This window comes from Gallinula chloropus (genome assembly GCF_964237585.1).
Source record: "Gallinula chloropus genome assembly, chromosome: 3".
NCBI classification, from domain to species: domain Eukaryota; kingdom Metazoa; phylum Chordata; class Aves; order Gruiformes; family Rallidae; genus Gallinula; species Gallinula chloropus.
The window spans coordinates 28,224,149-28,296,237 of record NC_140087.1 but is presented as its reverse complement, the minus strand read 5'-3'; the positions used below and the strand labels follow the sequence as shown (position 1 = coordinate 28,296,237).

General features: G+C 42.1%; 1 protein-coding gene across 1 annotated transcript; it reads right to left on the bottom strand.

The window, feature by feature from the left end:
* Positions 1-47,778: 47,778 nt before the first annotated feature.
* TMEM242 (transmembrane protein 242) lies at positions 47,779-71,318 on the bottom strand (the record flags this gene model as incomplete). The annotated part of the gene is made up of 4 exons (XM_084261378.1): positions 47,779-49,382; positions 64,040-64,177; positions 69,288-69,388; positions 71,183-71,318. 4 exons carry the CDS (start codon positions 71,316-71,318, stop codon positions 49,284-49,286), a joined length of 474 nt encoding a protein of 157 aa, XP_084117504.1. The 3' UTR covers positions 47,779-49,283.
* Between the last annotated feature and the right edge of the window lie 771 nt (positions 71,319-72,089).

Here is a 72,089-nt window from a genome sequence, read left to right as displayed (position 1 = left end):
TTGCAAATGGCATCACCCTTACATTTGTGGCTTCTGTGGACTTTGAATCAGATAATACATCCTTCACATTAAGAAAACTTCTGGATTTCATTAATTCATCATGAAGTAAAAGAAGGCTGAGTCAAACTAATGCAGAGCAACAGGAAACAGAAATAACTACACTGAATTTTCAGTCCAGAAATTTCTCTAAGTGAGATTTCCGTAGCTTGAAGTGAGAAGTTTGTGATTCTAACTTTATTGTCCATATTCCAGGGAGCAGTTTCAAATTTTGAAAAAAGCCTGATATAAAGGGAGGAGGTGGCTTTGTAAAGACACAGGTTGCAATGTAGTTTGTAATTTTGAAACACTGATAATTGCGTTGCTTCAGTGCTGAATAAGTAACTTGTCTATAACACAACACTGATACCTAATACAATACAAAAAGGTAGGAAAATAATCAAAATAATAACCTACATTTAGAGATTGAAAGGCATTAAAACACAATCAAAGCAAAACAGTAAAATCAACTGGTTTGTTTTTAATTTTCCCTTAATACAAACATATTTGAAAGCAGTAGCTTTTGGGAAAACTTCTCAACTGCAGTGTAAATTCATTCCCAGATTGAGAAAACCCAAACTTTCATGCAGACAAAAGCATGCCAACTGTCTCTTAGCAGGGACAGGAATAACAGAAGGAGATGAGGGACAGTGTGCTAGAGAAGCTTACAGAAACCTCTGCCATAGGTACTCCCTAAACAATAATAAACGCTCCTGCAAGCAAAGAAGAGGCAGGTGAGCATCACAATACAGTGAAAGGAAGACATGAACAATACAGTACAGTAAAACTCAGCACACTATCACCAAGGCATCTCCATTTTTATAGGAGTTTCTGATCAGCACAAGCCATGTTAGCATAGCAGCAAGTAACCAGCCATACCTTTGCTTCACCTAGCTATAGCCTTAGGGAATTTAGAGCTTTACAGTTCCCTGCTAGCAAAGGTGCTTTGCCTTACTGGCACATTAACTCAGTTCTGGCCTGCCATATATTTGAGTCTAGCTGACAACATTCACATGGCCATAAAAATCAATCAATAGCCTCTGATTCTACTGATGTTATGCTAAACCATGCAACACACCATTTCAAAGCTTCTGATTTGCCACTGTGTTTTTAGGTGGGCTGTAGGAACTCACCTTCACAGTCCAAGATTACAAAGGACCCCCCACACACCCATCTCCCTCGCTGGCCTGAAAGCTACTGGCAGACAACCACCAGCCTGTTTGCTCAGGCACTGCTCAGATGCTGTAATGTGGAGCAGGTGGGTGGCTGCTCCCCCTACCCTGAGCACCTGCAGCAGGTGAAGCACATTGGAACAAACCAGCAAGGCCCCAGGGTAAAAGAGGATCAGCTGGGGTAATGCCCTCATGTCCACAGTAGGGATGTCCCAGCAACAAAGCTAGGGTGGGTGCAGCCAGGTGCCCGTTAACAGAAAGAAATGCTCCCAAAGGGTCTTGGGGGTATTGGACAGGAGTCCTGGCTGTGCAGGAGACTCTGGAAGACTAGTGGACTCAGAGCAAGGGTGCAGTGCTCCTCTCCTGAAAGGACCCGCTCTGCAAAGGCCCAGGGGACATGGGAGAGATGCTTATGAGCACTTTGTTACATCTTACCTAGCAGATCTGGTTTCTGAGAGGTTGGCTTGTTTAATTTGAATGAAACTTCTCTTGTAGTACATGTACATTTTTAAGGAAACGGAAATGGTTTGAAGGTGCAGAGTGGGGCCTGGAAATGATGAAGATCAAAAAAGTAATACTGCAACAGGTTGTTGCAGACTTAAGTCAATCACATGCTAAAGTCATGTACTGTAAGCGGAATTTGAGCAACTTTTTAAAATTCATCATATGCTTAAAGGACTTCCTGCATTTTTGTATCACACAGAAACTTACAAAAAAATTTTTTTTCCTAACATTTTTATGCTGATTTTCTGCCCACAGGTAACAGCCATCACTACTTAACACCTCTAGGTACCATGGCTTTAGAAAGTGGTGTCCTGTTTTCCGAAGTTAGTTTTAAATGATGTGACATAATTAAAATGCAAAGTAATGTCAATATGGGGGTTTTCTTCAATTTTTTCAATTGCTGTTTCTGTTGTTTTTGCAGGCTTTTTAGAGAGTCTCTATCAAAAGTGTAGAAAGTAACACTCAGAATTACTTCTATCTTATTTTTTATTGAAATTCAAACAAACACAGCCTTCATTTGATAAGATACTCACTATACAAAATAATACTAAAATGAAGGGGAGAAGATCCTTTGAACCTCAATAGAGAGGTGAGAACTTAACATTTTTGTCTTTAGTTTGAAAAAAACTCTCTTTAAAAAGAGAAAGGAACGTCAAAGGAGACTTCAGTCCAACAGGCTTTGTTTTTTTTTTTTACAGCATAAAAATTAAGTTTTCAAACTCTTTTTGTTCTCATCTCAGTAATACATTACATTTGTTTAAATAACTAAATGTATAAATAATAAACATTTTGTAAATCTTCTGAAATGGTGATGTTGAAGGAAACTCTTTGAAGTGTGGATAGCTCCCCCCATGGCCTCCTCCCCCCAAATCTTCTTCAGATCTTGCAGAACGCTTTGCAGATTCCCCAGAGGCACTTTCAGGCCATTGAAGATTCAAGTTAAAGTAAAGAAAGATGTTTAACTGTTTTAACTGAGTTTTTTGGGTAGCACTAAATTAAAACTGTACATCTTTCAGTTTCCTAGACTTTCACTGCTCTGTTATTTAAGCTTCAAAGTTCAATTCACTGAAGAACTATACATAATTTATAGCTCATCCAAGGAGCTCTTCCCCTTATTTGGGTTTTAGTTCTCAGTGGAAGAGACAGATGTTATGAGCAGAGTGTACGTGTCTATGTATTGTTTGTGGGGGAAAAAAACCCACCAAAAAACCCCACCACCCTGAGGCAAGGTATTTAAGCCTGACTGTTAGGTTAGTGGGCTTCTGTTTGGGAAAGCTCACCTGGAGACATCTGAAGTGTGTTTTTGGAAGGTCAACCGCTTTAATACACTATATATTTGCTGTCTAGAAAGCTTTATGAAAATCTTGCCTTCCTGGGAATCTAGTCCCAGCATGCATCCACAGAACAGTCTCGTACACATTACTGTGTTTACCAATCCACATACTTCGCTTGCAGTATGCGGATTGGTAGTGAAGAGTCAGTCTATAGGTTAAAAGAGAGTTTGTGTATCTTTATTTTTCCTTGGTGTCCTGAACCTGCCAGCAGTGGGGCAACATGTGTGTGGGTCATGGAGGTTGTGAGATGCGAGCTGCTGTTGTTCAGGAGCTAGGTTCCAATCGTGACGTTCTCCATTCTGGCAAGCAGGACAGATGCCTGCGTAAAGGCCCATTTAAGTTAATGGGATTCTGTATCGGTCGATGAACCTGCATTTGTACATCAATATCATAGGATGAGTGTCTGACATTTCTCCTGGAGAAAAGGAGTCGAGTGGCTCTGTAACGCTAACGCTTTCTAGTCACTGCTATCTAAGCCTAATTTGTTCAAACTAGTGGAAAAAGATACTTTGGGCTATTAAACATCCTCAGCTACGCAGACCCAATGACCTGTGCTTTCTCATACTCATGCAAATATCAGTGGGCTGAGCTTTATTATTTACTGGATTATAAATAATTAAAAAGAGCAAGAAAATTATTTTTATTTAAAAGTGTCAATTTAGGAAGGCTTTTAAAAATACTGTTTATTGGAAAGAGCAAATGCATAGCATGTTAGCATTACTGATTAGTTTAAAACATTGAGTAGAATAATCCATTATTTTAATTAGTTTTCCAAATTGCTGGCAAAAATAACAGAGAGATGCTGTCTGTGGAGAGGTAAATGCTTCCTTGTAATTGTTTTGGATTTTGCTCTAACCTTTAATGAATTTATTCTTGTAATGACAAGAACATTATTTTTATTCCCACACTTATGTTAAGGAAGTTCACATGAAAGAATGAGGCATCTGGGAACTCAGCAGAGTTTTGCTTTGACAAATGACCTCATTGACCACGTTGACAAACACCAACTGTACTGACAAATGACCAAACCACAGATGTTCGTGTTGCACACAGCTCTGATTTAAGCCATCACGACCTACCGATCGCCTGTTGCTACCCCTTTCCTGAGGCTCTGCTGGGGAGCCGTGTGTGTGAGCTCTGCCTCAGCTGCTTCAAATAAAACGAGCCAGGAAAAGTCACTCTCCATATTTCAACCAGTTGCTCGAGCTTGGCTGATTTCGATGAAATCGGACGACCCGAGCTTTCTTGTAGCAGCAAGTAGAAGGGCAGTGATCCTTCCAGATTAGGCAGTTGACATACACTGCCAGCCTTGGTGACCATGGCATGTCATGGGAGAGAAGTTAACTCCTTCCAGTTTGTTCTAGTGACCTTCCCCTCCAAACCCTGATAATATTTAAATACCACTCACATTGCCTGCTTCCCTGAGGCAGAAAGCTTCCAAGCTGGAGGCCACACACTCCTTTTTTGCAGAGCAGTAGCAATTTGCTCACTCCTCAGTGTGACAACAACACTGTGTTAAATACTGTCCCAGTGATTCCTTTAGGCCATGGCTGGCGGTTGCTGCAGGGATAGGGACCTGCCCGAGTTCTACCTACTGAGAGTGCAGTGTAACACCTTGCTCTCCCAGGGACTGTGTCTGTGCACTGTATAACTGGCGAATTCAGTTCATCAGGAGGGGAAGCAGGATTTTTCTCAAGGGGGGATAGGTCCAGGTAACTTGGAGAGGAAGGAGGCCTGGGTAAGACAAGATTCTGCATCACCCATGGAAGGATGATAATGAATCATGAAAGGGACACTGGGTCAGCTGAGGTGGAAAGTGGAGGCAGCAGTGAGTGTTTTTGATCTGAGAGTACGTTCTAAGTCCTAAGACTCACATCTTCATTGTAGCACTGCATCGCGGGCATTTATGGAACACTGTGCAGCACTCGCACTTCTTTTGATCTGCCAAACAGACTTACCTGATGTGTAGGGCAACAGAAGAGGAGAGAGACTGTGGTACTGTGCAAGCTCATGCTCACCAGCAGCAGCACACCACTTCCTCTCTGGTTCCATGACTGAGGGCATCAAATACATCACCCTTACAAACCACAGTGCCTTTGCACATGTCTTGAAGGATGTGAAAAAGAGACAAAACACAAGAAAGAGAACAGCAGAGGGAGGTCAGTCCCCCAGACTCCCTTTTTGTAAAAATACGGCTTCATTTTGAAAGTGTCCATGAGTAAGGAGTACTTTGCTCTGAAAATAAATTCTGAAATTGCCTTGTGCTATGCAAAATGATACTGTAACTAACATTGGTCTTAATGCAGATTCACTGAAATCTTTGTTAAGTTTCCCAGTGGCTGCTTTGCGATAAAGCAAATGGTACAGGGAAAAGTCTTTTGATATTCATTTGTGCATTCACATAAGCATCAAATGAAAGCCAGCTATTCCATGGATTTTTTCAGTTTAAATATAGTGTTGCAATTTTAGGGTTTGGATTTTTTTTAATGTCTTCTCAAAAATTACGAAATTTGGTAAGTAGTTCTCTCATATTAAGGAAAACGTTGATTTGGATATAAATGTTACTCTGCAGGTTTCAAAGAGGCCTCTGAATTTCAAGGAACGTGGGGGGTGGGAAGAAAGAAACAACTGTCTGGTGGAAGGGAGAGTCGACTTGTGATACTGGAGAAGGGACACAGCTAATATGGCTAGAAGGAAACATATAGGAGAATAACGTGAAAAAAAGATAAATTTGTTTAATGTTGGTCCTGTTGGATTTGCCCTGTGTTAAATCTCTGGACCACTGCCTTTTTCCCATGGTTTTCTGTGCAATGTCAATGATTATTAAATCACCGTGTCTATGATTTTCCTGCTAAGTCCCCCATTCTCATCTCAGTTGCTGCTCTCTGAACATTGTTCTGCTCCAGCATGCTGCCTACCCTGCTTATCCAGCTCATGTTTTTATTCTTGCAGGTGATTCCTGCCCCTCACAGATGGCATGGAGACAGTAAAATTTTTCTTTCCCATTCTTGATTATTCATTATTTTGTTCAGGCCTTCTGACACTGCTTCAGAACAAACAGTAATAGTACAGATCATTACAAGTCTTGAAAACAAAGCGTGTCAGAAATTAAATCAATGCATATAGTCTTTCTGTGGGAATAAGTCCTCAGCCCAAAGCAATTTTCAGCCTTTCTTTGTATTTATTGATTTTCTTTTCCCCCTTTCACTGTTACTTTGCTCTGTCATAATGTCCTGTTATTGTTGTACTGAGTTTTGACCTAATTTAAGACAATATTCTGAGAGCCTGAATGCAGATAACTGGGTCTATAGATGTAGGTACCACATCTGGTGTGCGGTACTGGGCAGCAGAGTTTGTTCTTGAGGCTGCTTATTGCAACGTGCTATAGAGTGCGCTGCATGAAACAAAATCTTGGTTCACTTCTTGCAAATCATGTCGGTGTCAGGGGTTTGCAGTACTGCAGTTACTTTGGCGCAGCGTGAATTTCCCTCATATCACGGCTTCTATAGGATCAAGGTCCTATAGGATCTGTGTCTTACTACTGGATGGTAAAATGCATGAGCATCCTGGGTAGGTATAAATAACCCTTCCATGACTTTTTCCCACACTAACTGGTCTGTATCTATAGTCACGTGTGCCTTCTTTGGTCTCCTTATGGTGACAGAACTACTCATCTTTTTGGTTCACTAACCTTAATAATATGCAAGGAGACACTTGGAAACATAAGTGCGTTTCTAAGCATACATAACATATCATTACTCTGAAACTGATTTCACAGAATATCCATAATGTGTGGTATCACAAATGCTCCACTGAGACAGTGTTGGAAGAGAAAGGTTTTGCATTGACATTAATTCGAGGAGAAATTGGAGCCACAGGAATGGAGAAGCAATAAGAAAACAAGAGGATGAGCTTAGAGACTGCAAATGGGTAAGCCTTGTGAAAGGCTGGAGGGAAATATAGTCCTTTCTCATGTGAAGGAATAATGTGAAAGTAGCCTTTACGCTTTTAGAGATCATCAAATGTACAGACAGTAGTCAATAGGAAACTGTGGAAGTAGCACATTTGCTTCTTTTCATTTGAAGATGCTCCAGAAAAACTCTGATGGCAACCACTGTCTGTGGTAAGGCATTTATCAAGGGAGAGACATGCCACTTCCAAACAGTTCTTGATCCAGTACTCTCTGAGCATGAAGAAATGAAATACTGTCTGTGAGAATGTGTGGCTCCTGTTGCTTCATTTGCTTCATTTGCACACTGCTCAGGTCCCAAATCTATTAACACAGCTCCAGGAAATCTTGAATTTCAAATGTCTGACTGCATTGAGCTTTGCACTTGACTAATCAAGTCAAACATTGTCTGTTAATCAGATTTACAGGTGTGAACCTGTCAGCATGTGGGGAAATGCCACGTAAACATGCAAAGAGATTCAGATAGCTGCCCAGCAGTATCTGAAATTACAACCTGACCAAGAGAGCCAAGTATTGGATTCTTAGGCTTCAAGCACACTGATACAGGGATTGAGTGAATTATCCATATTTCCTTCTGCATACTGTGCTTCTGATAACTGGTACTTGAAAAATTCTGTTCCTTGAAAAGAAAATCTTCAAGTAGTCCATATGCTTGGGTGCTCTGTACTTCCAAGTAATGTGCCTCAAATCAGAAGTGAAAGCAAAGAAATATTGCCAAAAGAGGAAGAGGTTACAGAGGATTGAAAATGGAGAAGCTATGAAAGAAGAGGCCCAATGGGATAACCTTCCCCTTGTACTCCTTACACACCAATATATTACTTCAACAGGCACTGACTAGGGTTCAGGGATTTTACAGATAACCTGGGAGTTCTGTGTGCAGCAGTATGATAGCTGATTTCCACCTAGACATTTCCATGTTTTTTTTCTTGCTATAACTTCTCTTTCTAGCTGCATCTCCTAAAAACAGGAGTTTTCTGCAAACAGAACTCATTTTGGTTGTGCTCTCTGGCCGCTCAATTGGCATAATGGTGATGCAATCATACAAAAAAAAAAAAACCTGCTGTAAAACTTCCGGAAAGCAAATCAAGGCAGATTTACCTTAAAATACTTACATAGGCATGCATAAATGATGTATAGCATAGTACCCCAGTTCCATCTGCAGCTGCCTTTGATCTAGCTGTACAATCAAACATGTATGTTTTCCTAAGTACACATTAATAAATATCTCATATGCAGTCTGGGGGGCAGTGTTGCCTTCCTGTCCCACATGTGTCACAGCTTTAACATGCTGATGTAAGGAGGAGTAAGAGAAATGTAATTGAAGAGTGCCCCCATCAATGAGCAAAACCATTAGGTATGGGTCTGGGTAAAATGTATTTCTAGAAAATGTTCCCAAGTGTGGCCGTGATTCTGCTATGTGGGCAAACATTACAGGTTAGAAGATAAGGATTTTACTATTCTATGTCTACGTAGAATAGCACAACTCATAGTCCACTGTGTTTTACATTACTTTTTCATTCAATGTAAAGTTGCTCTTCCCCCAGTAAAAAGGCATTCTTATACTTAGAACTGATGGCAGTATTTGAATAGTGAATTCATGGAATCACACACTGGTTTGGGTGGAAGGGATGTCAAAGCCCATCCAGTTCCAACCCCCTGCCACAAGCAGGGACACCCTCCACTAGACCAGGTTGCCCAAAGCCCCATCCAACCTGACCTGGAACACTGCCAGGGAGGGGGAAGCCACAGCTTCTCTGGGCAGCCTGTGCCAGGGCCTCACCACCTTCACAGGGAAGAATTTATTCCTAATATATCTAATGTAAATCTACCTTCTGTCAGTTTAATCCCATCACCCCATGTCCTATCACTACTTGCCCTTGTAAACAGTCCCTTCCAGCTTTCCTCTAGGTTCCCGTTAGGTACTGGAAGGTGGCTGTAAGGCTGCAAATTCTTACAGCATAGGCTATCAACAGTCCAGGAAGCTAACCACTTGTAGAGGCAAGTGCCTGCCATCATGGAGATCGAAAGATAAAGATGGCCACGTGTCAAAATACATTCCTTTTGCACTCCCTCTTCAAGTCTAGTTTACCACTGTCAGATGCTTCAGTAAAACAGGGACACCCTGTGCACATAGCCTACAGGAAGGTTATTCTACTGCAAACTGCAAAATCTGAATGTTACTAGTTTCAAGAACAGTTTAAACAGAGTATATGCTTTGCTCTGTGACAACACTATATGGGGCTTTTTCACATACAGAATTTAGTCTGCTGAGATCTAAGACATTTGAGTATCTCCTCCAGGAAAATTGTAGATTGCAAGTTTAATTGAGAAAGACTGACTGTAAACTCATCCCAGGAATTGTTATGACTAATTATATTCCTCCTTCTGTAATTAAGAAACCTGAAATATTTTAAACATTGAGAGTTTGCCCTTAGTTCCAATGAAAAAATATATTTTGGTTTGTGGGTATGAGAATAAAAATATATTTAAAGGCACCAATATAGTTCTGATACCCCAGTTAATAGTATTTATTGTATAATTATTTGATACACACTTCTAAGTATATTTTTTTATGTTTGGGGAAGTTAATAGAAGACTGGAGGTTGATACTGCCTACTTCATATTTCTCCATAGTTTTGGATCAGGGAAGGGCATTAAGCAAGCCTTAGTTCTTTTCCATATGTAAAGCGTGCAGAGTGCATGTTTGTTGCTTTTTTTCAGTTTCTGACACAGTGGTGGAGAGACCTATTCAAATTTGTGGGCAATGCTGAGTTCTTATTTTAAAGCAAATACACTCCATCTAATACAGAAAAGGTGTAATACATTTTGAATATTCATAGCCAATCATGCCCTGCCTTCTAGATTATGCATCTCTTGTAAATTTGTAATAGAGTGGTAAGTGAAGTCTTGCTTTGACCTGTGATGACCAAGCAATCCCCACTAAAATATCTTAGTAATAAGCCATGGCTAATTTATCATCAATAATTACTCTGGACACTATTAAAATAATGCATTTTAGAAGTGTTTAGCTTGACTGTATTAACTGCAATTGCAGCTGGCTAAAGTTCTTTAAGTGCCAAAATTACAGTTCCTTCTTTCTTTCGTGTTTTTTGGCAATTTTTAATGCTCAGTAATGAGACTGTTTGGGGGTTTTGCGTTTTTTTTTTCCAGCAATCTATTCACAGTTTGTCCAGATTCCCAATTCTTTTTCTGACAAGAGAACTCACTAGATACAAATTCCCCATGGTTACAGTTTTCCTCTTGAGGTTGTTACTACAAAGCCACAGTCATTCCCAGAATACGTGTTGTCAAAAGGTCTTTTCTGCTAATTTGGAAGAATAGAGAAGAAGAAACATGAAACACACTGAAGGTGAATATAAAATCCAAAGTACCTACTCTCTGAACTTATACATGACACTGAACTTGCTTCTCTAGTTCACTGTAAACAGCTGCATTCTTATCGTTGTAACTGTACAAACTGAAAATGCAAAGCCAAGTGAAATCCCATGGGACTTAGACCTTGGCTGGTGTCATGGTGTCATCACCCAGAATTCCTTCACTGTTTTTACAGTGAAGGTCCACAGAAGTTGGAAGCAAGGGCAGGAAGCCTGGGAGGAATACAGAGAAATTGTCCAAGAAGCCAGGGTTCGGGGTAGGAATGCTAAAACCCTGCTAGAATTGAATGTAGCCAGGGACATCAAGGGTAAGAAGAAAAGCATCTATAGATCAGTGGTAAAAGGAAGACTAGGAAAAATGTGGGCTCTCTTTGGAAGGAAACAGCAGACGTGGTTACCCAGGGTATGGAGAAGGCTGAGGTACTCAATGACTTCTCTGCCTCCATCTTCACCAGCAAGGGCTCTAGCCACACTGCCTAGTCACAGAAGGCAAAGACAGGGACCGGGAGAGTGAAGACTGTCTGCTGTAGGAGAAGATCATTTCTGAGACCATCTAAAGAACCTGAAGGTGCACAAGTCCATGGAACCTGATGAGACACATCTATGGGTCCTAAGGGAACTGGCAGATGAAGTTGCTAAGCTGCTGTCCATTGTATTGGAGAAGTGGTTGCAGTCTGGTGAAGTTCCCACTGTAAAAGGGGAAACATGACCCCAGTTTTTAAAAATGGAAAAGAGGAAGACCTGAGGAACTACAGTCTGGTCAGTCTCACCACTGTGCCTTGCAAAATCATGGAACAGATTGTCCTGGAAACTGCTAAGGCATGTGGAAAATAAGGAGTGACATCCAACATGGCTTCAGTAAGGGCAAATTGTGTCTGACAAATCTGGTGGTGTTCTATGATGGGGTTGCAATGTTCGTGGGTAAAGAAAGAGCAACTGACTTTGTCTACCTGAACTTGTGCAAAGCAGTCGACACAGTCCTGAACAACATCCTTGCCTCTAAATTGGAGAGACATGGATTTGCTGGATGGTCACACTCAAAAAGTTGCAGTCAATGGCTCGATGTCCAAGTGATGACCAGTGACTCCAGGGGTCTCCAGGGGTCAGTATGGGGACCACCAGTGTTTAACATCTTTCTTTGTGACACAATGGGACTGAGTGCACCCTCAGCAAGTTGCTGATGACACCAAGCTGTGTGGTGAAGTTGACACACTGGAGGGAAGGGATGCCATCCAGAGGGAACTTGACAGGCCTGGTAAGTGGGCCCATACAAATCTTACGAGTTCAACAAGGCCAAGTGCAAGGTCCTGCAGCTGTGTCGGAGCAATCCTAAGACCAACTACAGGCTGGGAGCAGAATGCATTAAGAGCAGCCCTGAGGAGAAGGACTTGGGGGTGTTGGTGGACAAGAAGTTCAACAATACCCAGCAATTGCACTCACAGCCCAAAAAGCCAACTGTGTCCTGGGCTGCATCAAAAGCACCATGACCAGCAGGTCAAGGGAGGTCATTCTGCCCCTCTGCTCTGGTGAGACCCCACCTGGCCTACTGCATCCAGATTTGGGGTCCTCAGTACAAGAAAGTACAATAACTTTTTTTTCTCAAGCTGTAGCTTTTGGCATCAAACAGACAGCTTTCTTGTTAAAAGGCAACTTTTTCATTTCACGATTGTTGAAAGAACATAAAAAACAGAATCCCTACTTTACTAAAAGTCTTATTCCAAATTATTGTTATTTTTTTAACCTAACAATCTGTAATGCAGTCCCATATTTTCTTGGAACCCAACTGGATTAATTTTTTTGTTTGCTCTCTCACTTTGCCTTTTTTGTTGTTGTTGTTTGTTTGTTTGCTGCTTGATAGTTCAATTGGGTGGAAATAATCTTGTTAATTTAGGGAATTTAACTGAATGGGCCAAGCAGCAGGAGAGCAGAATGAATACTTGTGGTTGTATCTTAGAATTTTTCTAACTATTCATAAACCTGATATGAGCACAAGCCTACAATTTAACTCAAGCAGTGTATTTACTGAAAGTCACCATCTCTGCAAGGAGCCTTCATCCCATTACAAAAGGTGGAGCGGCCTGGGAGGAGCAGAAAATCACTCCTGAACCCACAGTATATGAATGTGAGTGTGTGGGGAGCATGGAGATGCACATCACGGATGGATGCATGAATTATCCTATGGAGCCATTAGGCCATCCCCAGTGTGGGGCAGTTAACTGTGATTTAGGCTGCTCCTCATGTCTGCGTGCCAGTATCATGGGCTGCTCTGACTCCTGTGATGCAAAGGCAACAGCCTGCTACCCCTACCCAACTAGCAGAGTAGGAAAGATGGAGAAAAATGGCAAGAGTGAGCAAAGGTAGGGAATTGCCACGATGAGAGGGAAGAATGCAGCCAATCAATGTGATTGATAAAGCAACTTCAACTTTATTGCAAGCACACAATTCCTTTTATACTATTCCTACCACGTGTTTTACTTGTCATATTCTAATGGCTCTTAACTAGAGGTTACATTTACATACTCTACCCATCTTGCAGCCTGGGAATCATGTCTCTTTCTCAGTCCCAGGAACACTAAATCCTTATCACACCTCCTGCTCCCACATCTTGTGGCCTTGCTGCATGATACACAAGAATACACTGACCAATTGTTGAGCCTTCTGTTCTCACCAAGACGGCGTGGGGCCTACTAAGCTACCCAGGCGACTTCTTGGACAACTGCTCCATAGGCTCATGGCCTTGTTTCTCAAGCCATTCTGCAACAGGGAATGACTTCCAGGTGAGAAATAAATACTCTAGGAGGGTTCTGTCCAGGTAAGCAAGGGCTTGAAGGCAGGGACAGGGCAGGGAAGCAGAGAAGGAATTGTTGCTTTTTCCAATCCAAGAAATAGGTGCTTGCTACTGGAACCAGGAAATGGCTGGTTGAAAGCAACAAGAAGAAATACGTTTTAACAAAAACAATTTGGAGCTGCTCCTCGTGTAGAAGTCAGAAGTTTATTTGCGTTCCAAAAGCAATTAGCTAGATTCCTACAAGAGGAGTCTGTGATGCTACCTCTGGCTTTGAAAGTACCTGTGTTCTTGTATTGTGCTCTAGGCATCTGCTGTTAAGAGACAGCATTGCATGCTAGACAGATTTCTGTTATGTTCTCTCAGTGCTGCTCCTCTTAAGGTGCAATTGTAGCCCGCAGTTCAGATACATGATTGCAGCGTGATGGCAACTACAACCTCACAGGGTTTGACATAGGCTGCCGAGCTCATCAGGGATCCTGCATAATGTTTGGCAGCTGAAAGCTCTTATCTACAGGGGTTGCAGTTAAGCCTCTGAATTGTAGTGCGCCCTAGTGAATTCAACAGGCAAGTTCAGGCAGATCTAGCCAAGGAGAGTGTATCTGAGGAGTTCGGCTGGGCTGCTCCTCGGCAGAGGCTGTAGCCGGGGCAGCAGGGCAGGGTGCCTGCTGCATCTCAGCAGCTCGATGCACAGGTTCCCGCTGTAGCACAGCCCCCCAGTTACAACGCTGAGGTGGGCTGAAGCGCGAGCGAGCGTTGAGCTCTGCGGTTGGTAATCCAGGGCAGAGAGGTGAATCTGGACAAACATCCTCAAGTGCCACAGCTGGACTTACTGGACTTCACCTGTCAGCTCCCTGAAGCGCATGACCTTGGAAGAGGTCTCGTTATAAGAAAAGGTCATTACTGATGCAGAGTTTCAGTGTTGCTTCTGCTCTGGCTTATAAAGGCTCCAGGGACAGGACTGGGTCTTCAGGTTGTGCCGACTTACTTTTGTTGTTTTTTGTAGGAAGCCGACTTACCCTTAAGTAACATGCTGCTTTTCTTTGTATACCCCTGTCCTCCACAGGGAACAATGTGGAATGCCTTTTTCAAAAAATTAGGCGTGTTTAAGCTATTTGCTGACCCTCTGGTGCTTACGGAGCAGCCATGGTTTCCCCCACTGCACAGTACCCAGGAGCAGGCTATTAACCACTGCAGGCTGTACTGTTAGCAGTGTGCGTGCTTTCAGTTCTCTTGCATGTCATCGGTTTTCATCTGATTCCTGTGAGAATCTATAATGTAAAAATTCACTTGGCTGATTTTAACCTCATGAGCTGATATTCCATTTGAGAGATAACCAGTGCCGGAGCCTCCCTACAGAAGCTGCTGTATATCTTTCTCTCCAGAATGATACCAGTTTGTTGTGACACAGATTTCAGAAGAGTCTCGAAGTTCACAAACCTTTTAAATACATTTTAGTAGCCATATTATAGGCTCAACATCTGTGAGAAGACAGGTTATTAAAGGAAAGGCTTACTTGGCTGAGCACCAAAACATTGTTAGGCATGTACAATGCAAACAGAGACTGTTTCATGTTATTTTTTCCAAGAAAGGCAATAGCTGTTCCACTGATCATATTTGTGACTCTTAAACTATTCTGTCTGGGGAGGGGGGGCGGGGAAGCTCTGGTCATCTCTGCACAAAGCCAGACATCCTCATTTCCTGAACCATCGGTCTCCCTGCTTGAGAACCCAAGCCATCACTGAGCACCTCGCCTTGGGCAACTCCTCCAGTCCCATCTTCCTGTATCCCAAATGAGTATAATAGTAACCTGCCCACAGGATACCCAGTTGATCTGCACAAATGCATTATTACCTGCTCGGTATGTATTTTGTTATTGTAAAAGAGATGACATTAAATTTACGGTGCTTGGTGATAATTTGTGCAACTAATTAAAAACTGGGGTGGGTTGTACTGCTTTTTTTAAAACGCTTAATCAGTCACACAAATGCTACCTCCATTCATGAAAGCAAATGCTGAAATAAATAGCTTCTGATAATTTATGTTTTAAAATAATAAAAAGCCCAAAGAAGTTAAGTGTCAACCTAATGCTAACTCTGAGTATAAAACAGTTTGCTGAAACCAGGAAACAATTAAAACATACTGTTTTATAGAGTCCTTTATAGCAAGATAGTTTTTATAGGTCTACGTCTGCTTTTTTTGGAGGGTGAGGCACAGTTCACTTTTGCCCAGGAAATAACAAATGGTATTAAGAACACATCAAAAGTGCAGCTGTTTTCAGGAGGTAAGTGTGTGCTGTTGGGGTGGGTTTTTTTGGAGGAGAGGAGGCAGTGAATAAATCCAGGATGTACTAATTCATTAAGGAAGGGATTGCGCTTCTTTCAGGGCCTCCAGTGTACTCCAGTACTGCATACTGGCTCATCGAAAGTGTCCTTCTCACACAGAGGGCATGGTTTTGAAGTACTGCCCTGTCTCAGAGCTCAGCTCTCACCCTTGTCACCTGGTGCTTAAGAGATGTGCTTTTCTTTACTACTACAAAATTAAACAATTTTCAGCTGTGCTTCTCAAGAGATACGTAAGAATAATGATAAATCTGATTATGCTAATAAATAAGAAAATCACACATAAGCAGCAGGCCAGATATAATTCCTTTTTATTTTTCCCCTTTACCACATATCTCTTATCCATGTAGGGAGCCAGTGTTTTCTGTGAGTTTATACTTTTGGTGTCTGCTTTCTTCATGGGACCCCTGCAGGAACAAAAGGGATTTGAAATTAAATCATATATGGTGTTGTAGCTGGATGCAATATTGCTGCGCTGGGAAGTGGCAGTGGCTGCTCTCAACTCAGCCTGTGATCTCCAGGCCATGGCAGCTCTAGCTCAAGGTGAGCTAAACACCCCTAATTCTGGCCAAAGGGAAGGCTCGATTGAGTCCCTTTATGCAAATGAAATAGCTGGGAGAAGTAGGAGTTCCCTGCACCAACGAGAGGCTCATGTTAGGGCCCAATTCAGGGCTGTGTGCCGTGAGGAGTTCTCCAACTACAGTTGGGGATACGAGGTGCTCGTTTGATGTTAATAGGGAGCAGAAGGAAAGAGAGGACTTTCTGGGGCACAGAACAGTCTGGGGGGGAGAGACGAGCTTGGCAATTGAGAGTGTGGATGTCATGGAGGTTTGTTCTGTGTTTGGAGATACAGGGTTGCAGTAAAACTGCATCAGAGAATGGGCCTGATAGCATCACCCCTTTCTCCTTTTAACAAAAGTGTTTCTTGGTTTCCTTTTGCTGCCAGCACTACCATGTCCCTTGGGCCAAACAGTACATGCAAATGGCAGAGCTTGCTTGCAAATTTTCTGACAATGAAAGACTCTATCTGAACAATTTGTGTTAAAATTAATTAGAAATGTGTCTGCTGCTAGTCACTCAACATGAGATTTTTGGGGAGCCCCTAATCATCTTCACACAGTGTTTACTGGCTTTCAACACTTCCCCTGAGCGACTGAACCATCTTCCAGTACCTGGTCCCACAAAAGTAAACTAGATCATGCCAACAGACTTGTATACTGTTCTCCATCCCACTTGTGGGGACTACCCTTCAATGCACAGCAGTAGGAAGGCAGAGGATGGAAATAGCAGAGTGAGCTGGAGTCTGGCTCTGAGCAATGGATCATCGATCCCTGCCATAGGCAGGGACACTCTCACTAGACCAGACGGCTCAAGACCTCATCCAACCTGGCCTTGAACACCTCCAGGAAGGAGGCATCTACCACTTCCCTAGGCAACCTGTTCCAGTGCCTCACCAGCCTCATAGTGTTTTTCCTAATATCCAATCTAAATCTACCCACTTCCAATTTAAAATTATTCCTCCTTGTCCTATCACTCCATGCCCTTCTAAAAAGTCCCTCCCCAACTTTCCTGTAGGGCCCTTCAGGTACTGGAAGGCCATCATAAGGTATCCCCGAAGCCTTCTCTTCTCCAGGCAAAAATTTCACTCTGTCAAATAAAAATTAAGGGATAAAAATCAAGGCAAAATGAAAAAAATCAGGACAAATGAAAGGTGGATAAAGACTATTAGAGAGAAAAGGACCATAACAGAAAAGACCAAGTATATGGATTTAAAAAAGGGGTGGTAGAAATGTGGGGGGTTTTCTAACAGTGTAAAGCAATAGGAGCTACTTAAATGCAACCAATAAAAGTTTTTCTACTTTTAATTATATGTATGTGTTTTTAATGTTAGAGTTTTTACACATCCAAATGGATCAGAGGCCTTTTCCAAAAATGAAGGAAAAGAATGACCTTTTACAGCCTAGTGGCATAACAGTGCTGGTGGCTGGCTTGTCCCAGGAATGTATCCCGTTGATTTTAGTGGCACTACTCAGATGAAAAGGTTTATATAAATGAATGCAGGTTTGCATATCTGAGTCTTAAATTAGAGAAGAACATAATGAGCCAAACAATGAAGCAAGTTAATGAGCATAATAGAATTTTTTAAGTTAATATTTTCTCTCCAATCTCATATTGTAAGGGTAAGAGAGGAATCATCTGCTCTGCTAGAAATTTCATACATCCTTTTCTTAAAACAACAGATATGCTGCCATTGAGATTAAAGGCACCAACCAGAAGATTTGATGACCCATTCATCTTGAGGGTTTTGGAAAACATTTGTTTGCTTCTTAGATTTTGTATTCCCACTTTTCATTCAATTGTGTCTCTGTTTTAATCCCCAGCCTGGTTAAATAAAATAATTTTTTAAATGTTTGTATGTATTTTGATAACAGCTAGAAACATATTTTTGTTCCTTGTAAGAAAATATTGTCTCTGACATCCTTCTTATGGGAACAAAGAGCAAAGGAGAAATTACAGCAGCTATAAATCAGGTTTCTGTTTTTGATAATTTAATACATTTTTCACAGGTTGCTCTCTCTGTTTGGCATCCTCATAACAACTCAGTTGGCATGCAGCTTTGCAATAAATCTCATCTCCTTCCTCCGCCCTCTCTTCCTTCCCAGTATCATATACTTAAAAGGAGTTTAGATTCCAAGAAGTGTTTTGCCAGGTGTACAATCCAAAGACTCATCTTTTAATCCCTGACATTCACATGATCCCAATTCTGCACATCAAAAATTATTTCATTCTTTTATTGTGCGGTCAGAGCAAAGAATATTATTGTAGGGTTAGCAACTCTAAGTGGCAATGCTGATGAGCTAACTTAATCCTTTGAAAGGGGATAATAGGGTAATAAAGCACGAAGGAATAATCTTAGCCGTGCCTCTGGTATTCTGACAATTGCACCCTGTTCTAAAGCAGTTTCATGCGAAGCCACCAAAGAAAAAAATTACTGTAGTCGCAACCGCACAGACGAGGGAAACGTCCATGGCTGTGTCAGTCATTTTAATGAGTCACAGGAGGAGGGAAAGTGGAGGAACAAATTAAAAACAACAGTATTTTTCTCCCTTCCCCCCAACAGAAGAAAGTGAGAATAGTTGCAATTTCATTTGCTTTTAAAGCACAGCACTTGGGTAATAAACGTCCCCTGCAAATGTGCTGAGCAAACACCTCTGCATTCATCAATATGCGGGAGCTGTTTATTGCCTCATAAACTTGGAAGCAAGTGATATTGTCTCTTAAATCAACGGCTGCGTGGACATCCTAGGCACTGTAGGAGAACAGTACATCCAGACAATGCTGATACTTAAATTAATGGTTCTAGTAATGACTGAAAGGTGCTTCGTCACTACTAAAAAAGTTAGACCTAGATTAAAAGTATGTCTAGGACACAATGTATAGATGTTGTGATAGGGATGTGTGTATGTGTGTGTCTCATTATAGTTTTTATTACTTTGGCATAAAACCTTACTGCTCCATGCAGTTTTGATTTAAATGTGGGTTGGGCTGCCAGTGCTGATCAGGTCAAGCTTGGTTTAAACCTAGTTTATGCACAAATCCAGTTTCTAAACCTATGGGGAGATGGCTTAGTTTATGAAACTGTGTTAGCTTTATCAATTTCAAATCAGATTAAAGAGCCAATAATAATCTGAATTACATGGCATCCATTATCCAAAAATGATTTATAAACACTGCAGAATTAGCTGTCATGGCACTGTAAGTTTCTTAAGCTCATCCTGTCTTCTTTATCCGAAAGGAAGAGAATACACAGCTGGAAAGCATTGCTCCTGGTCTGCAACCGCTCCTGTTCAGGGTAGGAAGTCAGTGTAGGAGAAGCTGTGGGAAGGATCAAGGAAGGACTGGCTGATCAAGGGCTCTGTTTCACTTGCTGCATATTTGTAGTGTCTGTATTGCAACAAGATGGACAAATTGCTTCCCGAACAACTGTAACTTTAATAGCAGCAGAGGAATGCAGTGGCATGTGAATTAGGCTTCCATGTAAAGTAGTTCTCTCTATATATACCATGGGTCCCAGGCAAACACAAGTAGCTTATGTTGTTGTCCACACTGTTGAGGGAAACTAATTTAGCAGTGGTATAGGTACATTTACACCTGCTGCCGTCACATCTTCTCAAGCATCCCCTAATTTGCAGAGGAATGGCATAAAGGAAAAATACTCTTTCTCAGCCCCTTCTTATCTTTTATCCCAGAATGATTTACAAATACTAATGAAATATTAATATTGCACTAAGTGGAGTTTTCCCATCTGACATGGGAAACATTATGGCCAGACCCCACCTTGTGTGGCTAAAGGGACACAAGTACTCTATTTGAAATGGTTTCTACATATTTATTGATGGGGTATTTTCTCCCAGTGTGTTGTGTTTCTGAAAATCTTATTACATATTTTAGTGCCAGAACTTTCACTTCTGCAGCAATGTACAGCTGATGATGTCACAGGAGAGCACTGTATAAACTCTTTACCAAGCCTAGGTACAGTATGGATTTCAATTTTTAACTTCAAGTCCTCTTTGAACTACCCATGTCCACTGGAGCATTAGAACTGTTTTCAAATTAGCAAAGCTGTTTCTTTTGTTCAGGTAGCTTAAGATCTGAGTGGGCTTTCCTCAAGCTGTGCAAAGCAAAAACCTGTTTTCATTAAATGAAACCCTTAGCTGCAAAAGTAAATATTTTGCCAAACTTCAGAGCTCTCATAATATAACAGCTTAAAAGTGAAATAAAATTGTCATTTCTGGGTAAAGTCCACAGTAGCCTAATTCAGTTTCCAGATTATTTTCTTTTAATGACATCATTGCTAGTGTTCAAACAGTGCTCAGAAACCAGTGCAAACCAGCTAAATAGCCTTATATCACTGTCTTCTGTATTGTTAGGAGGTAATAGTGAACAGAAAATTAAGCATGCATATGTAACACAACACACATGCAATGAAGTGCCAGCATCATTTTGGGCTGCATGTGCGAACACCGTGCACCACAGAGCCCTGCCCGAACAGCCCGCTCCGTGCTGTTCTGCGGCGGTCTGGGTGGTGTACTCGGTGCCTGTTTGATTCAGCCTGTGCAGCTGGTAAACTAAACAAACCCAGAGAAGGACAACGGGAGGATGAAATAGCCTGGAAAAAGTAACAGAGACAAGTACAGGCAACTTAGTGAAAGAGTAACCCAGATGAAATGTAACAAGATGTAAATGTTTATAGGGTGTAAATGCAAAGGAGAAAGGAAAATCACCTCATTGTAAAGCAAAGACAAAATAAAGAAAAAGACATTAGGAATAATGGAGCATGCTCCCAGAGGGAGTAGCAGAAGACCTATCCACTGGGAATATAAACTAATTCTGTCAAGGCAATAGAAAATTAATATCAAATACTGTTCTCTCTGTTACCAGGATTTGGTTTTGGTGATGTTAACAGCTTCTCCCTTTTGCTACCTCTCAGGGAATTAAATTAGTGTTTTATTAGTGCTTTCTCACTACAGAGAAGATAATAATAAATTTCTATTGCCTAGTGAAGCAGCAGTCTAATATTTGTATTTCTGCTTGGAGAAGCATTGCAAGATATTTAACAGGTGAAATACAGCTTTTCACAAGAGAAGAGCTGCCCCTGGTGTTGCCTTCCCATCCAGGCAGACTTCAGGCCTGGCACCCTTGAAATACAGAAGATGAGTGCTATGAATGCTGCATATTTAAGAAGTACATACATTTCATGCTTTTTGAAGACAAAATGTATTTTAGAGCTACAAAGTGAACAGATGCAAAGCTATGACAATATTGTGTCAGGTTCCCAAGCACAAATACAAAATACCTCTCTCTTTCCAAAGACGCATGCTGAGCCTCACACTTCCCTGGTCAGTCCACTTGGTAGCAACCACCTCTGCTGTGCCTACAATGGGTCTGAGTTCTCATTGCCTGTATCCTCCTTCTCACATCGTCTGCAGTCCCTGACAATTGCAATCCTGATCTGTTCCTTATACAGTCCTGTCTAGATACGCTTTCTCCTCCACTCTTTCAGACACGGTCCTTTCATCATCTTGTTTTACCTGTAGTTTCTGTATCACTCCTGTCCTAATATTCCTAAGTTTTTCCTCTGGTGCTTTTTAAAACCATCTAAACTAGATACATTCACACAGACAGCACTCAGTCAGCTCCCTTTTAATTGGAAACCAGCTGCACTTATCCCCGTAAAAATGCAACGGCTGTTCCGCCTTTGACTTCGGTGAGGCCAGGACCTCAAGCTTACACCTCCCACATCTCATGACTCTCTCAAAAGCAGGAAACTGTGAAGTCCCTGGGCAGTGCAAATACAGTGATTTGTGCCATGCAAAATGTTGCCGGGTTATGAGTCTACTGCTCGCTTGGCTTTGCAGAGCCACCAGAATGCTTTGGCAGGCTTTCTGCTAAGGTTAACAAAAGTTAGATAAATAAGGGCTTGGTGCACTCAGATCCTTTATCATTCCTAATGTGTCTCGCTCTATCTGTGTATTCAGCCAGAAGAATGTTGGCCATGTTCCTGTCTCATTTCTAAATGCTGGCAAGCTAACTGTAATCAAGGTATTCCTTTTAACAGGATTGATTTAAGGCTAAGTGGAGCTCTCTACTCCTTGCAGCTTCATATCCTTGAAAAATGAGGAAACACTGAACTTGGCAATAAAGGTAGCAGCACTGTAGCTTTCCCCCCATTGTCCTTAGTTTCCATCTTTTTCTACGTTCTTCTCGTAATTTCCTCCTTCTCATAATCACTACACTACTTCCTCATGCTTGAAGGCTTTGTGACATTCAGCCCCTTTCTCTTCGTTCCTGATGCCTGATTTCTCTGTTCTTTGGACGCAGCTACCATCATCTTATCTCATCCTCTGACCTCAAATGATAGATTAAGGAGGAAGAATAGAGTCGCCACTTGCTCAGTGAAAAAAAAAATTAAGAGTGGTTGTAACTTCATTACAGAATAAAAAAAAAGTGGTTAAGAATGCCTAAAGGAAGGAAGGAAGGAAGGAAGGAAGGAAGGAAGGAAGGAAGGAAGGAAGGAAGGAAGGAAGGAAGGAAGGAAGGAAGGAAGGAAGGAAGGAAGGAAGGAAGGAAGGAAGTTCAAATAATTTCATTGTGTTTCAGAATTTGATGGAAAAGTTATACATGCAAGATCTATACAGGATAATAGGCATGTATAAAATCATAAAAGATTTAATTATTATTTATGCAAACACCACATATCATTTTGCCCCTGATTCAACACAGCACTCAAGCACTGGCTTAAATCCCCATGAAGTCAAGCAAAACTAAGTATCTTACTTGAAATGAGCCCAAGCTCCCCCCAGATTACTCAAGATATGTTGGTTGAATACCCTGAGTTGAGGGTTCAGGATTTGCCTTGTGCAAACACAAGAGCTATCTCAAGGCTCCTCCGTGATATTAGCAAGGTAAGTAAATAGGAAAGGGCTTGAAGGAAAAGGTGGAGCAGGACTGGAGAGTCGAGGGTATGACTTTCTGCTGATGTAACCTCAGGGGGGCAAAGTTGTTCTTTCCTTCTTCACAGCAGCACCTTTTCCTCTGGTGTCTCCTTGGTGGCCAATCTTTCTGTCTGAAGCTCTGACGTAGTCAAAGTAGATGGACTTTTGCTGCTATATAATGTTCCCGGCCACCTGGACTCAAGAGGAAAATTTTTTCACCCTCAGAACAATCAGCCACTGGAATAATTTCCCCAGGGAAGTGATGGATTCTCCAGCACTGGTCACTTTTAAGATTTGGCTGGATGGAGTGCCAGGCCATCTTGTATAGAGGGTGCTTTTGTCTAGATGGAACTTTTGCCAAGAAAGGTTGGACCAGATGATCCTTGCAGTCTCTTCCAAGCTGGGAAGAGGGTTCTGTGACCTGTTCCTATAGGACAACCCTATGCAGTGCCACTGTCTTGGTTTCCTGTGTGTTCCCATCCAGTTTTTGTTCCATGAGCCAACAGAAAAGCTATGCACCAGGTCCAGTAGTCTCAAGGAGCACTTACTGCACCAACACAGACTTGAAGTTCACTGGACCCTTATCCAGCTGAGCACTAACACAGCACTGAGTTTTATTTTCATCCTTATAGCAGTTCTAGTCCCTTCTTTACTGAAAACCTACTGAGGGTGCCACTGCCCAATATTCCATCTCTGCATGGGCTCGGTGTCTCTCATACAGAGGCCAACCAATAAACTATTTGCTAGCCACAGTTATTCTGTGCAAGAACTCATAGTCAGAATCTCAGGAGTTAGTCTGGCACCTGCCTCACTCAGGTATGACTTGGTTTTTTTCAGGCTGGGTAGAGCAAAGCTGGGAGCTGGTTTTGCCAGAGATGAATTTACAAACACAGTGAAAGCAAATTAATGAAATTCCACATATTCATAGGGAAAAAACCCACAGCTAAGGGATGCCACAGGACAGTTCACACACTGAACCCCCCACACACCTCAGCACAAGCATTGCTAAGAAAACTGTGAATTAATCACAATGTTCACGTCAGCACCCATAGGAGTTGAGGGTCATTCTGTCCTCCCAATATCAAGTCAGTATTTTCTTCCTATTCCCAAATGAAGTGAGGGCGTCAGTTCTACTGACTGGTCACCAATGTTACCCACCGGACACCAGCTGACTGCCTGGAAAAACTGTAGCTGTCTTGGGCATCTAAAGATCAGGAGCTTTCACTTTCAACTGAGCAGAAAGGAGGGTTTTCAATGGGCAGCAAGAGAGATAAGAAATCGTCTAATAAAGATTTCACTTCTCAGTGAAACAGGAATCCACGCAGGCAGGAAACAGGTGGAAGGCACACAGGCAGCAGATAAATCCTCCAGCTCCACTTTCCTTATCCCATCTCTGCAGCACAATGCATTGAGTTGTCATCTGCCATTTGTGTATTCATTCTAATTCTTTCTGCCTTGTTATTCTGTCAATTTCTTAATCTATTTACACTGACTTTATTTTCAGTGTGTCTATTGTGACAGCAAATCCTGGAATTGCCTTGGGTGTTGTCTGAAAATGGCCATTATCAAATCATAATGCCTACCCAGATGAGGAACTGTGAAGGCCCTAGGCATCACTGGGAGTCCTTAACAGCTGCCTGCAGTTTCGACCCGCATATCAATTTCCACCTTGGAGGATCTGCTGTGCTATGAGAAGGTGAATAGGCACTGTGTGTATTAAAATTTGGATTAGTGGCTCAACCAAAATGCTCGCTTGTCCCGTCTCTCCCCCTCCTTTCTCTCTGTCTCTCTCTCTTTTTTTCACATTAATAAACTTGCTAACTCCATCTTTTGTTGGTAAACTATATAAAAATGCAAATGATCCAGAATCCAATTAATTTCTGGAAGGTTGCAGCTGTTTTGGGCCCTATTCACAAAGACATGTGGCGTGCGTGCGTGCGTGTGTGTGTGTATGCATCTGTATGCATCTGATTGCTAAGAAAATCAGGCCTTATTATTGAAGCCTTGACTCTCAAAATTTGAGCTATTGTTCATTGCCAGTGCTGATGCAAACAGATAATTTCCAAATTGTATTCCACGTTTATTAAAGTGGTAGAAAATGTGGCTAATTTCAGACAAAGCTGAGAAAAGGTGGAGCTTGAGAGCTGAAATAGGAGATCTGGGAAATCTGTTTCTATTACAACAAAGAAAAGTTTATCTAATATCTCAAAAAGCATTAATTACTGTGAGGCACAGGCGAACACATTGTGCATTTCTTCATTGGCTTTGTCATTCTTCATTGCTTTATTCTACTACTGTGAGTTGTTTGGCCTCATTTTGTGTTTTGGGTTTTTTTGCTTATATCTAATGTGTAGTTATGAACTTGAGACCATCCTGGGAATATTTTTCATTACCCCAGCTCATGCTTGCAACAGAAATTTATCTAGACCAGACAGTTTGAAGCAATGTACATAATTGTTCCCTTCATTGGTTGGACTTGGGCAAGACTCTCAGGACTTATTCTTTAATGTATATTTTTATATTAAGGGCCTCCATTTATGGCTGCCCAGTTTGCACCTGCAGCTGGAACCACAGACATCAAAGCACACAAAACTAACACCATTGTGGGTACATAGGTCTTGATCTCCTGTGTATCACTTCTCCCACATTAGCATGTTATCCATGAGCAACAAAATCAAAGGCATCTTATTTTCCATGATATTTACATGCATTCCTGTTTGCCTTCCCTTCTGTCTAATAGGGGTTAAGCATATTTCTGTCAGTGGGTTATTCGTAATCTCTCTCCCCTACCTAATGAGCCTCAAAGGAGCTTAATATCTGTGAGACCTCTTCCCCTGTGCCCTCCTATCTACTTGTTTAAGTTGGCCAACAGTTCAAAATTTATGTGAGGGAAGGGAGCCAGGGCTGACGACAGCATCATCATATACCAGGCTGAAAAGGGGGACATTTTTCTTAGCTGTAAACAGCCCCAGAAAAAATATTCCTAAAGTAAGGTTTTGGTATTTTTCTGCAACAGTCACTAAAGAAGCACAGATGCTGCTGACAATTGGAAAAAAGAAAAAAAATAGCTATTTTTATTGTGGTACAGGAATTTGGCAAAATTTTAGCCTACATTTAAGGTACAGAGTAGCCCATTAGACACATGTAGAACAAGCCCTCCTCAATTTATTACAGTCAGCAGTTTCAACAGTGAGTGCAGAAAGCCTTGTGCAGAGAGCTCGTGTCAGGTCAGAGCACCATATAAATCCCACTTGAGCTCTAAAAATAGAATTCCACAGCAGAATTTAAAGCCCCGTTTTGGTGTCTGGCACAAACATGAATTTAACAAAGAGGAGACGGTTTTTTTTTGCCACTGTTGTGATACCTTCCCTAAATACAGCCTTGCAAGCGTTGATCCACAGTTTCACCAAGCGTGGCCGTTCCTTGAATAATGTGCCGAGGGGCCTTGATTAATAAGAATGGTCTCCTGGATGGGAAATAAGCTGAAGGCTGCTCTCTTCCCTGGGAAGGAGCCAAAGCTTCTGATCAGATAACTGGGGTTTTAAGTTTAATATTTTACAGTGAGAGCTTTTCTTCTTTTGGCTTTGTTGTAACTGATAATGCACAGAGATAATGCATATTGGGAGAGCTGATAACAGAAAGAATAAGCAGATCTGTAGCAAGAAAAATGGGAGAGGGCCTCCCATCTCAAGCACTGTTCTGGAAAGACTGGGAGGAGAGATAGAATCAATGAGGTTGCGTGTGGATCAGCTGTCACTGCTTGTCTTGCCGCCAAAGCAACATTGGATTTAGAGCAGTGCAGGCGAGCTCGCCCTTACAAGGCAACATCAGCACAGCAAACACTGGGTGTAGTCCTTGTGTAGGATATTTTATTTGCACTATGCATGTAGTAGTCTCCTTGAATAAAGAGCAGTAAGGGTTCAGGCAATGGCTTCATTCAGAAGCCCCGAGAAAGCACGGAAGCCTTCCCAGCGTAACAGCTCTGGCAGAGACACTAGGACAGACAGCAAACTCCCCTGCTGCTTGCTATAGTCCAGAGCACTGGAATTATCTCAGAAAATTATGCAATATATAAGGTTTTAAAACTGAGAGGGTCCGTGCATGCAAAGGAGAATTTAGGCGAGTGTAAGTAACAGCTCCATCTGGTGATGCCATCTTTATAGCAATGTGTTTAAGCCTCTTTTATATAGCCTCTCCCTCCCCGCCCCCCAGTCTCCTTTCAAATTTAGATCCTTTTCTTCTTTCCCAGTTGGCTTCATTATCTGAAATCATTCAGATTTCATTATAGTGAACAAAGTATAAATATTTCTTTAAGGTAGTGACTACACTGAAAGATTATGGGAGAGCTTGGCAAATTGTCCCAGATCACTAGATAAGGTGATCTCTGTCATAATTCATTTGAGAGTAGAAGGAGGAAAAGTGTGTCTCTCTGGTATAAGAAATGTCCTGTTAAAGTAATCAAAGAAAATAAAGAGATTGATTCATGTGAGTTAAGAAGAAATATGTGAAGCTATATAATTTTCTTAAAGGGCCTACATCTGCAAAGTGTGTGTTGCCTTCTGCTAGCTACTAGTTATTCTTAATCTGTACTGACGTAGAGTTTGAGATACCTACCCTTTGTGTGAATTGTATAACGTGTGTTACTCATTCTCTTAACTTTCCTCCCTCATCTTAGTCAACCCCATGTTGAATATCCGAGATGCAGCAACTTGTTAGGAGAATGTAAGATCATGTTAAGAGCCATTATTAGTATGACCAAAGGCCCATCCAGTCCAGCACCTGTCTCTGCATGTCTCTTGCTGCTCTCCTGGACACTCACTATGTTCATCCTCATTAGGTGTGATCTCTGTATTTTTGGTAACTCTCCTATTTTAGCCCATGTACCCACAGCATCATCAGGCAATGATTTTCACAGGACAACCACCTAATGTACAAAGAAGCACTCGGGTTTGTTTTGAATGCTATCCTTATTATCTTGATTTGATGTTCCCTAGTTTTCATGAGGAAGGGTCAAGATCCATCCTGTTTCCTGTGTTAGTGATTCCTCAGACTTCTGTCATATTCTTAGAGGTCATCCTTTTTCCAGGACAAAGTGTGCAAGCATCTCCTGTTGCAGTTGCTGAGTAGCTTTTCTTAATATTAAGAAATATTCTGTAGAGCAGCTTTGATCAGCTTTGATCAGCTTTGTTGCTTTCCTCTGAAACTTTCTGGTTTACCTGTATCCTTTTTGAAAGAAAGGGAGCAGACGGCACTTGGCACGTCGTGTTCAATGTGGAGTTGAGTGATGGCTTTCCATAGCAGCAGAGTGATGTTCTCTGGTTTGTTCTCCATTTATTTCCTAATATTTTCTAACATTTGACTTGCCTTCTTGACTGCTATTAAGCATCAGGTTGACATTTTCATAGGACTATCTATCATAACCCCAGATCTATCTCCTAAGTAGTAATGATCAACTCCATCATATTAATATGTGGAGTTAGAATTGTTTTTCCCATGTGCATTGCTTTCCATTTATCTACAGTGAATTTAATTTGTCATTTAATTGCCCAGCCACTCAGCCTCATAAGGTTCTTCTATAGGAATTTTTTGGTCACTGCTTGTCCTTGCTATCTCAAATAACTGTATCATCATCAAACTTCGTGAACTCCCTACTCACCAATTTCCCCAAATAATTTTGAATACATTGACTATCCCTGATGCCAGCTCAGATCCCACTGGAAGTCCAAGGGTGGCACACACTCTGTTGCATTTGCTTTTCCTCTCTCTGTGCTATTCTTTAACCACTTATCCATGCAGGGACCATTCCCTTTATCCCATCACTGCTCAACTTTCTTAAAATCCTTTGTTAAAGATTTTTCAGAAGACCTTTGGAAATTCGAGTAGATTGTGTCGATTGAATTAACACCATCCACATACATGTTGATCTCTTTAGAGACCTCTAGTAAAACCTGGAAGACAAGACTCTGCAACGTTAAAGTCATGTTGACTTTCCCAAGTGGATTAAAGTTATTATCTGCTCTTTCTTAGGTTATTGTTAATTTTCTCAGTAGACAGATGTGGTGTTTTCAGAGTTATCCCAATAAATATTTATTTAAATTTTATTTGAGAGGTGTTTATTTGGACGGTTGGGCAGGCGGGCTAGTAATATGTTACATGGTGTATATGCTTTTTTCCATGTTGAATCCAGTACTCTGCTACATTATGGATGCCACAAAGAGGGATGTTCTAGCCAGGGTGTAGTAACTATAGGTATCTACTGTAGCACTCACTGCTTGGGGCTTGGGGGCATGTGCGCTGGTGATCCCATGTCAGAGTTGTGTGCATCCCTGCACAGCAAGAAGATTAAGCTGTCTGAAATGACGTCATGACTTCTTTTACCACTCAGCTTAGCAATAGCACAGTGGTGCAAAAGGTGATGTTAAAATCTAGCTAAAAACATCATTCATAATCCATGCACCCCAGGTGTTATGTAACTATTCCTGCATATTGAGCACTTTCACTCTATCTGTTTACTTGTTCCATTTTGCATAATGCAGCAATAACTTATTGATTGTCATAGGTTTAGCGGTAGGATTGAGGCCTCTCCGTTAAATCCACCATCATTTAATGCAGCCTGGTAGGAAAGACTTAGGAACAGTACTAAAAAATACCAAGGGAAAAAAATTACAGTTTGGAGTGTTAGTTCTTTTTTTCTGTATGTCTGTACCCTATTAATGTGCCATCTGCTGCTAGGACAGAGATTCATTTACCATTACAGTGTTCTAACATGATTACCTTTTTTTCCCCCCTCAAAAGCCACAAAAGGGCTAAATATAGATTTACTTAAAATTCTAGGGAAAGAGGCGGTCCTTGCCCTAGACACAATTGTTCTCTTGATTTTGAGAGCATTACCACTAGCATTAAATGTAATTTACTTTATCTGATGACAGTTTGCTGAACAAGATCTTAAGTTTTAATAGGATCGGGACATAGATGGTAAGTGGAGAGAAGAGGAAAGCATTGTGGGTGGAATTCATCCCACCCCATTACCCCTTCCTTAACTAAGAACAAATTGAGCACAAAGATGAGATTACGCCGTCTCCAGGAGGCGGGCCAAGTTAGAGGGCATCAGCACATCCACTCTCCAGGCTGGAACAGGGTCGGGCACCCTGCTGCATTTCCCCTGGTGGGTTGTTGCCCTGTTGTAGCACAGTTGTGATTTCATTACTCAGATATATGCTTCTCTCCCCTCTACTCACCACTGCACTCCTAATTACCCTCTAGTTTATGACGGCTGGCGCGGGCTCGTGCAGTTGCTCAGGGTACCTGTTCTGTGAGCCGTCCACCCTTTACACAGCAGGACCTTTTTTTTATGTCTCATACTATCAGGGAGAAATTTCATAGTATGATAAAGCCCTTCACCAATCAAAGCATCTAGTGTTAGAGGAGAAATTGGTTTCTCATTCAGAGTTATGGGACTATTATGACCTCCCACATTACTGCTGGTTCATTTGCAATCAGCTTTTTCATTATCTTTCAGCTACACCGGACCAGAATTATGTTAATTGCCCATTAACTACAGTTGGGTGATTCATTTATTCTTTTAATTTAGAGTATCGAAAATGGATCTAACCTCTATTTTGCTTTTAAAACTTTCTGATACAATCTCTGCCATTACTGAGGTGAAAGTAAAAACAAGATATCAATAAAGCTGTGTCCTTCACTGGGTTTGGAGCCTCCGTGGGCAGCATGAGGCCCTGTATTTCTTGTGAGGTATTAAGTGAAGAACAACATCGAGTTTGAGAGTTCATTTCATTTTCTGTCCTTTTTCTGCTGGAGTAGATTTTTCCTGAACATATACTGGAGTTTCCTCATTTTGTTCTTCATTTTATTATTTCTGCCTCTAAAAGGGATTTGTGCTTCAAGGTTTAAATCATCCTCCACCTAGCAAAAAATTTGGATAAGCTTTCTACATGGCAAACTTAACAAGCATTTGTGGAGTTTTCTGCAGTTGGAGTGCGTGGCCAGACTCACTGAGAACACCAGTTCCAACACTCAGTTTCCTTTGAATTGTCTGGATTCTTGAGCTTTGTAGTCCTGTGCAGGGGTGACAAGGCAATTGAATATTTTTCTGTCAGGTGTCTTTCCTTGAATGCCTCATAACTGTGGGCTGGGAGCATCCTCATCTCTATTATCTATAACAGATTTTCTAGTAATTTAGGTTTTCCTCAGTAGCAACATGTAGGTGTTTTTGATAGCCATTGAAAGTAGAGTTCTCAGTGGAAGTGTAGCTGCAGTCCTTCACATTCTTAAGTATAACTTCACTGCAGTGAATTTCCTAAGTTATATGACTACAGCACTTATAGAAACAAACAGATCCCTTATAAGGTTTAACGTATTTATCCGTAGCTAATTGTAGACTGGAAGAAGAACTTCCTACATGTTCCCAATTTGTACTATCACAATAATATCTAGGAACTTTAGCCAAGGATCCAGATACCGCTTTACTGGGTGCTGTACAGGTCAGTAAGAAAGAAAACACACTAAGCCTCTGACAGCTGGTACTCCAAGAGCAACAAGACAAGGGGGGGCGACAGAATAGGTGAACTGGTTTGGGAACAGGAGGAGCACAAGGCAAGAGTGGGCATTTGTCCCCTGTGCACTGGACTGTACTTTAGAGGGCTCTGGGTTGGGGATCCCTGGGGTGCCTGAGAAGAAGGATAAAGAACAGGCTGAGGGTAGGCTTGAGGGCAGCCCGGGCTCGGTGTGGGATGGAATATTAGGGCACCTGGAAGGCCCGGGGAAAATATAAGAAACTTTGAACTGCAGCAGGAGGAAAAATGAAGGTCACATTGCATCACACTGGTGCTTTGGTCTAGGCAGGGTAAGATTGCAATTTTTGGTTTTATTGGACCGAATCAGATGAGTGTTTGGGGGTGTAGGTGCACCTGTGGGTTTGGAAAAGCTGAGGTTTCAGCACGTCACTTTTTCTGTTGTTTACACTGGAGTTCTTGAGCAAAGAAAGGTAAGAAGTAGGAGGAGGAAGCATTGGAGTATGAAAGAAGCACATAGGCAGTGGTTTACTCTATCATTCCTGGGGGATCTAAAATTCCTTAGATTATTAGATGACAAACACTATACAATTAAAACATAGTTTTCAACAGTAAAATGCAATGAAATGTATATGGTGTTTTGAGCTACATAAATATATGCACTTTTGAAGCATGTCTACATTTCACAACCTATAAAGTCAAACTTTGTCTTCCTTTTTCCATGTCATCCATTCTACACACACACCCTTTTAGTACTTTGCTTTATTCTTCCTTTTTCTGCCTGCATGTCTTTGTTGCCCATCTTTCTTTAACATGTGCTTTCTTTTCAATTAACTTCTAATTTCCCCTTTCTATACATCCTTAGGCCCTGGCTTTACAAACTCTCGTACAAGACTGTTCACATCAGAATCAACAGTATTTTTATCACATGGATAAATACAGTGTGGCAGGGATGGGAACAAAACATAACTGACTTGCTATTAAACCCTATTTTTTCAACAGAATTAGCGGATTTTTTTTTTTCTCAGAGAAAGATTTGCAAATAAACTAGAGGAGCATAGACCTTTATACTTCTGAATACTGAAGAGCTGGTCTGTGCAGGCAATTGATTTTTTGAGGGTTTTTCATGTGAATATCTTTTTTATCAAAAAGACACAGAGCAGAAATATATTTTTACACTGTATTGTCATTTCCACAGGCTGGATGGTTTATCATGATTTTGCAGCATGACAAAAAGGTCAGTAAATTCCATAGTCAGTGCCACAAAACCACACCTAAAATTCACAAATTTGCTCTCTGCTCAATCAGCTTCTACCCATTACCATGGATTATATCTGTGAAAAGCAGGCATGTCACAGCTGTGTTGTGTGAGCCCAGAGGTTAGTTCAGCGTCCTAAAACGTGGCCATTGATTCCAGCAGTCCTTTCAACTTCTGTTTATGTAGCATACCTTCCCAAACTTTTTCTTGATCTCCTAATCACAGTTGTAATCTTCTTGGAGAAGGTATCATAGAATGATAGAATCACAGAATGTGTTAGGTTGGAAGGGACCTTTAAAGGTCATCTAGTCCAACCCCCCTGCAGTGAGCAGCTCACAGCCCCATCAAGCCTGACCTTGAATATCTCCAGGGATGGGGCCTCCACCACCCCTCTGGGCAACCTGTTCCAGTGATCCACCACCCTCATAGTGAAGAATTGTTTCCTAATATCCAACCTAAATCTCCCCTTTTCTAGTTTAAAACCATTACCCCTTGTCCTAGTGCTACATGCTACATGGTTCTTCCCCACCTTTTTTATAGGCACCTTTCAGGTACTGGGAGGCTACTATAAGGTCCCCCCACAGCCTTCTCTTCTCCAAGCTGGACAAGCCCAACTCTCTTCATGGGAGAGGTAGTAGCTTTATAGATTAACCATCTCTGTATTGCGACTGGCACATCCAAGCCACTTGACTGTCTTCCAGCACCTTTATAGTGAATGGTACCACCCCATTTTTAAAGTTAAGCAGTATTACGTTGTAAAGACATAAATTCAGAGAAAGGGACAGCTGGTACCTCGAAGGAAGGAATGCCACAGATAAGCAGAATAGCTCCAGTGTGGCTCAGTCTTCCAAGATGGGAACATTTCTTGCAGGTACCCTATATTAATGCAACTAGATTAGATTACTGAAAGAATGAAACTGCAAAAATAATAAATGGAAAATATTAGGCTCAAAGACTTGTATGAGTTAAGCTGCTTTTGTATGGAGAGATTGTTTCCCCACTCCCCTTTTTAAAAGCCAAGGGCCTAGAAGTACTTAATAAAGCTGCTCAGGTGTGTGTCTGCTGAAACACTCATTGTCTCATTGATTTTATATACACACAGATACACACACGTGTGCTCAACCCCTCCTGAATTGAGGTCCCGCTCCCTGATTGGGATTGATTGATTTAGCCATTCCTGAACTGTCTATATTTAATCATTGCAGTAATCAATGTTATAATACTGGCTGTGTTGTAAAATATGCAGAATGCAAGATACGGAGAGAGTTCAAGTCAACTTTGCTTCTGGAATCTCAATTATTTCATTGCTGATAATTTTCCTTTGAATACATAATCTTAAATCTTGACCTAACGTTTTTAATATAATACTTTTCCATATTTTATTAAGTGCTCAGGGCTGGATGATTAGTTCGTTTGTCTCTGAACTAAGAAGAGGGGGAAACACTGAGATTCCCGGGTTTTGTGGAAGCTGCAGCAGAAAGCCCTCGTTAGAGGTGCAATCATTTTTCCGTTAACGAATGCTTCCCTCTGCTGGACAACCGCTTAAGTTACAGCCTAACGAGCTCCCGCGGTACTCACGGAACCACACAGCATCACGGCATCTTAGGGGTTGGAAGGGACCTCGAAAGATCATCTAGTCCAACCCCCCCCCCCCCCCGGCAAGAGCAGGATCACCTAGGGCAGGTCTTTCTTTAATTGCATGGAAAGGATGTACTTGGAGTTAACTCCACTTCTAGTTTTCACGCTTTTCCTTAAGTCTATCCCCAGTTTGTCTTCCTGGCAACCTACCCATTTTCAGGGTGATCATCTGGTTCAGGAGGAAAACAAGGTGAGTGAACTTGCATATAAGATTACTACCAGCCATTGGGATTGCTAGCTCTGACATTCAAAGATTTCACTGTCCCTGAATTAAGCTTAAGCAAGATGACTTTTTAGTCATAGTTTAGAAGGTAAGAATAGAGTAGAGCCTGAAGGGAATGTAAGGCAATGCAATCAACATGCCAAAGAGCCAAAAGAAAGTGTAATTTATGCCAATTTGCACTACCTCGATGGATAAGCCCAGCAGAATATATTAACAAATGATACTTCTACAGGTTTCTGGTGCCATCGGCTATAATTTAATGTATAATTATGCCTTGAGTACTAAAAGGATGGTTTAAAACCCTATAGAATGTATCTCAGAATTACAGGGATTTATACTGATCCCTGTTATGTCTCATAAAGCCCTGCTGTTGGGTTTTTTCCTTTCTTAAAGTGTAGGCTGTTTTCATAAAGGAGTGTTTGATTCTGGTTTGCAGACTTCTTACACATAAGGGCTCATATCACAACCAGCCATATTTATCCCACTGCTGCGGAATCCTCATACTGGCCAGAAATAAAGCAGAATATTTACTGTATGAAGACACATTACATGTAAAGGTACAAAATTCAGATCCATATTTTGGGACAAGCACAGAGCAACCAGCTTTCTTGCAGGACTCAGATCTGGTTTTGAATCAGCCTGTGCTAGTTTAGAGTTTGCCTCAGAGCTAGTGTGAAGCCTGATGTTTTCAAATGGCATAAAATACAGAGGGTTTTTATTCTTTGAAATTTTAAATAAAACTCGATGGGAGTTGAATCATAGGAAGCATGCTCTATCATCATTAGAAATGGAATTACTTCTACTTCCCCTTATAGCTTCATGTTATTGGTTTTAAATGTCATTGCTCTTAACATTGTCAGAGTTTTTCTTTTCCTTATACATTGAGTGCAATGTGGTCCTTGCAATCACAGTGGCATGAGAACCCAGGAGGTGTCTTCCACTGCTGTGTTCCTAGAAATAAGGTGTGTGTGTGTATAGTAAGCGCTATTGACTGTATATGGCCACAAAAACTTGCTGAGGGGAAGACAGTTTTGGCACAGTAACATTTTCCTTCCCATGGTTTTCCATACCAAACCCCTCCTCTTAGTAGGACAAGATTAGACCAACTTTCAGACATCCATCTATCTTGATATCCAGTCTTAAAACCACAGCTCTGGCCATTGGATTGTATTATATAGGCCATAGAAATAGATTATCTCCTCATCACAGGAGTTTTCTCTAATTAAAGGGAATTGAAAGGTTTGCTCCTAAAAATCACTTTCTGAACACCCAGTAGAAAGAGCAGATTCTGGAGAGTGGCCTGTGACCTTGAGATATATCTCCCCTGGATTTCCAGATCCCACCTGAGTCTTGGTAATGTCGCTGGGACCCAGAGTTAGACCCTTACTACCAGCTTTCCTTTTTCATCTTTTAAAGTACAAAATCTGCAGGATTATGATCAAACCAACTGTTGAGTTAACTTTTTCGGTTTGGAAGGTACTGGAAGAAACATCCCCAGGTATAATGCAGAATAATCTCTTGCTCCATAAGCAGATCAGCTGTAAAACCTTGATCTGGATATTCATTTCTTCCTGTGGCCCATTTTATGGTGGCTGCAAGATATAAAAAAGATGGAGTCTGTCTTCATAATGTCTTTCTTTTTCCCCATCTGCATTTAGCAGATTTGTGCAGGCCTAAAGGTCACTCTGCATGTAGCCACAGTAGCTTTTTAAAAATCTTTGAATGCTAATCCAGCTCTGAACTGCTTTACATTTGCATATTTGCTTAATCAGAAGTGTGTAAGGTCAGCACGGGACCTTCATTAGGATATTCATGGCTAAAATTGCTCTCCTCATCACTTCTCTTAAGAGTGTGCAGCCAAGCTCTGCACAGGTTGCAGACCTCCTTCGTGCCCCTGCTGGGAGCGACAGTGGGTATAAGAACAGATTCAGAAATAAGTGGGGAGGCTGGAACCCTCCAGCAAGTAGTGGGGCAGAGGGAGCTTGTATCACACCAACCATGTTTTAGGCTCTGCTAGTTTAGCTATTGAGAAAATCAAAATAAAGTCTATTTGAGAAAGCAGAAGGACAGAGCTGCAAAGATAAGGAAGCTAAGATATGCAGATGGGAGCAAGTTGTTTTGAAGAAACCTTAATTGTTAGACAAAAATGATGGAAGTTCCTCTTGGGCTGCAGTGCCTCTGGGGCTGCGTTCAGATTTATGCCCTGGAATACCCCCTACAAGGAGGCAGTATTCTCCAGAAATCCATAGCGCTGACTAATAACTCACTGAATCCCACTTGTGTCACTGTGTATCTATCAAACATACTGGTGTCTCTGACCAGGCAGCCTCTCCACATCTTTCCTCTTAGTATGTTGGTGAATCTTTAGGATGAGACAGTGTCCTTAGTTGAATCACCCTTCACATTTACCTGCTGTGTTTCTAAAGGTTGCCAGCTTACTGGGAGTCATCGTTTAATTCATGTTCTTCACCCATTGCAAACATCCATTTCTTTCTTCTGCTGTTTCTACCTTTATTTCTTCTACCAGCCACAGCTACAAACTCTAACTGTATAGTTATTTTATGAAATGGGAGAAAATTTAGAGGTGGGGAAGAAAAAATGTTAACAGAAATATTAAAGGAAATAGGTACATTCCCATTTTAGAAAACCTGTGTGAATGTCATGAAGCAGTTGCGCTGCAATATATGCCATACAAACATTTGTCCTTTCATACCTGTGGTAGTTTGACCCTGGGTGGAGGCCAGATGCCCACCAAAGTCACTCTATCACTCCCTTTTTCAGCTGGAGAGGGAAGAAAGGCATAGGAGTCCAGATAAGAGCAGGGAAAGATCATCCAGCATTGACATCATGGGCAAAAAAGACTCAACATGGAATAAAAAGGAAAAAAAAGCATCTAATTTATTACACTATACACACACACAGAGAGTGAAACAAGAGTAGGATAATGAGAAGTACAACCAGATCTTAAAGTACCTCCCCCCACCCCTCCCTTCTTTTCAGAGTTAACTTCAGTCAAGACTTTGCTCCCTTCTTCCAGGTGTCACAGGGGGAAACAGGAAATGAGGATTTCGGTCAGTTCCTCACAAGTTATTTTCATTCTTAGCTGGGGCAGTCCTCACACCCTTCCCCTGCTCCAGCATGGGATCCCACCCACGGGAGACTGTTGTCCATGAAATTCTCCAATTTTAGTCCTTTCCCACAGGCTTCAGCTCTTCACCAGCTGCCCCAGGGTGGGTCACTGCTATGAGGTACAGTCCTAAATCATAGAATGACTCTCAGTCTCTCAGGCCCAGACTGCTCCAGCCTGGTCCCCCACAGAGTCACAAGCTCCCCAGCAAACCTGCTCAGGTGTGGGCCTCTCCACGGGCTGTGGGTCCTGCTGGGGCCTTGCTCCAATGCAAGTCACAGCGTCTTCCATATGTCTCCACCTTCTCTGGCATGGAGTCTCTCCACAGGCTGCAGATGGGATCTCTGCTCCCCATCATCTTCCATGGGCTGCAGGGGGACAGCCTTCTTCACCACGGTCTTCTCCACAGGCTCCAGGGGAATCTTGCTCTCTGGCGCCCGGACTGTCTCCTCCCTGCACTCTTTCTCCACCGGCCTTGGTGTCTGTAGAGCTTCTTACATCTTCTCACTCACATCGGTGGTGGCAAAAAATGGCTGCATGTGTTTTTTTCCTCTTCAGTGTGATTCCCAGAGGTGTTGTGACTGCTGCTGATGGGCTTGGCCTAGGTCAGCAATGACTCCGGCCTTGAAGTCGGCTGGTGTTTGCTCTGTCGGGCCTGCAGAGAGCTTCTGGCTGCTTCTTGCAGAAGTCACCCCTGCTGCACCCTTCCTCCAGCAGAACCCAGCTATGCAAAACCACAGCAATACCTGTACCTACCATATAGAAGGCATGCATCCTTTATGTTCATTTGGCTGGCAGAACACAAAATGGTGTGGTATGATACTTCCCTTACTTGTTTAACTATTAACCACACACACTGATTCCATCACTTGATGCAAAATAGTGGAAAAAACTATTTCAGTCCAAGTGCAAGTAGTAGTAGTAGTAGTAGTAGTAGTAGTGCAGGTACATAGCCCATACTCAAACTTTTCCTTACCATGTGAACAGACAGTCACATTTCTTTTGTGACAGCTCAGAGTTCTAGTAAAGATAGTTAAAGCTTTCAAATCCACGTTTCAGAATGCACAGAGACTCCAGGGACTCCAGCCACTGCCCGTTACAAATAACTGCAAAGGCTGTTTTGTGAGGATGCTTTAATATGGTTTCCTCTAAGTAGGAAGACGTCAATAGAAGCTTTCTATTAATTTTTAAGAAGATGTTACAGACCCTATGGAGGCAATATAAGAAAACTTGTTGTTCTGAGAGTACAAAGCCCATTAGTAGAGTTGAGAGGAATTACAAAACATACATGTAGAAAAATTGAACATCTGCTAAGGAGGAGAAGACTTTTAAAATGGAAAGTGGAATAATGCTAACAGATGGCCAGCAGGACAATAAAAAAAGTAAAAGTTAATTCCAAACATTGTTTTACAAGATGAGATTCTGGTGTTCATTACATATTTTGCTCAGATTTATTTTTCAAGATTTTCTAAAAGTTAATTGCTGTACCACTGCAATTGCCCTGTGTTTCCCCCTTCCTTGCTATTCACATTCCTACCAAAGCTTTATGTTTCACTGAATCAAACTTTGCTGTCTTTCAGTGAGACTTCATTGACTGTGGAAGTTTTGGTAAAATGTGATTAAAACCTGCAGAATTTAGCTCAATGTGAAAGTAACTACACAGGACTTTAATGGGTTTTCCTGTTCATTAAAGTCATGATTTTTACAACTGCAGGTTCCTGATCTTTCTTCACTGACATCATGGCATGCTTGTCCAAAAATAATTCCCATCCCTTCCCTACCTTTTGCACTGTGCCAGCATGAGCTGAGGAACTGGGATGCACTAGGTCAGGGAACCAGAGCAGCTGAGAAATAATCATTTTGGGAGGAATTGTCTTTCAGCTTGAATCTGCTCCGGATTTGCACTGTCACTCAGCTGCACAGCTGATGCCACTGGCTTGGCTGAGGGGACGGCAAAGGGTGCGGCTGCGGGAAAAGGAGGTTTATGGACTACATTTTCCTGCAGCAGTGTCCCCTTGAACAAACGTCCCATTAAAGACTTGAGTGAAGTTAGCAGGAGTTTTAAGAGGAATAAGCAAGTGGTTCAAGGTTGGTACATCACTAGAGACAGGTCATCAGTAGAACTGATGCATCTCTAACCCGAACTGTATCTTTTGCCAGAGCCTAAACCTGGAAGCAATCTTTTTTCTTAACAACATTTGAAGTGACACATAATAGGAAAAAAAATCACCGTTCTTGAGAGTTTTTTGTCCCTGAAGGTATTTGGGCTGAAGCTTTCACAGTTTGTGTGATTTTTGCCATTATTGTACCCAGACTGCTTTTGTCATTTAACCTTGGATTTGAACAGCCAAATACTAGCTCTGACTACCACCTCCTCACTGTCTGAGCACTGCCTGTGACCTGACCTGTGAGCAGGGACAGGTTCTTCACATCTGAACAATGAGGCAGTCTGGACAAGTTTTTCATACATCAGGGTCTAGATTTATGAACCTTTAGTTTTTGATACTTTAGCATGATGAATTAATGAAGAAAAACTCTAGAAAAGTTGAAGCACACTGTTTTTTTTTTGACAATAAAGACATTCTTGCCACACAGTTCATGGGTCTCTGGTGAACAAGAAGGCATGACGAACCATGGCAAAAAAACCCTGCATACATCCATGATTAAGCAAGCAACTAGATTAAAACTGAAATTCTATTGTGAGGTCAATTTTTTGATAGTTGGCTTTAGGTGAAAAACACTCTGGTTTCATTCACTCCAGATTTTTGTCCCTGGATTTTTTTTTTCAGAGGCAATGTGGGCTTCTCAATTAAAAAAGCGTGGGCAGTACTGCAATAAGCTGCTTGTGTAATAAAGGATTTTTCAGGAACGAGTCTTTAGTTTAATGGTAATAGAGCTTACAACAGCTAAGGATCCGGCAACTCACCAAGTATTCCGTCTGTCTAGAGCTCAGCAAGGAAGACAGTTCTGAAATAGAAATCTTTTGATCTCAAAATGACAAGATCTGAATGGTAAAACCCCCTCTCATAAGAAACACAGGCTGTAATTATGACACATCTATTATTTAAAATGTTCTTGAAAATTCACATAGCTGCTCAAAACAAAGTCAAGCATTAGGTCAGGAAGTGGTCTGTAACACTGGGAATATTTTCTTAAACAAATTTCTGCCTTCTTTACTCAAGCTAGCGTTTGCTGGCAGCAATCACCCAGCAACATGCACAAGATGTTTGGTCTGAACGGGTTGGGTTGATCCTTTCCCTGCAGAAACAGAAGATCTGAGGCATTCTGTTTTGTTTTAAAGAAGACCCTCTGCATGCACATGCAAAGCGTCTGAGGAGGCTCATGTCTTTCCCTTCCTGTACAGTCCCCTGGCTGGACAGCTGAGCTCTACTTGTGCCTGATCACTAGCAAATCTGGCAGAGTCACTGTTAACATGTTAGCCACAGCTATTATAAACAAAATTCTGCAATGTAACTGTCTCAGAGCAGACATCAAATAACCTAGGAAAACAAGTGAGCTGGAGCTTAGTCATATTTGATAATTAATGTGTGATGGTTTCCAACCAAAATTAATTTAGTGATGGAGTAAAACATATGGAATGATGCTTAAGCTTACATCAAAGGCAAATACTGAATACATTAGGATACATTATCTCTACTCTTTCTGGAGTACATTATGTTCTATTAAGATGTGATGTTCTGAATTTGAGCCTGGGCTTCTCTGAGAATTTGTGTGATGGCTCACAAATGTGTTCCCCAGTGCCCTCCTCTCTAGCACTCTTCCAATTCAGCTATCATTTTTTGTTTCAGATGAAGCATTAACACTCATTATCTGTCACCAGAATAAGAAAAAAAAAAAAGAAAAGAAAACAAAACCAAAAGGACCCAACAACACTTTTTTTTTTAGATGAAACATCTTTCCTGGGTGACACTTCTGATGTTACCAGTAGGAAAAGCCTTCAAAGAAAACGGGTATCAAGCCTGAAACATTACATAATGCTGAGTTGAAAGACAAAGTGTTTTCTGGAATTTTAATTTTTTTTTAAGCAGCTGCCTTTAAGTGAACACAGCCATCACTGTTATAAAATATTCAAAGCCTCATACATATCAAACAGAGACACAGTTACTAGGGCAAACAATCTCACATATCCGTTAAACAAACACTTGGAATTTTTCCTGAGCCCACTCCAGGTCCTTACAATGCCTCAAGTTTTAATTGATTTTTATCCGGTTTCCATTTGTTCTCTTTTTTATGGTAATTTTCAACTTTCTAGGACCCTGCCAGCTTTGTGGGGGGAGCAGGTTGGCATGCAGTCATGGGAGCCAGAGATTAAAAGACTTCTCTCCCTGTTAGGTCATTAGTCATTCCACTTGCTGTACCGTAGCTCATTTTCCCATTCCTAATTGATCACTTCATTGATCAGACATTATGGAGATGGCTTAGTAACCCAAGCCTTTGCTTTGAAACGCAGTAGAGACTGCAATTACCTGAAAGTCTTCAAGGATGCCTGCAATTTTCAGACAGTCAGAGACTGAGTTAATGAAAGATTCTGGCTAATGGAAAGGAGGGAGAAGAGCCCTTTCAGGCGGGTTCCCTAAGGCCAGGATTTTCATGAGAAATCTGGACAGAGAATAGAAATGTGCCTATAAAATTTTCATTGCCAAAGTTTTGTGAGGTACCAGTGCATGGTTAGAGGGGATACAGAAAGCCCCTGTCCTGTAGCTGGTGTAACTGAGAGCACAAAACACCTGCTGAGACAACCCCAGCATGGGGGGAGGGAGAGGGGGAGCTTGTTGCACCCAAGGGCTTGAAATTGTTGACAAACAATTCTGCTCTGCCCCCTATGAGCAGATTTGTTCCTCTGCTCACCACCATATGTGTCTTAGCATGTACTGTCTGCCTTTGCAGGGTCTTGAAGGGTGGAGGGTCCTCAGGGTGTTCGCTACATGGGAAGCTGAGAAGACCCAAGGTCTGAGGTGGGCACAAGGCTGAGGCAGTCTGCCCAGGCAGTCTGCCCAGGCAGTCCTCTCACGGACACTTCTCTGTAAGCTGAGGATTCAGCCGTCACACAGTGCTCATGCACACATGTGCGCACGTGAGCAGGCTCTGCCATGGTCATCTGTTTTCCTCTTGGAATCCTTCACAGGGCAACAGCTTCTAAGGACGCAGGCAGTCTCAAACTGACCATGCATAGTGGCTAATGGGAGTTGGGGCAGGGACCAGGACTGAGGTCACATGCTGACAGAATGCCCTTGTAGTTCCACAAGGACCTTAAAGATGCATCTCTTCCCAGTTTAGATAGACATGCCACTGAAAACTGAGGTCTTTGCTATTTCCTCTAGTATTACAGATCCTGCCAAATAATGCGTTCTCCTCTATTCGCTAATTATTGCCCTACTGCCCCTTAATATATGCTATGGGTCATCATCTGATCTGAAGACTGGTTTTCAGTGGTGTGTTATCATTGTGGTATAGGGGATAAGATATTTCCCTTTGAAGGCAGTTTATAAATCTTATTGGGCTTCTTCATGATGAAAGGCACTATAGATATATAAGAGATCAAAGCAGTGTAAAGATCAGTGGTATTTGTTTGCATGAGGCTTCTCTTTCTGTTCCTTCTGAGGATTTTGAGCTTCAAAGTTTCAGCTTTAAAGAAACTCAAAAGCCAAAAGAAAACCCTAGCAAAACCCGCCATGGTACAGCTGGTTTGAGGTCAGGCCTGCCAAGGGCCACAGGATTCTGACGCAAACTCAGAAACCCTCCTACATTCTTCTAGCTGCCAGCAAAAGCTGGTGCAGGGAAAATTTTTGGTCTTTCTTAATGGCAGTGAGGGCCCAGGGCAGTAAGTTTTGGAGAGGAAGAATGCCGCTTAACAACAAAGAGGGAAAACCAGCTTAACTCAAACCAGAAGTGTTTCTGTTGTGACTTGTCATTCTGCTAGCAAAATTATGATCATTTGTGAGTACACAGTAGCAATTGGCCTAAAAGAATCAGACTAATTTCTTACACAGTTTGTGGTATGTTTCTAAGGTGCACTTTATGTTTCACTTAAATGTTTGAGTATTGAGAATTGAAATGTATGCTTCTGCAGGTGTCTATAGGAGTTGGGAATAGAAATCCAGTACGTTGATTGAAAAGCACTGGCTGCAGGCAGTGCTGTCTTTGACTGCAGTGTACTTAAATATCAGATTAGTGTTTAGCACCACTTATGTCACCCGTGACACGTGAGCTTTTATTTTTTTAATAGGAACACTGCAGAAAATTATCTTTACTCCATATCGTGTTTGCCTAAATGATACCAAAATAACCTGTAACCCATAAAAATATCTTTCTCTGTTAGAGCCATGCTATGGGCACACATAACACACAGATGCATTACACACAATGCAGTAAGCCAAAATAAAACCAAGAAAGGCAGGTGACCATGTCTGCCCAATCCGAAAACCCTTCTCCATTAGAGAAGTGGAAAGAAGTGATGGTCAGTATTGCCTGTCTATCCATCATCAATGAAACTCTCACTGAGAGCATCCAAAATCCACACATCATTCGTTTTGAAGAAAAGAGTGATCCAAATGAAAGGGGAAGGAGAAGTAATGAAGGGCAGGCATGGATCTGCAGTGTCTCTGTAGAACAGCAGCCTATGAAAGCGATGAGCCAGACCCACATATATTACTAAATCCCCGACTTTCTGCATATCATCTGCACACGCTACTCTTGAGATAGGTTGTACCAAATTATCCATAAACTGTGTGGACAAACAGGGTGGAGAATAGTAACCTGGCCAGTACATTTTATCAACACAAAGTCCAACAGCCAAGGGGAAGGACAGGAGTCAGGAATTGAGTTTAATCAGTTGCTGTTACTTGCAAAAACTCCAGAGACCTTATAGAAGAGATAAATGGAAATTAAGTCCAGTGGCACAGGATAAAAATATGATCAATCTTAATATGAAAATGTTTCTTTTTGGGGAGAATACAGGAAATGTATTGGAAAAATCCAGCCAACCATGAAAGTCAGTGTTCCCATTCTGAGTCGTTTACCCCAATCTTTGCTACTGGCCCCACTTTCACCAAACAACTCATTCAGCTTTGCAGAGGGGATCCCACCAACTTCAGGTTGTGCTGCAGAGCCCAGGGCACCATCTGCTTAAATTCTTTGTGGCGAGGGCGACTGCTGCACCTCCTGCCCTGGGAGAGGACAGCCTTACTCCGAGCGACGGCTAGCTTGAGCGAGGGCCAGCAATCGCAGGGGGCGAATTGTGCCCATACCCAAATTGTTTATTGTTAACCATCTCCTCCCTGCTCTGCTGGTGACCAGAGTAGCATGTCAAACTGGGAGGAGAGCAGGATCCCCAGTCATGAGGCAGATGAATAACTGAACTGGTTCTCGTGAAGCTCCAACTAACAACAAAACCTCAAGTGTTCAACCAAATAAAACTAATTATTTTTTGATACAGAGGATTAAAAATTTCTCTTACACTTTGTGCATAACAGTCTACAAATGCCAGTTTGTCCCCTTCCAGAATTTCAGGGTTGGTCCCCAAATATGCTTGACTAAAGTCTCCAAAAATGGCTTTGTCTAGATGTGAAAGGAAAAATAACTCCTCTTGTTCATTGCATTCGTTGCGAATGCTCAGCACCCATGAAATGGATTGTTTATGGGGAGGTAATGTCTTCTTTGTGCCTTCCAAAGTCTGTGAAAAATGCCTTTCTCGTTAATAGCTTGATTAAAACTGTATATGCTCCAGAAGATAAATATGATTATTTATCATACTTGCCCAAGATAACGACAGTAGAAGTTTGAAATTCTGTATGATTTCCTCTCTTCCACATGCAGGGACATTCGGCACACAACACGCAGATGGTGCGCCACGTAAAGGAGCACATTAACTGTTTAACATTTTTTCTTCCCATTAACTCATTTAACAATATGTCCCTGCTATTAAAGAAATAGACAAATTACAGAAAACTTCTGTCAGCCTAATCCCGATTGCTAAAATGGGCCATTTGCCCAGATGGGATTGTTTTCTGGCCTCTCAGGTTCGAAACGTCTAGAAATTCAGCAACCACCGGCCCAGACTCTCGCAGTGTTGATTCAGCTCTTCAGCCTTAATTGAGTTTCAGGCATGTAACTCTCTGGAGATGTTTGAATGACGGCCTAAATATCGAAGGCTGCTCTGCATGTGTGTTAGGTGACCTGAATTTTCTAAAGTGATGTGATCTTAGGAGCCTGCTTTACGTCAGCAAAAGCCCCTGAGACATTTTGCCTGGGCGGGCAGCAGACTAAATTAAACAAGCATTTCCAGTTTGTTTTCATTTGCCACCTTCTACAGCAAAGATACTGTTACTGACCTTGGGGCTGGCGTGGAGGGTCCCTTGGCAAGCATGAGAGCAGTGGAGGAGCCTGCCCATCACCATTTCCCACACTGCCATTTGCTATGCTGGTCTCTTCAGCACCCTGTTCCTAGTTCTCTTTTGCTTCTAAGCAACATAGCAGTATGGAGGGAGCTCAAGTATTATTATTATCATCATCATCCTCCTCCTCCTCCTACAGCCTAATTTTAGGAACAGACATGGCCTCTGTTATTCCTTTAACTAAATGTGACCAGAAAGATGGCAAAAGATCAGCATAAATGAAACACAAAGGTTCAGCTGAAAAGTGACTTGAAGCAACCTGAAACTCACTGTGGCTCTGCTGCAGTGCCCACTTCAAATCACAGAATCATAGTCATAGAATCACAGACTGGTTTGGGTAGGAAGGGTCTTCAAAACTCATCTAGTTCCACCCCCCTGCCATGGGCAGGGACACCCTCCACCAGGCCAGGTTGCCCAAAGCCCTATCCAACCTAATAGCAGTGTTGCAAACATCCCCTATTTCAGTGTAATTTTTTGCACAGGAAAAGTAGAAAATGAAAATAAACTTCTTTCATGTTTTATTCTTACACTCCCTTAATGCAGAGAGTAAACAATCTTTAAAATAAAAGAGAAAGCAATTAGGGCACCCCTGGACCCACCAACTTTTTTTGTGCCAGTGTCTGCTTCTAGTGTTTACCTTGAAACTGAGATTTATTCTACGGATGCGTATTGTCTGCTATTCTATTTTTTGGGTTTTGGTAACCACATACACGATGGTATCTAGTTGCGATCGGTCTACTAGGTCCTGCTGCTCTCTACTTGTTCAGGGTTTTGTTGTGATTTCCAGTAACTCTTTGCCAAATATTTTCATAAAGAGCAAAAATGCACCACCATGAAACCAGCAGAACGTCCACCAAGTGTAAAGAGCTGCACGGTGCAATGAAGAAAATCCAAGATCTCCCACGTTTTTGATGTGGACTGAGACTTGACTTACTTTTACCTTATGCTTCCACTCTTATACACAAACCCTCACCTAGAGAAAACCTGTTTCCAGCCAAAATCACACAATAAAGCTTGGAATAAGATGATCGATGAATTCCTCCCTCTTTGGAAGGTGTTTTATGTTCAGCCATATACCTAAACATGGATTTACCTTATCAATCCGTGCTTGCCCTGTGAGTGCAATTCTATTTTAAAGATTTCTGTCCATGTATTTCACTGTGTTAGGATTTTTTTGAAGAGCATCATCTAGTATGTCCATGTAGTTGCACGGGTGTTTTAGTAATAGAGTTACACTGATCCAGTGGCTAACCATTCCCAGAAAGGGACGTCTCTCTTGTGCCAGGGCCAGCCCTTGATTAGCCCTCAGAGCTCTAAAGCAGGAGAAACCATGCTTTTTTCTCCTGAGCTACGTTGTCACGTAGTCACGGTGCTGATGGGAGGTAAGCAGGGGTGGAGGGGCTCTTCAGAGGCAGCCAGCAGGCAGGTCATTCGGCCGCTCTGCTCAATTCCAGGAGCGGCCATTCGCTTCAGTCCGGTGCAAGCCACTCTCCTGTCCTTCTCCCCCGACAGTGCAGGGAACTTGGAAGACTGATTTAGGTGAGGCAAGACAGATGACTTGAATCCCACCTTAGAAATTGAACAACCTTAAAGACATCATGCAATTTGAATTTATTTACTTCAGTTTATTACTTGACAGGTTTTAATGATGTGGTTAATTGTTAAACTTGGTAACTCAGTGCTAGTATGTGTAAGCGTCGGCAATGTACAGGTATCACCATGCACACAAACTACCAGAAATAGGAAAATAGTACCATTTTTCATGTGCATATGATGGCAGTATTCACCACAATTTATTTAATATTGGATTACCAGCATCAAGCTATGGAAAAGATGTCAACTATTACACTTCAATTGCTTTAAAGATATTATTTTAGTGCTGTCATGTTTCATAGGAAAACCATACTTCTCTATTATCCACCTGACATTTAAAGCTTTTTTTTAATGTTCTTTCCCGGGAATATAAAGACTTAATCACAAAAGACAGGTTTTAAGAGGACTTCATTAAACCTGACAACTGACTAATTGGACTGTGTGCAATTAATAAAAAAACCTGATAATTGAGGATTCAACAAAGGGTTGTTCACTGATAGCATTTTTTTTATCTCAGCATTTTTACAGATCTACAGTTCTGCAAATACAATGTTTGAGTAAGGCATTACCCCTCCTAGCTTACACCCACACTTCCATGAGATTACTGCAGTGTGGAAAATGTCACACTGCTTCTCTTAGAAGAGACACAGGAACCACTGAAATGCAAAAAAACCCCCATCCCATCCCATCTATTATCTATTTGTGTAGGACAGACTGGGTGTCTCGCTATTTTATACTTTTTTCACTTACAACTTGAGTTGCTGGACAAATACAGTAGAGACTTTGCGACAAATGATCAGATTCACCATTGTGGGATCCATTAAAATAGGCGAATACCAAGAAAACAATGAACTTTGTAGAGATCTCTTCCAGTGCTCTACAGGGGAGCTCAGTAGGATGCACACTGGATGTTTGAAACTTTCCCTTCAGACATACAAAAATAGTTTGGTTTAGATACCTTCTCTGTTGCAAATTTAAGTATTTCCTTTATTTTTAGAAGAATGCACTGTATGCTTTAGCTTTAGGTTCAGTAAAAAATCTGTTAGAACTGACCTGATGAAAGTGCTGTTCTTTGTTCCTGAAATTTCCTAAAATTCCTCTCAATAAGTGGGCTGGGATAAGAGTTTATTGGGATTTTGTCCTTACTGAAGATCAGTCTCTTCTTTAGGTCTTCAGAAGATAGAGTCTTTTTTCAAGTTGGATCCAACTTACCCTGAAGGGCTCATTTCCTCACAAATCAACTATACCAAGCATGCTGAAAAGCGTGATATAAATAGCTTTGTTTTCTTTGCTTTTCTTTTGAATTCCCTTGTTGCTAGATGTTAACTGGCATCCCCAGGTTCAGTGAACTCAGTCAGTAACTTGCTTAGTCTGTTTTTTCTTCTCTGTTTTTCAGATGGGAAACTTCTGCTACTTGTGCTCCCGTTCCTGCAGCAAGAGATGTCTCCAAATGCCTCCGAGTCTTTCACTTAGATTTAAGTAAGTCTTCCCATTCAACAGGGCACTCACTATTTTTAGGAATTGCTGGAAACATTGTTTGCATTTTAGTTCGGAATTCTTTCATCTGTAAAAGAAATTTTAAAATAAAATCAGTTAATTGTTAATAAGGAGCAAATAAAGTAGTATTGTGAAGCCCGGGCTTATTCCACAAAATAACATGTGTGAGGTAACAAAGAGGTAAAAAGACTTTAAAAATTATAGAAAATTAAGAATTTCCCTTTGATTATGTTTGTTCAATTAACAAAGTGAGAAAAAGTATGAAGGGACCCAAAATGGCCCCCTCTAAAGCTCCACACTGGGGTGCCATGCTTAGACCACGTGCCGGAACGGCTCGGGACTGTTATGTGACCTTCTAGACACACACACACTTAAAATGCTTCTGTTCAGAGGAAAATTGTCTCCATAGAATATGCCCATATTTTGACTACACTGCCTTTTTCTACACTGGTAATGGATTAAAGGCCCAATGGGTCTCTTCAAGGATTTTAAGACAAGGATTGAAGGAGAAATATTGGCCAACTATGACAATATTGGTTTATCTCACCACATGGATACAGGTGACTGTAAATAGTGTCTCATTCAACTTTATACATCAGTGGGAAGGAAAAGAAGATTCAAATCAATACTCAGGACTAAAGTTTTCTTTCACTGTTGTTAAATTAAAATGCCATGAAAGAGGAAGTTTGCTGGGTTTCTAGTCTGTATATCAATGCATTAATACCAATTGCCAAATCTAAATTTATGATACTAATTTTATCACAGTCCTGGCAGGCCAGAACTGAAACTTAAGTTATTTAAAAATCACTTCTGTTTGAAGCCAATATTGAGATTTACTGGGTTTCTCTCTTCTGAGATTTTTACATATACTTTCAAGGATAGGCATGGAAAAATCAAATCAGGGAAAATCCTGTTACACAAACAGCAGGATGTACAGGGGAAGTTTTGGACTGCTATTTTTAGGAAGTTCCACAGAATCTATGACATTCACGCAGAGAAGACAGGATGTGGTATTCAAGCACTGGATGCTATGATCTCTTGACGACCAAATGCTGTCTCAGGCACTATGTCCCACAGAGAGGTTCCTGGAAATCTAGATATTCTTAACAGCCACATGGACATCTATTCTAATATGCCTGTTTCTTGTGTATTGTGGGCCATCAGTTTTGGGGTTTTGTTTTTGTTTGGGTTCATTGGGGTTTTTTTCACAAATACCTTTGGGCCATTTTCTGTTCAAGTCCTGTGTGTGAACATTTCGAGAAACATTGCTGGAATGCAGCTATTCAAGCTACAAGAATGAAATTATTTATAAAGATATTACCAACCCTTTACTAAGACAATAACTAACTGTGATGGATTAAAGCATTTTAGAAATCAATTTTTGTGTAGAAACACCTGAGTACTGCTAATGTGCTATATACAGTAGGAGGAAAAAGCAGAGCCAAACGATCCCCTTTGTTTTATCCCGATTATGTTCTTATGTAATAACTAATTCACTGTCTGCTGACAGTTCTGAACCAATAGCTGGTTTGATTTGTTATTAGCTCTTGCTTTGTTAAAATCTTAGCAATAACCAACAATTGTTCCTAAACTATTATTTTTTGCTTCTTGTTCAAAACTAAAAAGCTCTCACAGACAGCTAATACTTCCAAGAATAACAAACACCAGTATCAGAGTTGACGTAGGGGAAGAGCCCAAATTACATTAAACAATTGCTGAGAATTAACCACAAGTATTTACAATAGGAAATGCTTTAGGAGCTTTGGCTTAGCTCTTTTTTTCCACCCTCTGTAATTAAGTTACCCCACTTCTCTGATGTGTGGAACGTATCCAATTTACTTAATGTTTTTTACTTCCCAAAGAGAAAGCCAACTCTCCCACACTTTCATCTCACTGCTAAGTATTACCTGGGTGTTGGGTAACAGGGGAATGGTCAGATCCATCCTGACATAAACTGCTGTACCTCAGCTGGTATGCCTGGAAATAAAACCTTTCATACCAGCTAACAATGTGGTGCGATGTGGATTTTTTCTGGCCAGTTTCTAAACTCAGACTTTACTCTCTTACTCCACTGAAGACACACAAAACCCAAGGAAAACTAAAAGTGACTGCGTAAAGCCTCCCAAAAGAGGATGATGGGTGAGGGAGCCATTCAGAAAACTGCAGTGCTTCCTTACTCTAACAGCTACCTTGTAATTACCAACATGGCAAACCCTAATGCAAAAAGCAATCTTGACTGGGTAATAACACTACAGCTCTGTTCTGAAAGAATAAAGGTATTTATTTAGAAAGCACTAAAACACCGCTAGCAGCTGCAGATTTAAGAATATTCAGATTTTTCTCCCCTTGGAAGGCTAATTTATGTTCTGCAGGTAAAAGCAACTCATTTCCTGGAAAAGCAATTTTTCCTTAACACGTGGACTAAAGCTGAAATATTAAATCTTTCCACTGCTTTTAAGATTCCCTGAGAAATCTCCTCAGCCCTGTCTTAGATTTTGATGCTTATTTGTAAAACCACTTCACAAGTGATTTACCACTTCCTGTCCTACCCAGCATCTACACCCTTTTCCAGAAGCCCCCACTGCACAAAAATCAGGTTTTCATGACAATTCTCACAAACTTTCTTCCTTTGTGATTCCTGGGCAGTGAGCTATTTTAGTACCTCATAATGTCAAGCTGACCAACAGCCTGCATTGTCTCCTTGGCACTACATGTTATGCTGTCAGCTAGTTAAGAAGGACATTACATACAGTGACTGACATGGGTCTCACCAATACATAATGTCTTCAGAGTGCCTAAACACGGCCCATTTCTTCACGACACAGACCTCGCAGCTACTAACACTTACTGGAAGTTTTAATTTCTATGCAAGCTAAAAGATACTGCATCCTGTTATTTCTCCCCACAAGAGTTTTTGAGTTCCCACTAATAACACATTAACCAACGTAATCACTCCTAGTGACCAATTTCTGCTTTCCCCATCTCCCTTTCCTCCCAGTAAGAAAGTGCAGTGTTGCATTTCACCAGGGCTTTGATCTGGACTTCTGAGGTCTCTTTCTCTTCTGGTCCTCTAATATTAAACACCAGTTCCTGAGATTTTCCCTCCACATCAACACTCATGCTTGTTGCCATCCTGAATGTACTTCCAAATCCTAGCCACTGTCCTGCCTGCGCTCAGAGCTCCTCTCAAGCTCACTCACCACACTGCCTAAAAGCATGGAGAAGACTTCAAAACAATAACTATTCTCTGATGTAATAGAACCAGTGCATAAATACACACACATAAATACACACATAAATAACCATGGAAACAGCACCCCAAAGTTCCTATCCCTTCTCTCCCACTGACCGCATCTGCCTGTTATTGAACCTTTCTAGTATCAAATTTTAGGCTGTGACTTCTATCAGTCAGACACTCTCAGCTCAGTATCCTGGTCCTTGACTAGCTAAACTCTACTCAACATATGTTTAGGACTAAATTTGGCCTCCAAAGTAACTCACACAGGCCTTCGAGTTATTGCTTGCATCATACCAGGCCCATTGCGACTTCAGAGGATTCTTGTAGTGTAGGTAAAATTTGTTCGTTACACATGTAAACCAGCCGTCCTTCAACACACTGGAGGCATCTGGTCACGTCCTGCAGCACAGTGAGCTGCTTGCAAAGATGCATTATGTTCTACTAACACCACACACTTGAGGTGCAAGAGTTGGGGCCTTGTCCTTACCTGCTTTACCTCCTGATGAGGGAAACACTGCGACTGGAAATCTCTGCCTTGCCTTTTCTTTTCAGTAGGCACGCAGCTCTGGAGGTCTCCCTCTCCGGAAATCTCCTGCTGTATTTCCTCCAGATTCCACAACACAGATGCCAGCGGTTTCAAACCAAAAGGCATTAATTTAATTATGAAAGCTAACGTGCTATGTACTAAGTGCAGGAATGTTTTGAAATGATTCAGTGAAATAACGGCCTCTTTACTACCCTCAGCCGCGCTGACACTGGGGTTCTCGGTTCAGCTGTGATAATGTTTTCAATTAATAGTGCAGCAAACCGAGCACTAAAAGCTGAACCTATTTTCCCCTCTTTCAGCTGCTTCGAGTATCACAGGCCACTCTCTCAGCCGCTGCTCCTGAACCTAGTGGTACATGAACGATTTGTAACACATTTCTTGACTTAACATTCCAGCACACTCTCTTCCTGGAGGCAACTCTCTCAAGTGAATTTCACTGGAGTGAATTTTATTTTTTTTATCACAGATATTGCAAAGCTTGACACTGTTTTTTCCTGCCAAATAAATTACAGTAACTGTTCCACCTCTGACTGTCAGGCTTCTTTCTAAAAGGGTATCATCTACCTTACTGCATTAAATAATCTGTAATAGCTACAGATCACTGTTATTTTCTTATCTTAACCTAATGATCCTGCCTCAGGTGGCAAAAACATGGGGACCTAAAAGCATCTTCCATTTAATAATCTCTTTTTAATGTACATCGTTGACAGAATGTCACACAAAAATTGGGATAGCACTATTACTGAGAGCACTTAGGTAGCCGTTCATATTAAAATGAATGGAAGAGGGGCTAAAAGACTCTATTTGAATCCTAGAATGAAAGTTTTACGAAGAAATGTTCTCTTTAGTGTCTGACATTCATAATAGGCCAACCCAGATTCTAGGAATTATTAGTTTCCTATTTTAGTGCTCGTACCAGGAAGAACTGCTTACATTAGCTTCCAAGCGAAATGAGGTTAGATGCCCTGAACTGGAATATCGTCTGGCAGCAGAATACAGTACGTACGTGCCCTGTGTTCCCCTCAGCCACCTTCCATTTCACAAGGCATGAAGATGAGGCGGGCTGCCCTGGATTTAAGGGCATCAGAGAGGATTGTTCTTGCCACCTTTTCCCAAATCCTAAAATGATTGCTGTTGCCCTTGTCAGCAAACAATTACCAAGGTCTGCATACAGAAATAGCAAGTTATTTGTAGAAACCTGGAAGCGCTGAGCCCTTGGATGCTTGAAGAGCACAGCCGACAGCCTGCTGACTGAAGGTGATTCTCCCAATTCTCAGCATAAAATGGGGCACTCACTGTGGGTCACCCTGTGCCCGTTTACAAGCTGACCTCTAAAAAAGGCATAGAAAATAGAGCTCTGGTGCATATTCTTAGATTGTACACTTCATTGGCAAAGGTATTATGAATGTTCAGGTTATTCAGAACTACAGGTCTATGAAAACAGACCTCAGAGGGTTCATCCTGGCAGTATGCAACCTATTATTTAATTCTCCTGCACCATGTCATAGTGCACTGTTCACAACTTGTTTGCTGATTCCAGTGTTTCAGGCTTGCATAGAGAAAAGCAGTAGAACTTTGTTAAACCATCTAGAGAAGCCAAGAGCTCAAATTAACCCCCTATCCCATGGAGACTTACAGGCGAGCTTAACCTTAGGTGGTGTTGAATACTCTCTTTGAAATCAGAGGGCCATTTACAATGCCTAAAATTAAACAAACACACATACGTATTATTCCAAAAACCCATCCCAATAAATCCTGTGTAATCGGGTAGAACAAGTCCTGTGCTTTTTAAAAGAAAAGCAATGTGAAAATAACCTAAAGTGAACTTCACAGGGAGAGGCGGAGAGGATCATTGCTGTTTAGAACAAAGCTGTCACAGTTCCCAAACCATTATACATATGTAGTAGCCTCCCACAGCTCCTGCATATTCTGTCTTAAATTACTGGTGAGCTACTGAGAGCTGTCAAGTCACAAGGGTCAGGCTGTCTCTTTTCCAGTGACTGGGTCACATGAAGAGATAAAACACATGAAACGCTTCCCTCATGCTACTTTTCCACGTGTGAAGCAGCCAGGGTACTAATTCATAAAGGAATGCATTTCACAAATGGGGAGGCAGCCGTCGGCACCACAAGCATGTTTTACTAACCCCGCTCCACCTCGTTTAACAGACTTTAACTGGTTGAAGTGCCAATGCCACTTAGTTACCAAAAGTGGGATTGTTAACTGGTCACCTCAAAGTATCTTTCTTTTTTATATATTCCTCATAAAAAGAAGATGCCATTCTAGCAGAAAAGCCAAAACCACCCAAAACTGTTCTGGTTTAAGGCTAGATTATTTTGAATATGAAAAAAATGGGAAGTGATTAGCTAATTATCTTCAATGGCAATGACAGCTATTTATTTATATATGCTAGGACAGTAATTTTGCAAGCCACAATCTGAAAACAAAAATAACTTCCTCAGGCTCAGACATACTGGAGTATCTTTTAAAATTGTACATGTTTCCATGTTGATGTCTCTGAAATAAAATGCCAAGAACTTAAGTTGTAGTATACGATGTCTCAAAGTAGCTGAACTCAGCCTGTCATTCTCAAGCCTGTCCTCATTGATTTCAGTGACGCTGCCTCAGGCTTCAAAATAAAAGCGATGGTACAAAGTTTGGATTATACCATCTGGCTTTCATGCCACACAGAAAAAGAGTGAAATACTTCTGCAATTACTGAAGAACACGCCATTTATTTCTGCTGCTTTTAAATCCGGGTGCCCGGCAGAGATGTCCACATGATTAGTCTATGATGGTGTGTTAGTCATTGCTTCAGTGTCACCCTGGGCAATCTCAAAAATTGATATTAATTCAGAATTCTTAAATTTCTAAATGTATAAAGCAAGTTGGTTAATAGACTCAAAATCTCAGGGTGGGCATCCAACTCTATTGGCTCTTCTGTGCTGTAATTTGGATTTCCAAATTAAGTTTAAAACGTTAATTGTCTGCAAAGCAGGAGATTCCTGTAAAGGGCAACCCGAGTTAATTTTTCTCCTCTATGCATCCAGGAATTCATGGTATGTATCATCCACAAGTCAGACTGGTAGCTGGGAAAAGAGCCAGCACAAAACCAAGACTCTTCAGTGATGTGTAAGCCTCAATGCCACGAGTGGGGCTGAATTCCATGCAGGAAACCTGTGGGAGCCAGTGTGACACCCAGGGCCAGGCAGGGACAGCTGGGTATCTCCAGGCAAGCACAGCAGCTGGGGGCTTGGACTGGAGAAGCACCAGGCAAGTGTGGATGTCCCATCACACTTAACAAAGCATGGGAATGTTCCATGGGACTAGGACATAGCACAAATAATTTGCACCTATCAGTTAAGTTTTTATTCCAACTTCAGTTGTACCCGTGTCGCTCACCATCACGTGCAGCCAAGAAGTGGAGCAGCCCACCTGTCCACTCAACGGCGATGCAGAATTGCTGCACAGAGACGATTTCAGCCCACAGGCTGAACGTGGTTTTATCCTTTCTAGCTTCTTAACAGGTTGCTGGCAGCTAACAGAAATGAGTTTCTCCCAAGACACAGCAGGGTAATTCCTTAAGGCAGTTAAAGTCTTCCCATATTCTTGAAAAACTTGCTTGCAGCTGTCCCTATTCATAAAGCAGATGTAGCAGCTTTCCAGGAGGAAAAATGATGATCTTATTCCTTGAATAAGCATTCTGCCTTATCAAGTTTACAGTTAAGCTTACAGGTTACTTCTGTTTTGGTTTTTTTTTTAATTCCTGGATAAAATACTAGCAATTCGTATGTCTGAAGGCAAACCTTCCCTGCACCAAGCTAATTAGGCAATGTAAGCAGCACAAAAAAAGCCTGTACAAACAGGAGGAGGAAGTGCTAACTTGTACTAGTACTCCATCTTCTCCCTGTGAGCTTGAATTTAAATAAGTATTGAGGAAATAGAAGACCAATAAAAAAACCTGTGGAGATCTGATTTATATGAAAATATATGATCACAAAGTAGCAAGGAAAAGATATGTTTTTATTATGCAAACTTCATAAATAATACTTAGGTGAGAATTAAACACAACTAAACACTTAAAATAAGAACAAAAAATAGAGGAATGGCTGCAGGATGACTCTAGAATGATTCTAAGAGATACACTGCTTTTATGGCAGCATTTGTTCACTTATGAAACAGCATAAATTTTGAGCTACCACAATATGCCTAAACTTGGCTGAGATCTATAGACCTTAGTACTACTTACAGATGCCAAAACCAGTAATTTTTTAAGACTATGTGTCCGTGTTCTTATTTTATTTTTTAAAATTAATCCATTCTTAAAGCCAATACTACTTCGCATTTATTCTGTACCCTGTAACTATAGTCTCACAAAATTGTATCAAGTATGTCTCAAAATAAGCAGTGGGATGTTATTATTTTTATGCTTAAAATGGTGATTTAGAGGTTGGATTTCCTCTGGAGAAAAGCAGCCCGCCTAGGAAACGTCCTTACCAACAAAACCACGGCAAGCATATATTCTCTGTATTGCTCTTAATTGTTTTAGATGTCTCTACACAGCTGTGCAATTGTTTTAGACTGTTAATAATTTAAAGTTTAAGATCAATGAAACCCAGGATATTTCATTAGGAGTCACCATAAAAATGATAAACTAATATTTTATAACTATATTAGTCACAAATTACTAGGCAATTTTTCTATTTTCCCAGCTTTCCATGGAACAGATGTGGAAGCAACAATCAGAATCTCACAAACCTACATATGAATCACCCTGGCCCTTCTCCTATGGGAGAAAGAATGCTTTTCTTTCTGAGGAAATAAAACCTACTTTATTGAGGGCATGAAGAGCAAGAGGGCTCTTAAAGCATAATTTATCTTCTTCGTTAACTGCTGTATGCTTCAATCTACAAGGGCTGAGGTTATTGTTCTGCTTCTAAAAGAAGGCTCGTAATTGCTGATAACTAAAAAAAAAAGTTAAAATAGATCATCAGACATTCATAGGTATGTTTTAATACCTGTCAAGTATTCTATAGCTGCAGGTTTAATTAAAGCCAAAAACTTGCTTTTTTGAGACAAGGGTTTAAAACTCAACAGTAACTCCTAGAAAATTGCAAAACTAGTATTTCTGCAAGCCACAAAAAGGTGCAATGGATCATAACTCTTGTAGAATAGGCAAATAAAATAAGAAATTTTTAATTTGTGGAAACTTTTATGAAAATACTTGTTTAGATCAACTATAACAACAGAGCTTTTTTTAAGATCATTTTGAATTTTTTTACTTTTAAATTTTTTTACTGAGTGAAACCACTTACTCTTCTACTGAAAATGTAAAGCTTCATTGAGCATTTCATATGGAAAATCTTGAAATAAGGTGTTTCAACTACTATTCAACTTAAAAAAAATATAAATTGGACAAATCTATTATTTTCTACAACATTTATTTCAATACGTCTCTGTTTTGCAACAGAGAACATCCAGGCCAATGCACCAGGAGTGGATGGATAGACAGTTGTCAGGTCACAAGCGTAAAACCCTATAATTTAATACCATGAAAGAGAATGCTGTGATGCAGAAGTTGCTGAGGAGCAAATTTATTTAGTTGCTAAAAAAAGTGCCATTTTGTTTCAGGTCCTGTGCCAGCTGATAAACTTGTGTTTAACATCGCACATGTCCTATTTTGTGCAGTGCCTCAGAGAGGAAGGCTGTGGGTGTGCCTGGATGAGCACGGGGTTCAGATCAGGAGTGCCCTTTGCAATCAGGTCTCCCAGTTGTCCATGCTTACTTGGCATGGAGTGTGCGTAGTGCTGAACAGTCTCAAAATGCATGAACTGGGTTTCTTGAGGGTGACACAAAACTGAAGATGCATTCTAGGAGCGCACACAGCACACTCTCACTGCAAATCGCCATTCCCGCCTTTGGACAAGGCCAGAGTCAGTTCAAATTTTAAAAAAAGCCCTGGAATGTTTGTAGATGTCAGGCCCTCAGCCCCCAGTTGTTTCACTACCCCAGTGCTGTTGGTCAACAATACCTGCCAATACAGACAGAGCTTCAATGCCCAGCTATAATAAAAGGTGGACCGATCATAAGATATTTTCCTAAGAGACTGCAGAGAGTGAGTTATAAAAATCTGACTATTACTGACAGCTGGTTATTTTCTGCAAGGGGTACAATAAAAAACTAGATAACCACTATCTCCCAGGCTCTGAAAATGAAGATTTCTCTTTTATGTTATTGAAAAAGAGAACTTAAACCATTTGCAAACCAAGTCGTCACCAATCCATCACTTTTCCATTTAGGGATAAGAGTTGACTGGGATTTAGTAGGGTTTATTACTTACCAGCCTGCCCTCAGATTACAACTGCAGTCAGGGGATATTAACAACCCAACCTGAGACAGCGTAAAATCTTTTATATCCCTTACCAAGACATAAAGATCAGTTACTCACTATCACCCCTGGGTTTTCACACTGGCATAAAAAGCAGCAGACTGCCAAGCCACAGGGAACCACCTTTAACAATAAAGCCACTTAAGAGCTGGAAGTAGGCTTCGCCACAGTGCAGTTTCAAGAACAAAAAAGCCACAAAGATTAAATAAAAACCTAGTACCGCCAAGGCCGGTGCATCACCTCAGCATCAGGCACAGAGCTGAGGCAGCGGCTTGCTTCTGAGGCAAACACAGCCTGTCTCAGGAGGCGTACGGACGGGCACCCGGAGCTGTGGCTCCTCTCTCCTCCAGAGCCGTGGTGACACTGCTAGTGAATGAGGGACAGGGAGTCACCGCAGCAACCACAACTCAAGGAAATACTCGGTCTGGTCTTGTCAGTTCGCCTTTGACTTTGTGCTGCCGAGGTAATTTAACCGCTCACAAAGTTCAGAGAAACACGAGGTGTTATTAGCAACTGGCTGTCCCGTCGATAATTTACGCTCACAGGAAGCATAGCCCCGTTCATTAAAAGTCACAGCTTTCTGGCAACGACCGCTCCTCGGGGCTCCAGCTAACGGCACCGCCGCGTCGCGACACCGCGGGGCCTGCCTGCGGACCCGCGCGGCCACCGGCTCACACCGCTCGGCCCGCGGGCGCCGCCGGGTCGCCCCGACCCGACCCGACCGCCGCCTTCCCGCGCTCGCGCCGCCAGCGCTGCTACTACTGCTGGCGCCAGCAGGCGGCGCTGCGGTGCAACGGAGGCCTTCCCGCTGCCGACGGGCGCTGGGCAGCTGAGCCTAACTACACAGGCCTTCACCCCCACACACACACCCCCACCTAAAAAAAGACACAAACCCAAACCCCACCAGAAATCGTCGCAGCACCTCACTGATTCAGCCCCGCCCTTTCAGGTGGGCGGCTGACGTTCAACACCTCCTGCTGCAGGCACGAGTCACAACGGGGTGACATCAGGATGAGGACGGTTCTGTCACACCACTGAGCAGGCCATCCTTCCACAGCACAGCCTGACTAACACACGCAGAGTTGGAAGCACAAAGAGCTCATCTACCACTGCACCTCCCCAAATCCAGGGGCGAGCTTTGCTCTCATCCTCCGGCACAGCCAGATGGAGCTCTGGCAAGCACAAACTTCAGCCATCTCCATGGGCTGGCCAGGCAGGAGTGGAAACTGCTCAATAGCTTTCCCAGCGATGCTTCAAGCTCTCCTAGCAATCGCACTCCTTTTGGTGTGCTTCCTGCCACCCTGTCACGTCTGATTCTGAACTGTGGCCTCTTATATTTTGTTCCTGGAGATGCCACAAGGCATTAAACAACACTTAGCAACTCAGTTTTCCTTGACTCAGAGCTCTCCTCCAAACTCTGCAGGTGAAGGTCAGCTCTTCATTTGCCGAGATCCCACCAAGAGAGTCACAGGGACAGAGCTGGCAAGGGATCTGGGAGAACAGCAGAGTTAATTAACGTACTCCTACATGTGACAGAAGCAGCTTGCTTGTTTGTGAAACAAAACATCTGCATTGCTTACAGTCAGAATTTTACTATGCTTAACAATTTAATGTCAAGAGAAACAATTTAATATTGAGAGACTGTATTGGCTGTCAGTAACATATCCATGTTACCAGTAGCTCTGCAACAAATGAAGCTGCTGCCCAGCAGGACCAGGCCACTAATTAGGAAAGTTCCCAAGTTCAGCCGGCTCCTGCTAAAGGCAGTAAGGTGAAGAGGCTGGGCAAGAACTTCTCTGCCCAGCTGCCAAAACTTTAGGTATTAAGTTCACATAAATTCCTGGCATCAAAATAAGTCTCCCCTCAGGCCATGTATACTGTAGCACTGGCAAAGGCCTGCCTTAAGTTCATAGTTTTCACACCTCGATTCCAGGCTTGAAATTGTAACTGCAACTTCCACAGTTATTGGGAACCTGCATATATACTACAGAGCAATTGAACTCACAGCACTTAACACACCAAAGACTCAAGACATTTTTATTTGGGTACATCTGTGGGACCCTCTTTTTAAAATATTTAATCGAAATTAAAATGTTCATTTGAAAATCTTGAGCTTACTGTAAAATTTATGGTGTCTTCCGTGATTTGAACAGCTTATGTGGAGAGACACTTCATTTCTCTCAGTAATAACTTCAGTAAATAGTTTCCCACAAATAAAACTTTATGTTTTGTGGCTATCTATTAATTATTAGACACAACATGCGTTTTTAAAAATGAGTATTTTAAGTAACTGTTAATCTATTACCTCTGCCTACATGATAACAAATAAGTATTTTTAAGCATAACACACTGTTCTCCTGATATAGGAAAATAAACAAACAGGGCCTTCTTAAAACGAGCATATGTTTAACAGTCCAGAACTAATAATGTACAGCCAGCTTATAGCCCATATTTAATTTCAACTGTTCCAGAAAATATTTAAGCACAAAGTTACTGTTTTTCCATAGTCAGTGTTTGGTCCTGAGTGTTGCATTAAAGCAGTAAGCAACAAGTGTCAACAATCAAAAATCAAAGATGAATTATTCTAGAATTATATTTTTAATGCTAATGAACCTCTTCTCTTTGGTCTGCTTTTGTACCTCCTGCAGTTTTAAACACACACACACATATATATATATTTGATTTTAACAAATATATAACAGGAAAAAGAAATGTATGACAGGAAATTTACAAATGCTGATTTTTGATTCTATGATAATGAGTAGCATTATTGTACGTATTTCCTTTCTGCAGTGGGAATTTAAAAGTCTACAGTGAATGCAATAAATACATCAGTTGAGAGCAGGGAGAGAGCAGTGCATGTGCAGACATGGTCTCTTGACAGAAATCGACTTCCTTTGGTGCCTGCAGTTCTTGCTGTGTGGTACGGTGAAACATGAGCACTCCACAACAGAAACCAATACCAAGAGCCTCTTAAGATACTTTCCCCCACCTCCGTTCAACACTAACATGACACAGACTCTAATAAGCCTAAGCTTTCTGACTACGAATGCTCAATGAGTCTCTCAAATGCCCTGCAGTGTGCTGTATGCTTTGGACACAAGAGCCACTGCTGTCAGGTAGCCAGAAGCCCCCATCAGACTCTGACATGTCCCCAGGCTCAGCCATCTCAAACTTGCGTGGTTGTTCCCTTTCAGGCAGTCTCAAAGAACGCAGCCTCACAGGGAAACCAGGCAACTGTGGGTCTGGGCCAGTACTAATCAAGGAAATAAAAATTAAGTTTACTGAGAAACTGTTAATGTAAATTGCAGACCAGGGTCAGATACTTCTGTCCTTTGGCAGGACCAGAGGTACTCTGACAGAAGGAAAATACAAACCGGCTGCATAGCGTGAAATGAATCCCTTTGGCTGACAATGTAACTGAAAGAAAACTGAGCGGACTGTTCTAGCTCAGCATGCACAGAGTATAACCATATTCCAAGTCTTTCTCCCCTTTCTCTGCCATTCATTCCATTACAGCCTCACAAGAACTCGAGATTTTAAAAAAAGTGTTGTCTAAGTCTCCTGTGCTCTGCCTTCCTTTACTACCTCCTGTTGAGAACCACCATTGGAAACTAAGGAATAAGGGACTGTGTAGAGCTGTATGTTGGGACCAAAATCAGGACCTGCAGAATACATCAGCACGATAGACAAGAAATGAGAACTTAAAGACATTAATGAGAGCAGTAATGGGTTGGAGTAGTATCTTCCTCCTTTTAGCTTGGGAGATGCTTTGCTGAACATATAAATAATCTGCTGCAGAAGAGAAATGAAGTCTATTCATTCCTAGTCTTAAAGAGGATACAGACAGTTCTGCCAAACTTACAGCTGCAGGGGACTCCAAAGTCATGGCTCATTACTAGGGGCAAACAAAAATGCTTACACGAACTTTAGCGTTCACACTCAACTCTAAGAAACGCTGGAACACAAGCAATTTACTAAAGATAGCCATAGCCCCTTGGGACATACACTCTTCCAGGGTTTCTTTGCCTTAATGTGGCATGTGATAGACCACCACTCTATTGGACTTGAAACTCAATCTTTTGCCCCCTTGCCCCTTCCAGAAATGCACTAGAAAGCAAGCTGTTTCCTGCTCAGTTTTTCTTATGTCCTGATGCAAAAAATAGAACTTGGACAAATAAATGGATTGCTCTAAAGATAGGTTTCAGGGGGTAGCCTTCAATTCAATAGCCAAAGGATATAGAAAGCTTGCAGCTACTATTTTTGTCTCTAAATTAGAACACTGGCTCTTTTGTGAAGAATCTGAAACATCTGTGCAAATAAACATAAGACAAAACTGTTCCTCCCCCAAAATTGTCTCCTCCCACAGCATCCCAGTTTTTGCAGATGTAAGAACAATTGCCTTCCCTGTGTGCACACACTCTGCTCAGTCCCTCTACATGTGGTGACTGAGGGGGTGCCTCCTAGGCTGAAGTGGCATAGAGATGCCACCCTAAGATGCGTGACCTAAGGGAAGATATGGTATTTGAGGGGTCCAGACTGGCTACTTACGCTGTGCACACCCAGGGCCTTCCAGATGGCAAAACTGAGCAATCCAACTCCGCACCATGCGTAGAGCGAGCCCCATCCTAGGGCTCTTAAGGCCAGTGACGAACCACTCTCTGGTAACGTGGCTGTGGCAGTAATCCCCTAGAAACAAAACCAAGTGATTAAGAAAAAGCAAATGATGATTGGAAACAAATATGAACTAAGAAAGTTAACAGTAATCTAGAATTTTTCCTGACTTGTCAGGAGACCCAATGAGCCGAGCAAGGGGCTGCATTAGCTGCCTTCCCACCAGGAACAGCTTTCATGGTTGCCAAGAACCTCCTGGGGATGACGTTTATTACCCAGAAATGCTGAAGTCAACCGTTTAGTGAGGACAAGAATCCAACACTCAGCTATCCCACCTGTCAAAATGCAAAACTGAATTGAAACCAGTCACAAGCCCTTATGCCAGAGACATCAGAACATTATCACTGCATGTCACTGATGTTGGTACTTTCTTTCTAGGGGCAGGCAAGGGTGGTGGGCAGCCATCGGCCTACATCTGCACTCCTGAAACAGTAGATTAGGAAACTGGAGGAACGTGAGTAACTTTCATCTTGACACAGAAGAGGGTGTAACAATGACCAAGAGGCTACTTTTGAGGGGCTGCAACTCTGAAGGAGTAAACTATTTAGGAAAATATTGTAAAAAGCAACAACAATGCTGTACCCATCCCCCTGGACAGTTCACCAAGCAGCAACATACAAAATGCTCTGCAGTCTCCATACTTCTCATTTTTGTCAGAGACAGGAGCAGGTGGCTTAAACCACTTTTTAAAATAATGCCAAAGAAAAGTCTGCTGTGAGATGTGTCCTGAAAACACAGAACACTGTCACTTGGAAAATCCACCTCAGGCCAGGAAGAATGGAGCCTCAGTCACTCTGGGATCGCAGCCACGATGAAACCTTCTCTGTCACAGCACATAAAACCACACTGCAGCTACCAAGGGCATAAGCCATATGCTGACTGACATCAATCAATTCCCATTAGCCAGCTGCTCTCACCTCACAATGCCCACCTTACCATACCTATTTGGCATAGGACTGCTTCAACCTGTGTAGCCCACAACAGCAGCAGGACAGACGTACAGCTCTTGCTCACGTCAGCAAGAGGGTTTGGGTTTTTTTCCCCAAAAATATCACTCTTCAATTCTTCACATGGAAACACAGATTTCAGATTGTAACTGTTAAAGACTAGCATCTATGGTCCTTATACAATAGTCCTACTTATTTACTGTGCATCTCAGGAAATAAAAACAATTACTGCTCAGAGGTAATCATAAATGAGACCACAAGCATACAAATAGTCAATAAAGAATTATTTAATTTAGAAATGGAATTAACTTGCAGAATAATAAAATTTTTTTCCTTTGAACCATGCCAAAGAGCAGCACTTTCCTACTCATTGCAAAAAAGTGGGAAAAGAAAATAAGTATTTTGTATTCTTGTGTTAAAAAAATGTGGTATTTTAATATTTTTAATAGTTCTCTTTCTTCTTTGCTATAATTAAACGTATCTAATGTCTATCACTATGAGTATTTGGTCAGTGAAATAGCACCAGTATTTTTTTTCCTCTTGGCTGTGTGCTTATTGAAACGTTAAAGTGATCCTCAGACACTCCTCAGCATTAACATTTTCTCCAGGATTCAGGTCTAGGCACGGTTATCCAAGCACAAACACATGCTTGCAAAGCACACAAGCAAAATGTATGCTGATCCTTATTTGTTCTGATTTGGACACCTCAAAGTGCAAACTGTTAACAATGCTCTGTAACCATACACGTACCTGAACGCTGACACAGAGATCCCTAGTCACGCTATTATGCTAGGTCCTATTATTTCCTTAACAAGGCTAATGAACTTTCCTAACTCCTTCAGTAAAGACTGCTTGGAATAGATATTAAATCCTGATGATTATTTCTGACATTTTCCCAGCTTCCACAGTCTAAACATATACAACACGCAGAAAAATTTCTCCCATTTGGAAGATGGAAAATGAATGGATGAAAATATCCTCTACACAATCTTTAAACAGGAGTCATTATCTGCTAGAATTGCTGGCAAATAAACAACCACACAAATACTATTTAAATGCTTGACTGACCCAGAAAAGTAGTGGTAAATGGCAACAACTGATCTGGTTTTACTGACAGCAGTCAAGTGTTCAGTCACAGGCTGATTCCTGGGGGTACTGAGTACACCCATAAGGATTTCTGTAAATAAGACAATTTGTTCCATAATTATCAGTTATGCTGTTCAGAGCATCAAGAAAGCTGATAAATGAAACACAAAATAATTTAAAAGACAACAGTTGCACAGGAGAAAAAGATGTCACCAACAAAAGAACATTTTTAGCACCACTCAGTTTTATTCACAAGTGCATTATTCTATGTAGAGATTGTTTTCTCATCATTACCACTCCTATGTATTTTTTTAAAAGCAACTCTTTAATTTCAAAAACAAGCTATTAAACAATATTTCAGTCTTTCTAAAAAAACAGGGCAGGAAAATATAGGGCAGGATTAGCTGACTTATTTACCAAAATAGCTATTTGGGGGTTTATTGTTGTTTGGGTTCTTTTGTTGCCTTTTTTTTCCCCTGGAGGATATAAGCAGGAAGTGAGAGAAGGAGAAACGACACTGGCTTTTTTCCAACATAGGCCTCAATCCTGCAACTACCCCCTTGGGGATAACAGTGTGAAAGGAAGCAATGCCTAAAATAAACAGCGTGTTCAACTGTTGATTGTTGATTGTATTCAGCACATTCACTGGTTTGTATCACCTAACCCACTGTAAAATTAATCAGCTGGATAAATGGTGGTAAAACTGGACACTTGTCACAAGGAGGCTGTTCCATCTGAGCACTTAATTTTAACACCCCTCCCAGAGAAGGTCTCTGCAGCAGTTCATCACTGAACAGGACAATATAGCCTCAGTTTTGAGTCAATTTGGGTGCCAGCCCTGTAAATGCTTTACTTTTCTTTGCTACCATGGAGGAGGTACGGCAGGTGAAATTTCAGCTTTACCTCTGGCCAGTAACACTGATGCTACTCTACAAGGGTAGGGTCACATACGGTTGCTTCTAGGAAATCTGAATGCAGTCATGAAGCCATGATAATGTGATGCTACAGCTTCTCCCATAAAACTACTGAAATCTCTCCCATTATGTTTGTTTCCTGTTTCTACCTGACTTCCATGCTGACACAAAAACTGGCACAAGACAGCAAATGATGCAGAAAGAATAGGTCTCACACTTCTTCCCAACACTGAGTGTCATTTCTATTCCTTTGGACCTTACCCCAAGCTTGCGCCAGCACAGCCACTGCAGTCACACAGTGAAGGGGATCAGAAGACTGTTTGGACTAAAACTAATGCAGGAAGTAAAAAAAAACCCCAACCCAAACCTCGAATTAACCACTAGCATCTCACCAATCCAGCAGCTCAAGTATTGGTCCCTTCACAGGGGAGAAATTAATTGCCAGAAACTAAGGGCTGGTAGGATCACCTCTTTCAACTGAAGTTTGCTTACAGTACCTGTCAAGCGATGGTCTCGCCTTAATATGGATAAAAATAACATTTAGGCATTGAACATTTAAGAAGGATGCACTTACCTGTAATTATTCAATTAAGCTTTTGTTATTATACAAGATGTGTTATCAAAAATTACTTGCAGCAGGTAACTATATATTTAAGTAAGAACACTACTGCAAAACTGTTTACGTTGCTGGTACCTCAGAGAGCCTCTATAGCCACTCAAGTCATTCCCAAAGTCTAGCCTTCCCTTTGGAAATTGCTCACCTACTAATACCTTGACAAAAAACCCCACACCAGTATTCCTACATTTTGCAGTATTTAAGTTGAGGGGTTCAGGTATTGCAGCTTTTTGCTACCAAACTGCTGTAATTCATTTGCACAGGTAGAAGCAGATACAGGTTTTCAGCAAAAAAACAAAAGGGTATGTATCACTTGGTGCCATTTCCAGCACATATATTCTCAGATGTCAATGTAATGTCACTCTTGATAAATTTCACACCGGTAACAGGACAGCTCAGCCAGCCAAGAATAAGTGCAAGCTGGAAAAAATGCAATGCTCAGGAAAAAGGAAGTTTTTTTACAATTTAAAAAAAGTTTAAAAAAGAGAGAGAAAACTGCCTTGGTGTAATGTGTTTCTACAGCTTGTGAAATAACTTTTTCATGGAGTTTTCTATTTTGTCTATTTCAATAAAGCAACATGTGTTTACTGTTGAAAAGGCAACAGATGAGTTATGCCACAGCAGCCTACTGACGAAAACAGGATAGCAAAGGAAGGAGCTCATGCTCTTTGACCACAAAAGGAGATTGTGAATGATCAGATACAAAGGCTCTGATACAAAGTGCAATAGAAGAGAAATTTTTTATCTTTACTTGCAGTGTTACTGGATTGACATTTTTAAAATAAACACAACTGATCAGTTCCCAGTTCCCTAAAGACATCTGTAATACGCGCTGTATTTTAAGGGCTTGGTGGAGACAAGACCCATCAATTTTAAGGACCTATTTTTGACATTTGCAGCCGTAACAAACCATTACTGAGGAAAAAAAAAAAAGCATTCTTCAATTAAATATGCTCTATTCTGCATTAACGTACCAAGACAGTATAACTGATCCACTCAGGTGGATCCTGTTAATAACTGCATGAGATCACATGAAGCCACTTCACAATCTCAGCAGTCCCCTTACATGGTGGGAAGGGGATGGAGAGTTTAAATTTTGACTAAATGATTCCACTTACATATCTCACAGCTCAAAGGCTTTCTACCTCTTCATTCCCATCCTCACAGGAGTTACCTCAAGTCCCAGTTCACTGTAGCACTTCCAGGACTGCGTGATGAACTGGATCACCGAGGTGATACAAGCTCATCACTGAAGCATGTCCACATCACAGAATCAAATCAGGCCATCAATTATATTCCATTATACAGTAGTAGTGTGATTCCAGCAAACAGCGTTAGCTTTATGTATTTCAACTAATCTTAAGTACCAAAGTATGTATCAGTGCCAACTCGGAATTGATTTTTAAATTAATCTGACCCCTATTGACTTCAATTAAGTCTAGTGTTCTTACAATCAGCTTTGTACGGTCAAACTCCACATCTATCAACACTTCCATAAAGCATTTGATACATTCTTATGTCTTGCATATCACAATTGGAAAATAGTTTAGAAGGTTACAAACCTTACTGAACCAGTCTGGATTCTTCTTTTTTGTCATGGCAAGTGTGGTGCCAAAACCTGCTACCATTCCTGCTGTAGCAACGGTACCTAGAAAAATTCCAGCTGCCAAGAAAAGTTTAAGAAATACAAATTAAGATTTTGTTGCTAAAGGGGAAGAAAACCCCCACAAACCCAAAGCTGTTTTGGATAATTAAGATCTGTCAGCACATACTGAAGGGAAAGGCACAGTCATCTACATTATTTACATTATTTGGCAAGAAAGCAATTCAAATAGTTTGAGATAAAGCACTGTGAAAATTAATGGCAAGTGTATATATTCTTAAAGCTACACACAGACAAAAATAATTGAAATCCCAGGATGCCATGTCACAGTTCTACTCCAGAGCCGGTTACTAAAATCTTGTTCTATGGCTATGGCTCACCCTTCCTCAAAAGGAAAACATCAGTATTTGTTGCATCAGTCATTACTTCAAAGGGCCACCTGAAAATGCACCAGTAAGTACCCTGAAGATCACTCCATAAGCAAACACTTGTTCTTCAATTTTGTTTTATTGTAATGCTCCATTTAAGAAAAGAAAATTACTCTATCAGGAAGCTTTCCCCAAATTAAGAGCACTCCTCACTTCTCAGTTCTTTCAGAGTGTTTCCAAAGTCACTTGGGGTTCCTCGTACCAGAGGCACGTGTAACCACACCTGCCCACTTTTAAGAAAAAGGCTTGTTATAAAGACGACATGCACTGTAAAAAAACCCCATCTGATTCATATTAAAATTAAAAATTTATGGGGTTACAAGTTCTTCCTTTGCAACTACTGACACGCAGCCTGTTTTCCCCTTCCTAGTGCCAGTTAGGCCATTTAAACACTGGCCCGGATAGGAAGCGAGAAGCAAAACACGCTTACCTTAGGTCTCACTTTTTAAAAATTAAATACCTATTACTGTGCTGGAGAAGTTTGCTGTATTCGTGTCCGTGAAACTTGTAAGCACCCGCTCTGCCTGGGCGCCAGAACACCTCACACGCTGCCTGAACTCCGCAGGGGGTGCACCCGCCTGACCGCCTCCCGTCCCTCCTTCCCCCCTGGGCCCGCCGCGGCGCCGGGACGGGACAGCCCGGGCGGCTGAGCGGGAAGCTCCAGCCTCCATTCCGCCAGGGGGCGCGGGCAGCCCGAGCAGCCCGGGGCAGCGGCCGTCCCGTTGGACGGATGCCGGGGACCGCGGGCTGCAGGTGCGCCTGTCCGCGGGGACTCGGGCCGTGCTACGAGACCGGGCGCTCCCCGCACCTCAGCTCCCCCGGCCGCGGCCCAGCCCGGCAGAGCTACTGGTGCTGTTACAGAAACGGTGCTTTAAGGACTCTGCGGCGCTATCGGTAACCCGTACGAGCCGCCTCTTTCCCAGCGGCTCCGACTGCCTCAGAGCGCCCCGGCAGAGCTTGGCGTGGACCCCCGCCCGCGTAACCCGCAAGGCTGAAATCCCCCGAGCTCCGCCAGCCATCTCCTAGCGCGACCCCGCTGCGCGGCGAGGGAGGGAAACGGCTCCCCTCAGTGGCTCCCCGCCCGTCTCGGGCCCCCCGGATCCCGCCCCGCAGCGCCGGAGCGCCCGGCCCGCGCCGTGCCCTCTAGTCCCATATCCTGCGTCGGTGCCGCGGGCGGGTGGCCGAGGCGCCACCGCCGCTTAAGGGGAGGGAAAAGGCGAGCAGCGTTATTAGGGCTTCCTCACTGTGCCCAGGAGCCTTGGCCAAGGCCATGCCCGTACGCCGCGGCTCCTCGCCAGGAACGGGAGACTGGGACAACACCTCGGGCTAAGGCAAGGTAGGCACAGCTGGCCGGGACCGGGGCCGGCGCTCCGCAACCTCGGCTGCGCTTCCCTGACCCGTGCAGGCAAAGGGGGGCTTTCTGCACCTTTCATTAAGAAGAGCTTGTCCTGGGACGCCGCAGGGCTCCTGGCCCCTCGGGACAGAGGCAGCCCGCAGCCGGGGTCCAGCGGAGCCGCCGCCGCTGCCCCCTCCTGGGCGTCCTCGCCGGCAGCCGCCCTCATGGCCCAGGGCGCGGGAGGAGGAGGCGGCTGCGGGCCGCAACCCGGAAGGAAACAGAGCAGGGCTGGGACACGCAGCCGCCCTTCCTCCGCCTTCTCTTCCTCCTCAACGGTGCGGCCAGGCGGCTGAATCTGCCACTTCCAGGGGCTTGGCCGGCCGCTGTCGCCCCCCAGCGAGGCGGGAGGAGGGCGGGAAAGCTGGGCACGCTTACCAGAGGAGCGGCTGAGGGAGCTGCGGCTCACCTATGAGGAGGCCGGTACTGCTGTGGCCCGAGGACGGGTGTGTCCCGGTAAATCATGTCCTCGGTCACCAGAGGTTTTTGCACCGCCGCTGTTGTATTCATGTGCCGGTGCCAGCTGCCCCCTCGGTAACAGCCTGTTGTTGAAGGCGCGTTGAGTGTCCCTGAGAGCCCTAATCACTCGGGGAAAATTGGCAAAAGTTCTCAAAGCCTCTCTTAAATCAAACCTTTTGTAGCAGGCTCCTAAGGAGTGTCTTGCCTGTGGGATAGGTAAGGTCATGGACTTTACTAAATACGCATTTCACTAAGCTATGTCTTGATGAATGGTGGTGTTCTAAAGTACATCTTTTTGTTTAAAATTCTCATTCCCAAAGTTACATAACTAGTTTTCCATATCTGTTACGTTGGAAGGGACTTTCAAAGGTCATCCAGTCCAACCCCCTCACAGTAAGCAGGAACATCATTAGATCAGGTTGCTCAGAGCCCCATCAAGCCTGACCTTGAATATCTCCAGCGATGGGGCCTCTACCACCTC